This window comes from Adiantum capillus-veneris, chromosome 19 (assembly GCF_014529385.1).
Source record: "Adiantum capillus-veneris isolate H3 chromosome 19, ASM1452938v2, whole genome shotgun sequence".
NCBI lineage: Eukaryota > Viridiplantae > Streptophyta > Polypodiopsida > Polypodiales > Pteridaceae > Adiantum > Adiantum capillus-veneris.
The window spans coordinates 135,792,397-135,864,485 of record NC_140949.1 but is presented as its reverse complement, the minus strand read 5'-3'; the positions used below and the strand labels follow the sequence as shown (position 1 = coordinate 135,864,485).

The following is a 72,089-nucleotide window of genomic DNA, read 5'->3' as shown; positions in this document are numbered from 1 at the left end:
TAGGTAATTATTTAATTCAACTAAACTCTCATTGGACCCCTTTGCCTCCTGGCCAATAGGAATCAGGCAAGCCATTGGGCTGTTGAATTCTCATTGGTCCTCTTGGGAGACTGTCTAATAGTCTTCTAGAGAGCTTAATTCTTATTGGTTCTTTTATTAAGTGTTTTTAAATTAATTAAACTAGATTTACCCTAGCCTAATTCTCATTGGTCCACCTCCAAGGCCATCCAATCGGAATTGGGTACACCTTGTGGGCATCTGGGCTAGGGAGCTGACATGTGTCCCTCATTCCCTTTGTGTAAAGGGAGCTTGTGTGTGTGTGTGTGTGTGTGTGAGTTTATCTCTCATCCCCTACTTGCAAGGCTCGCCCCTTCCTATGTAGGGATTTCCAAAGACTTTTGGGATACACACAAAGCATCCAATTCCCCCAATGTTTGACCTTTGGACACAACCTTTGAATTTTGGAACCTTAGCATTTTGGATGTCTTAATGGACTAAACCTTAGGGTCTTTTAAGCCCATTGTTGCACATTGCTCTTTTTCAGATGGCCCCCCCTTTGGATCCCTATTTTCCCTCCTTTGGATCCCTATTGTGGCCGGCGTCCTAACTTAACCAATATTCTAGCTTTTTCTCCCCTAGCATTTCCCCATATTAAATGATCAGTTTAATATGAGAAAATCATTTAGGAGAATTAGATATTTATTATTATGACATTACCTCTCTCTTGAGATCATAGTCGTCCTTGACTATAAGGTAGAGAAGATAAATCATATTCATTAGTCCTTTCCTTAGTGGGTAGAGGATCCCTATGTTACCCTACGACATCATTCCACAATGGATGACTAGTCCATTTGGTGCTTGAGAGCATGAGACTGTCGCAAGCATGTCTGCACATTAGTCCTATCATCTTCCATAGTAGAGTGACAAGCTCTATTTGGTGTTCGAGAGACGTCATCTCCGCAAACTTGATCTAAGCATGGATACTACTTCATTTTTGTGCACAATAAAGAAAAAGAGAGTCTTATAAGACAAAAACTTTGTTCATTTTAAACATTTGTACATTTGCTTACTCTAGGGAAGCATTGTAAGCATTGAAAAGGTTTAGGTTGTCTTTTAATTGTATGCCTTGCGCGTCTTCAAAAGGATAGTTCTTAAACTTAATAAGATACCGCTGGATAATCTTACCGCCTCTCAATACCTTGTCTTCATGTCGGAGAATGGACTTAAGCTGCAGCACGTCTTCTTGGTCCTTGATCTTTGGTGGGTCTTCAATAATTGGTTCTTGAGGTGGCTCTCCTTTGTAAGGCTTACTTTGCTCAGATTTCTGATTCGAGCTCATTTCGGCCTCCGTTTCCACTACAGGCAGGTTTGAACATGCAATTTCGTCATTTTGTGTAGAATTTCTATCACTGTCAATTTCTGCATAATAGGTGCCTTACAGTCTACTACGGTTTGTGCTATATAGCACGTGTTGTTCCTGCTCCTTTTCTCCTATTTTTGGGCAATTTTCACATCAGGTGCAACATTTACCATGGCTGACAACAACATAGATGTGTTCAAGATGTTTGTTGTTGAGGACACGTTGGATGGGGACAACTACCCTATGTGGGCTTATATGATGCAACATGTTCTTGTGTCAAAGGGCATATGGAACATTGTGCAGGGCATTGATGTACGTCCTGGTTCTGAGGATGTAGGCGATGTTGAGGATGTTGCAGGTCTTGTTGCAAGGATTGCTGCTATTAGAGTTGTTTTGCCTACGGCAGAACAAGCTCGTTGGGATGTAAAGGATGCGCAGGCTCATGCATTGATTGTGTTGTCTGTGAAGTGCACCATTGTTCCTCACATTCGTTCAGCAAAATCTGCAAAACAGGCTTGGGATATTCTAGCAAGTCTTTATGCAAGTCGAAATGAGGCTAAAATTGCTTTGTTGCATAAAGAGCTCGAGTCAAAGATTATGCATGAGGAAGATGACATGGACACTTTCCTTGCTAGTGTCAAGGATATCAATGAGCAACTTATTTCTGTAGTTGAAGTCATTTCAAACAGTTCCCTTGTGCAGATTGTTCTTGATGCCTTACCAGATTCTTACTAGACTTTTGCTAGTACTTGGAGACTTATAACCCAAGGAAATCCAGAAGTTGTCAAGTTTGATGCAATATGCACATTGCTGTTAGAAGAGTCACTTTCCAAAAAAAATAGGACTAGACAGCGTGCAGTTGAACAGGATTTTATTGCTTCTCAAAGAAAGGGTGGTAACAGCAATGCAGCCACTTCTTATGGTTTTGCTGCGAGTGGCAAAACTTATGTTCCCAATGCTTCTGCTGGCAGCACTTCGTCTGAAATTCTGGTGATAAGGGCAAAAGGAAGATGCCTTGCCATTATTGTAAAGCTAATGATCACTTGATCAAGTCGTGTCCTAAGTTGAAGGCCAAAGAGGCTAAGAAGAAAGAGGGTGGTTCCACTGCAAATGTTGGTTCCACTACAAATGCAGCCCTTGTTGAGTCTTCTGTGAAAGGAGACTGTGTTGCTGATGTTGATGCAGAATGGCTTTTAGCGCAAAGTGCACTTACAATCCTATTTTCCATGATGCATGCTTGTCAGTTGCTACAACGTGAATTGTTTACCTCTCTTGCGTCTGTCCCTCATGGGAATTCAGCCACTTGTGCCAACAATGCCTCTTATTCGGTCCAGGGAGTTGGAAAGATTGTGCTTACTCCTGCAAATGGAAGTTCCTTCACACTTGTTGATGCACTTTATGTACCTAGGATCAAGAAGAATCTCTTGTCTGTATCCGCACTTGCTAGACTTGGACTTGTAGCCAAATTTGTGGATGACAGATGTACAGTTCATGATCTCAATTTTGGTGATGAAATTGTTTCATCTGGCCTTTTGTGTCGTGGGCTCTATAAGCTCACTTTGTATAACAAGTGTGGATAAAATTTTGCAAATGCTGTTGCAGATTCAAGGGATATTTCAGATGCAAAAATTTGGCATGCACGTTTTGGTTCTGAATTTTTCCAGTTTGTTACATTTGCAGAAATCTGATATGGTTGCTTCTTTGCCGCCTCTTGAAGCACCTATCAAACATGTTTGTGAAGGCTGTTTTTTGGGTAAAATGCAGCATTCTAAGTTTCCAAAGGATGGTTTAGTTCGGGCCACATGCAGGTTGCAGCTTCTGCATAGTGATGTTTGTGGGCCCATGCAAACTCCGTCCTTGGGCAATTACCTGTACTTCGTGACTTTCATTGATGATTACTCCAGGCATGCATGGGTATTTCCGCTTAAAGCGAAGTCCGAAGTTTTTATGTGCTTCAAACAATTTTTGGCTATGGCTGAAAATATCTTGAAATGTACTATGGGCACCCTCCGTTCCAATCGAGGGGGTGAGTATATGTCTCATGAATTCAATGCATTTCTGGCTAGTTGTGGGATAAAACACCGATGTACAATGCCTTATACACCTCAGCAAAATGGTGTTGTTGACAGGAAAAACAGGTCACTTATGAAAATGGCACGATGTATGGTCAAAAGTCAAGCTTTGCTGCATACTTTTTGGCTTGAGGCCATCATGTGTGCCACTTATGTACTAAACAGGTGTCCTACGAAAACTTTGCATTCTATTACTCCATATGAAGCATGGCATGATAGAAAGCCTTCTATTGAGCACATGTGTGTTTTTGGCTGTTTGGCATATGCTTTGGTGCCACAAACATAGCGCAGAAAATTGGATGATAAGGCTGTCAAATGTATTTTTGTTGGTTAAAGTGCTGAAAGCAAAGGTTACAGGTTGTATCATCCGCAAACAAAATGTATTCTGGTTTCACGGGATGTAGTATTTGTGGAAGATTCTGTTCAACCCTTGCTCTCATGTACTAGAGACAGTAATGTAACCTCACAGGACATTTATGACACTTTGTTGCCTCTTTTCAGTGGTGGAAATACGAATGTAAGTTCCAATGAGGCAAATGTACAGCCTATGGGGGTTTCTGAAAATGTCACAGATTAGCCTATTACTGATGCAGATGTACATGATGTACTTGATGAGGAAAGGGCTGAAAATGAGCAGGCTAGAGGTATGCCAAAATGGATGGTGCACACTTTGCGTGACAGTAAATTGGATGCACCTCTGTCTAGTCGTACTCGTTCAGGCTCTCGCCATGCATCTTATGCATCAGAGCGTTATGCTTTGGTTGTGTCTAGCTTACATGATGTTGAGGAGCCTCTGTCTTTTGATGAAGCACAAAATTCAAAAAATTGGATGGCTACCATGCAATCAGAATATGATGCACTTATAGAAAATGACACATGGACTTTATGTGATTTGCCTCCTGGTAAAAAGGCCATTGGTACGAAGTGGGTTTACAAGTTGAAACGCAAGCCGGATGGTGAGATCGATCGCCATAAGGCTCGACTTGTTGCAAAGGGTTATGCACAGCAAAAAGGCATAGATTATGAAGAGACCTTTTCTCCCACTTGTCGTATGACTACTGTGCCTTTTCTATGTGCATTGGCAGCTCATTTTGGTTGGGATGTACATCAATCAGACATTGTTACTGCTTTCTTGAATGGTGACATATTTGAGGAAGTTTATGTAATGCAGCCTCGCGGTTTTGTCATAAAAGGACAAGAGGAAAAAGTGTGCAGATGTAAGAAGGCTTTGTATGGGTTGAAGCAATCTCCTCATGCTTGGTATGAGAAAGCTGACACTCATTTGGTCAAACAAGGCTTTCGTAACAGTCCAACAGAAAGCACATTGTATGTAAAGCGTGAGGGTGATGTACTTCTCGTTGTGGTTCTTTATGTCGATGATTTAATGATCACTGGACCAAATGAGAGACATATTGCTGAATTTAAGGCTGATTTGAATGCTACTTTCAAGATGAAAGATTTGGGGTTGTTGCATCATTACTTGGCTATACAGTTTAAGCAGTGTGATGGTGGTATTTCCTTGTGTCAGAAAAGTTACATATAGACATTGTTATGTAAGTTTGGACTTGAGGATTGCAATCCTATTGCCACTCCCATGGAAACAGGTTTGAAGGTGAGTCTACATGATGTTGGCGATCCTGCTGATGTCACTCTTTACCAAACTGTTGTTGGCTGCCTCATTTATGTATGCAACACGAGGCTAGATATTCAGTCTCACAGATCAGCAGATTTATGCATAGCCCAGGGTCTAAGCATTGGCAGGCTGTCAAGAGGATTTTCCGCTCCCTTAGTGGCACTTTACATCTTGGCTTGTTTTATCCCAAGGGAGGATCATTACCGCCAGACTTACATGCTTTTTCGGACTCAGATTGGGCTAGTTGTTTTGACACGTGAGTGTCCACAATTGGTTTTTGTTTCATGCTTGGTAGTTCATGTATATCATGGTTGAGCAAGAAGCAATCTATTGTGGCCACTTCGAGTTGTGAGGCTGAGTACAGGGCAGTCTTCACAGCTACGATTGAGTGTGTATGGCTAAGGCGCCTTATGGCTGATTTGGGTGTTGGACAGGACACTGCCAACACTGACAGTTAGAGCGCATTGGCAGCTGCGAGGAACCCAATTTTTCATGCTTGCACAAAGCACAATGAGGTGCATTACCCCTATGTCAGGGAGAGGCTCTCAGCAGGAGAGATCAGCTTGGCTTATGTGCCAACACAGGACAACCTTGCAGATCTTTTCACAAAGGCATTGTCTCGTGAGAAGCTTGAAGCTTTCCACAAAGCTTTGGGCTTACTCCCCTTTGTGGACTGATCATGTCCTTAGGGCATGGCACTTCCCTTTACTCATGTGACAGCTCTCGTTCACCGCATCACTCCTGGGGAGATTTGTTACCATATACATGTGGTAGTGATATGTGTGAACACACTAGGACCGTTGGGGCATTTTTTTCCTCTTTAGGAGGTTTTTTCCCCCGAGCATTGTATCTATGCCCATCACTCTAGGGCTATCCATCTTTCCATTGCATACTAAGTAACACACTCTCTGTTGTGTGCCTTGAGCTTCCTTCATCTTCTCCAAGCTATGTGCGTTTCTCTGCAACCCTAATTCCAACACTTTTGGTGTCCCAAAGGATTCTTGCCCGTCGTGTGCTTTAACTGAGCCTTGGGAAATTCAAGCAAGACCCAATCATTTTCTTTAAAGGCTTGGGCTCTTCTGTTCTTATCAACAGCCTTTTGCCTTTACTGTGAGATAGAGATAGCATCCTTAATCTTTTGGAAATATTCTTGTAGGTCTAAGCTATACACATCTACAGTGAAGATCTTCCCGTGTACCTTAAGTAGCAAGGGACTTTTTGATCTTCCCTCAATTATCTCAAAAGGTGCTTTTCCCGTGGAAGTATGTACAGTGTTATTGTAGGCATACTCCACTAAGGGTAAGTACTTCTCCCATTGGGATCTTTGATCTACTTCCATTACATAGGCTTTTAGTAGATCGAGAATTGTTAGCTTAGCTATTTCACTTTGGCCATCCGTTTGTGGGTGATAGGCCGAAGAGAAATTTAGCCTTGTTCCTAAATTCTCAAAGAGACCCTTCCAAAAGTTACTGGTCATTCTAGGATCTCTATCCGACACTATGGACATTGCTAAGCCATGGTACTTGAAGATTTGTAAAATGAAGAGGGTTGTCATTTGATGGGCTTTGATAGTCTTTTTGACAAGTATAAAATGAGATTGTTTACTGAACCTGTCTACTATTGTCCATATTCCCGTATTTCCATGGATAGACTTAGGCAATCCAAAGAAAAAATCCATAGATATGCTCTCCCATGGTGAATTAGGGATTGGCAAAGGTTGAAGCTATCCAAGTTGCTTCCCTCTATCAAAGTTCGTCTTTTGGCATACCACACATTTAGAAGCATACTCTTGTATGTTTGCTTTCATGGTAGGCCAATAGAAATATGTTTCAATCCCATTTAGGGTAGAATGAATCCCTCTATGCCCTACATAAGGAGGAGCATGAGATTCATACATTACTTTCTCAAGTAGTGAGCTAGTAACGCATAGTCTATTGCCATAGAGAAGATAACCATCTTGTAAAGTAAATGGTTCCTCTTTCTTCCCTAGTGCAAGGGCTAAAATCACATCTCTAAAATCAGAATCACTAGCATACTCATCTATCATATAAGATAGATCATTGTGAGTTGCTATGGAAACCGCATTCACTCTCGGCCGTCTTGAGAGTGCATCGGCTACTTGATTATGCTTTCCAGCAATGTGGGCAATATGAAAATGAAATTGCGAAAGAAAATTTGCCCACCTCATTTGTTTGTCGGAGAGCTTGGTCAGCGTCATGAAGTACTTAAGACTTTGGTGATCCGTTTCGCAGAATGAAAGGAGTCCCCAATAAATAGTGCTTCCATGAGTCTAAGGCATGTAGAACTGCAAGGAGTTCCTTTTCATATATGCCTAGAGCTTGCTCAACAGGGTCGAGCCTTCGACTTTCATAGCCTATGGCGTGCCCTTCTTGAATCAAAACAGCTCCAAGGAAATCACCACAAGTGTCACATTAGACCTCAAATGGCTTTGAGAGATGTGGTAGTGTAAGCACAAGTTGAGGGATAGGCTTTTTGAAAGCATTGTTCTCCTTGGCAGACCATGTGTACCTAACATTTTTCTTTGTTAGGTCATGTAATGGTCCTGCTATTAGTGAGAACTTTTCTATGAAGCGTCTATAGTATGCGCACATACCTATAAAGCTTCTTAACTAATGAAGATTCCTTGGTTTAGGCCATCCTTTTATTACCTCTAACTTTGATGGATCCATTTGGATGCCATCTTGAGAGATAATGTGACCAAAATACTGAATCTCTTGTAAGAAAAATTCAATTTTCTTTCGATTAACATAAAGTTTATTCTCTCTTAGAACTTGAAATATTACCTGGAGGTGTCGCTTATGTTCGTCTAATGAATTAGAGTAGATGATGATATCATCAAAGAACACTCCAGTAAAGGTTTGGTGAGGCCTGAATAGCTTCTCCATCAAGCAGTTGAATGTGGCTGGTGCATTGGTCAAGCCAAAAGGCATGACAATGTATTCATAAAGACCAAATGTAGTGCGAAATGTGGTCTTTACAATGTCTTGATCAACTATCCTTATTTGATGATAGCCACTTTTTAGGTCAATCCTACTGAAGTAGGTGGAGCCTTGTAGCTTATCAAATAGGTCTTCTACCCGTGGAACGGGAAACCTATTTTTGATAGTGATCCTATTTAGTGCTTTATAGTCGACACACATACAATATGTGTCGTCTTTCTTTTGCACTAGTAGCACAGGAGAACAAAATGGAGATGAGCTAGGCCTAACCATGCCCTTCTCAACTAACTCATGCACTTGCCGCATAATCTCCTCTTGTTGAGCTTGAGAAACTCTATAAGGAGGTTTGTTAGGCCGTGAACTTCCTGGAAGAAGTTCAATTGCATGGTCATCATTGCCTCATTTAGGAGGTAGCTCACAAGGGATGTCGTCAATAAAGACATCTTGAAACCCCTTGAGAAAATTGGATAACTCTAATTCCTTTTGATTGTGTATATTTTCTTTTTCTAAAACATTAGGTTCATTTTGAGAATCTTTAACGAAAATCATGTACACAGAAATAGAGCTCTTTATTGACTTGTTGAAAGCTTGTGTATGTACAATGGGTATAGTGTTACCCATTTCCTTAGCATCTATATACATATCTTTTTCCTTGAACTTAAAGGAGATTCTCCTTTCAGGGAATTTAACATTGGCAGCCATGCGATCAAACCATGGTGCCCCTAGGATTACATCCTCATGCTTGAGGGGAGAGATAAAGAAGTCCTCTTTGTCCACATAGCTTTGGACATGGAGCCTCAATTTCCCAATTAAGGGAGTGACTGAAGCTTCTTGCCCCTTGAAAGCACCGTCTGCGGGTAGGACATCTCCCATCTCGTAGGTTTGTATGCCTAGCTTGGTGGCAACTCTATAGATATAAAATTATGAGTAGAACCGGGGTCAAAGAGAATAAAAGCATCATGTTCTCTTACCTTTTCCCAAGCATGGCATAGAGGAGATCCTTTGTGGTGAGTTTTCTCCTCTTGGATTTCGACCAAGGTAGCTCTAGGAGGATCATGGCGGTTGTTCTTTTGGGGACAAGCGCGGTACGCATGCCCTTGTTCGCCGCACTTGAAACACCGGTTATTCTTGCGATAACGCTCAAGCTCTTCGGGAGAGAGTTTATTTATGCCTTCGTAAACTCCCTTCTCCTTAGCTTTGTTAAAGTTTCCCTTAGGAGACTTTTGGACATTGTCCTTCCCCTTAAGCTCATTAGAACCCTTGTTTTACATGGGCTTAGAATTTCTTTTAGCCCCCGTTTGGAAATTGATTCGAGAGGCCACCATAGTATGATGTATTACCGCCGATATGGTGCGTGGCCTTTGGGAGTTGACATACTCCGCCATTTCTTCGGTTAAGCCCACACAAAATTGCTGCTTTTGCTCTCCAAAATCCAACTTTTTGAAGACGGTGGCTTTGAGTTGTAGGTCCCAAAACTTGTCTACATATTTGTGGATGAATTCATAGGGAGAGAGCTTCAAGGTTCGCCATTGAGTGAGTACTTTGTCTTTGGCATCGGTGGCCAAAAACTGTTTCATAATGGAAGCTCTGAAAGCTTTCCATGTTCGTGGAGCTTCACCGTTGGCCCGTAGGCTAGACCACCATTTCCTGGTGGACTTTTGAAAGTGCATAGCTACATGGCGTAGCTTAGAGGACTCCGTGAAGCCCTCATCTCCGAATGCCGCATCGAATTGTTGGATAAAGGCCAAGACTTTGTCCGTAGCACTAAAAGTGGCATCATAGGTAAGGAAAGAGATGCTCTTCCCTCCCTCTTTGAACTTCTTGATCTTGGATGACCTCTTCCACGTGGCATAGGATTTCCTATGGCCTCTTCTTTTTTATGGTTCAAAGGTTGCATCATCACTTTCTTCAGAAGGTGAAGAATTTGAGGAAGATGGAGAAGAGGGTGACCTCTTTCTCACCTTTTTCTTTCCTTGATCTTCTTTGTCTTCACCATCACTTTCATGAGAGGAAGAGGATGAAGAAGATGGAGAAGAGGGTGTCCTCTTTCTCGCCTTTTTCTTCTCTTGCTTTTTGTCATCCCTCTTTGAAGTATGGTGTGGAGAAGTATGCGACAGTCTTCTCCGTTTTGGAGGTGGTGGAGAGCGTTTAGCCTACCATCTTCGTGGAGCAATCTCTGCCGAGGTGGCGGGAGACTCACTTCTTTCTCGTTCCTTTGGTGGAGGCTCTTGAGTTCTCCTTTGAGAAGGAGATGCATCATCAAGGAGCAAATTTATGAGCCCTTCATAGGGATCCTCTTCTTCTTCCCGAATCGGAGAGAGACCTCTTTTGGAAGCTCACAAGGAGGCTTCCTAGGTGTTCTCTTGTCATGGTGGGGAGCTTGGAGAATCCCATGAGCACGAAGCTGCCGTTGCACTTCACTTTGGAGGGATGGATTGCCCATGGCTTGTTGAAGCCTAGAAACAAGATAGTTAACAAGCATTGGGGCATCATTAGTAGCTTGCTCATTAGCAAAATCAAAGTTATCAACATTAATCTCACTCTCTTTACTATTGTCATTCATTCTAACAACTTTTAGGTGTAAACTTTTTAGGTGTACTTTGGCACTTCAAGCCCTAGTTGCTACTCCTCTTTACCCCTTTAGAAAAAGAACTCAAGCTACTTACCCGTGGCTTGAATACCATTAATTGCAAGGAATAGAAGAGAGGGTCGTTCAACACCAAAACAGCATCGGCTCCTGTCAAGCTTCTAATAGCTCAATAGTGGCAAGCCCCATAGGACTCCACTATTAAGACCATAGCTCTCGACGGTGATGCTCCGTTAACTGCACAAAGGTAGGCGCACTGCAAGGCTGAAAAATCCCTATTCTACTTACTCACATGAAATTAATAGTACCAACCATTTATAGCTAGCTTGAGGACCTCCCTTCTTGAGCAAGAAAAGAGAAACCTTGTGCTCTGATACCAATGTAACATTTAATGGCCTAGTAACTTGTGTGTAGCGGAAAATAGCATGAACATACAGAGCATTTCATTAGAATAGATTGCTAATGAGATTAACAAGAGTGTTTGGGTGGAGAGAGCAACAAGAAGCATAACACCTAGTTAGATAGCATGAACAATACTTCAAAAGAGAGAGAAATTAAGCAATTGACAACAGTTCGGGACTGGATTTGCATGGATCCGGTCCCCCCTGCAAAAGGCTTTGTATTATGGTTTCTCCCATCAAGAGAGACATTTTACATTACAATTTCGTGTGTTCCTTCAATACTAGCTAGTGCAATGAAGATGGAAACTTCATGCACTAAGCAAAACACTTATCAAACACAACAGCAATTCCCTCACGGTCTCAGACCCAAGACCTCACACACCTTCGAAGATGGTGAGAGCTAGCGGGGTATGAGAGTAGATTGAGAGGAAGAAGGAGTATTCTTACGAGAAAGATGTACATCTCCTCACATAATCACTCATAATAGCATAGCTTAGCTTAGTAATTAGCATGGTAGAGGAGATGAGCATGCATTGAAGCTTGGCTCTTGGTTGGATTTGCATCACAAAGACAAGAGTTGTTGGTGTAGGCCTTCCTTCCACAAGCTTGGAGTAGGTGATAAGCTTTCCATTAAAGCTTGAGAAGGGGAGAGAGTCTTCTTTACTTCACACATAAGCTTGTGTGAGTGTGTAGGTGATAATGCCTTTCAAAAAAAATCAGCCCCCTCTCTCTCTTGGTCGACCCCTCTTGCTATTTGCTCTAGCTAGCATCCTATTGGACCTCCCCAGGCTTAGCCAATGGTATTTAAGCAGCATAAGTGATAGCCTTCTAACATGTGTCCCCCTTTACCCTTTTGTGAGAGCTTTAGGTAATTATTTAATTCAACTAAACTCTCATTGGACCCCTTTGCCTCCTGGCCAATAGGAATCAGGCAAGCCATTGGGTTGCTGAATGCTCATTAGTCCTCTTGGAAGACTGTCCAATAGTCTTCTAGAGAGCTTGATTCTTATTGGTTCTTTTATTAAGTGTTTTTAAATTAATTAAACTAGATTTACTCTAGCCTAATTCTCATTGGTCCATCTCCAAGGCCATCCAATAGGAATTGGGTACACCTTGTGGGCATCTGGGCTAGGGAGCTGACATGTGCCCCTCATTCCCTTCGTGTAAAGGGAGCTTGTGTGTGTGTGTGTGTGAGTTGCTCTCTCATCCCCTACTTGCAAGGCTCGCCCCCTCCTATGTAGGAATTGCCAAAGACTTTTGGGACACACACAAAGCATCCAATTCCCCCAATGTTTGACCTTTGGACACAACCTTTGAATTTTGGAACCTTAGCATTTTGGAAGTCTTAATGGGCTGAACCTTAGGGTCTTTTAAGCCCATTGTTGCACATTGCTCTTTTGCAGATGTCCCCCCCCCCCCCCCCCCTTTGTATCCCTATTTTCCCTCCTTTGGATCCCTATTGTGGCCGGCGTGCTAGCTTAACCAATATTCTAGCTTTTTCTCCCCTGGCACTTCCCCATATTAAATGATCAGTTTAATATGAGAAAATCATTTAGGAGAATTAGATATTGATTATTATGACAGCTTGACAAGTAACATTGTGAGTAATCGTGATCCCAAGTTTAATAGTCGTTTCTGTGTTTGTTTAAACGATTGGGTACACAACTCAACCTCGGTACAACTGATCATCCAGAAACGGATGGTCAGGACTGAACGAGTTAACCAAGTGCTAGAGGATATGCTACGTGCATACGTTAGCAAGAAACAAATAGACTGGGAAGAATATCTACCTCTTCTTGAGTTTGCTTACAACAGTGCTAAGCATGTCACGACTGGATTTAGTCCTTTCATGCTCGTGTACGGTTTTCAACCTAGGTCACCAGTTACGGTGGGGTTGGCAATCAAAAAACGTCAACAGGTTAAAGATTTTCTCCAAGACCATATGGATATGCTGAAACTTGCTCGTCAGAATGTCCGACAAGCGCAGGATCCGGATAAGAAGTATGCTGATGAGAAACGTCGACAAGTAACCTTTGAGGAAGGAGAGGAAGTATTTTTACGTGTTCCAGAGCATTCAGAAAGTCTGAAAACTAGGCCAACACCTAAATTATCTCCAAGATATTGTGGGCCTTTCAAAATACTCAAGCAAGTTGGTGATCGTGCCTACAAACTATCGTTACCCACACATTCTCGTATACATCCGGTGTTTCATGTAAGCCATTTACGTAAGCGTGGAGATGACAATGTCATTGACCAACAGATTCTGGTCGATTTCGTTGAACCTCCTACCCTACCGCGAATTCTTGACCATCATGATTTACGTACGCGTCATCATGTACGTTGACAAGCTTTAATCAAGTGGAAAGATCGGCCTAAGGAAGGTGCCACTTGGGAAAACATTAGTGCTCTCAAGAAGAAGTTTCCCACTTTTGTTTTCGAGGACGAAAACTCTTTCTTAAGGGGGGAGTGATGTTAGGACAAGGGCAAGGCCAGGGAGTCACGGACTGGGCCAGGGGCCAGGCTAAGCAGTGTGGACAGGGGATCCGTCTAGGGCAAGAGGCTAGGAGCCTGCCTTTATATTGGGAGGTTGGAAGGAGGATCCTAAGGTCTAGTCACCCAAGTCTTTACATCTCCATCAAGCAAAACTTCAGAGCTTAAAGCAAATCAGGCAAGAGCAAGTGTCAGATACAATCCTCTATTGGATAAAGACGCAAATTGCAATATGGTTGCAGACAACATCCAGAGTATTCTAGAGATTACTCAAGGCAAACTAGATAATAGAGAAATCATGGGTAAGGCACTCAAGAAGAAATGATTGCTACCCTTAGCATCCAACAACATGAAGAGCAAGGAAAATTTCAGGTAAAGCCTTCAAAAGACATGTATGCAGATGTCATCCTTGGACATTAGTGGTTAGATCAACACAAGGCCTACAAAGAAGATAAAATCCTAAAATAAATACTCATCCTCACGGGCAAAACGTCTAAGAATATCGTCTTTCCCTAGCCTGTAGAGAGTTCCTGCAATGAAAGAAGAAGGTTCACATTCTTTTAACAATTTTCGAGCTATGTCCTTATAAAGCTCTTTGGGTGAAAAACCATTAACTAGAAAGTTCACAATCTTCTCACTCCATTCAGGCATTGTCTCGACTAGAAATAAGGAAGTATCGGGCAATTCATCATCAACTTCAGTAGGGCCTTCACCATTGGGTATGCGAGACAAATGATCCGCCATGACGTGTCTTTTACCAGGTCTCACCACAACGATAAAATCAAACTCAAGGATAATTAACAACCATCATGTAATTCTTCCCGTGGAACAAGGTTTATTTAGTAGATACAACAAGACTTGATGATCCACATAGAAAACAAACTTGTTGGCAAGAAGATAGTAGCAAAATCTTTTCACTGCATAAATCATAGCTAAACCTTCCCGCTCTGTAGTGGTGTAGTTTTTCCATGTCATATGCTTTTATAGCTACACCATCTTTCTGAAGAACCCCTCAAAATCTTTCATGCACGGCATATTGTTTTCCATGCATTTCTGTGTATGCATAAATAGGATGTCCCACCATTGGACATATGCATTAGACACTCTTTTTTGCTACCACATATGCACCTTGGGTGGACTACAACAGGCAAACCAATGTCATGCTAACCGGCATGTCATACAGTTGAGTCACTACTGGGCGAATAGGAAGCTTGGGGACTACCCAAAGCTCCCCATCACTTGGTGTTGACCTTGATGTTAAAGACATTACATACGACAGTTGAGTCACTATTGAGCAAATAGGAAGCTTAGGGACTGCCCAAAGCTTCCCATCGCTTGGTGTTGACCTTGCTATTAAAGACATTACATACGACAATTGAGTCACTACCGGGTGAATAGGAAGCTTGGGGACTGCCCATAGCTCCCCGTTGCTTGGTGTTGACCATGCTATTGAAGCCATTACAAGCAATAGCAAAGACCATGGGGCATGATAATCGACAACGGAAAGACAAAATTCAGTGGAGTCAATACTGGGCAAATAGGAAACTTGGGGACTGTCCAACGCTTCCTATTGCTTGGTGTTGACCTTGGTGTAACTGACAATGGCCATGGTGATATGCTTACAGGTCATGCAATTGAGTCAATACTAGGAGAATAGGAAACTTGGAGACTGCCCAATGCTCCCATCGCTTGGTGTTGACCTTGGGGTTAAAATCATTACATGCGACAGTGGAGTCAACAACGAGCGATTAGGAGGCTTGGTGACTGCCCAACGCTCCCCATCGCTTGGTGCTAACCTTGGCAAATTGGTGTCGGCCCTGTAAACTTCCACGGATATCACATTTTTTAATTCCATATCTATCAATGAATAATCTTTTCAGTACTTTAATAATATTTCCCATGCTAATCAGTATTCCAATAATGCGTGTATCCCAAAGGCACTATTTTCCTACTGGGTTTTTTCCCTTTGGTCATCCAGGTATTAGACCCTAATTAAATCCTCATCATTTTACTTCTTCTCTTGTACATACTTTTCATAAATAAACAGCAGCCTCATTTTGCTATTACAGTGGACAAATGCAACATCATCTCTCACATCAGACATATTCGGACCAATCAAGATGTTGAAGCAAATTGAACCTCATCAACAAATGAAGATAATCAGCCCATCAACAACCCAATCAAAAACCTTCCACAGCCTCTACGGACACTTTTCAACAGTACCCCGAGGACAAACACTAAAATCGGAAGGGGGGAATGTTAACTGAGTCAACGTCAGTTAACAGAATCTGCTAAAGACCGTACGGATGCACATCGAGGATGAATACAAAGAAGCAGTAAAGATTGGAGTTACACATTTTTTACGTTTTTCCAAAATGGTCATGTATTGTAAATTCCCGATCTATTTCAAGCCATTGTAATATTTAATGTGTTACGGGCTCAATGGAATTCCAAGCTGTAAAGAATAGGTCAATTAGTGTGCTTAGGTAGTAGATTTAGTAAGTGGTGGAGCCCTAAAGGCCTTGGGCGCACGTACATTGCATATTTTTTCCCTAGGTATATAAGGCAGTGTGTAAAAGAAATTAGGGTTCTCAAGCTCATTTGTTGAGAGCACTCTTTGGTGAGAGCTCTTGAGGTGTGTGGCTATGGAGTCCTTGAACTTCTCCTTGCTCATGTGACTTAGTTAACACTAATCAATGCTTAATTCTCTTTCACTATGCCTCGCTCATGCTTCTTATGATTTTTTATGATGCTTAGATTAGCTAGATCTTAACTAATTAGTGGTTAATCCCTCTCTAATCTTGTGTGATTGCCCTCTTTTGCTTGTGTGTGCATGTAGGTTTGATTGGAGTGTGGTGCTCGATAGATCTATGTGTGTGTGCTTGCGATTAGTGTGTTGCATGACAGGATTAGTGTTGTGTGCGTCTTGCAATCATTAGTGTGCGTGATTGGGTTGATTGGAGGTGAAGAGAAGTGGATGTGGCGATTGCCCTTCATTGTGGCTTAGCTTCTCCACAGACCGAGAAGCTCACCTCGTAGAGTCAACCATTCGTGTTGCCATGATTAGCTCACTAACTGTGTGAGTGTTTCCATGCCCTAGCCGGGTAGCTCATCCCTCCGGATTGATAATTTTGTTGGTCATTGGAGCTATCCAACGATGGAACCCCCCAAACACACACATTTTTTTAATACACCATACAATAAAATTTTGCTTTATTTCAAATAGAAACCGTGTGCCACAAAACCATTTCGTGTCTTACTCATTGAAGAATTACATAAACCACTTTATGCTGGACATAGAGATTTTACTGCTACTTTTCAGAACTTATGTCGTTATTTTTATCTTGTTTAATTTGCCAAAAGATTAAAGTAGCAACAAGTAAGAAATTAGGTATGTTCCACCCTCTCCCTATTTTTGAAAGACCTTGGAAACACATTTCTATGGACTTTGTTATTGGTTTCCAACTCACTATCCACAAACTTGACATGATTTGGAATGTTATTGATCGTTTTTCTAAGCAAGCATATTTCATTCTATGTAAGAAAACTCTCACTGCACATCAAGCATCGCTTCTCTTTTAGAAGTATCTGATAGAGATTCCAAATTTTATAGTGCTTTTTGGACTACAATTTTTGAAAATCTTGGCACTATACTTGACTTCACTTTTGCATTCCATCCTAAGTCTAATGGTTAAACAAAAGTCACTAATTGCACTATTATTGATTTATTGAAATCTTATGTGTCTTCTCAACCCAAGAAATGGGATGATTACCTGCATATTTTATAGTTTGCTTATAACAATACCACTCACTTTGCTACAAGTAAGTCTCATTTGAGATTGCGTACAATCATTCTCTTCCTACTCTTTCTTGAAAAGTTTCTAACATTGTGCCTATTGATGATACTTTCACTGCAGATTTCATGAAATTTATGAAAGTGTACACTTTTCTATTAAGCATTCAAAAGAATTGTACAATAAGCATGCTAATAAGCACCGCAAAGCACACAAATTTAAAGAAGGAGATTATGTTATGCTTCAAATTGAAAAGAGAGAAATTAAAAGTGTCAATACAAATGTTTTGTCAACCTTGCTCCTCATTTTTATGATCCATTTACAATTTTTGTTGTGATCAATGATGTTTCATTTTTCTTAAAAATACCTTCACATTGACACATCCACAATACATTTCACATTAGTTTATTACAACCCTTTTGAGGACCCTGACCTACACATCATATATATGAGGAACCATCTACACTTGTAGATTAAGAAGGGAAACTCATCCCTGATCAAATAGTTGATCATGAGATCACCACTACACGCACTAGCATGATTTATAATTGTTATCTTTTGACTTTTAAAGGCCACCCTAAAGAAGATGCTAAATGAATGTTTGAATTTTTTTTCAAAACTTCTCAAATCTTCTTCACACATTTCATCACTCATAGTTTAGTTGATTCTATATTGAGCCAGTGAGGATAGTTGCTATCCTTAGAGGAGGGATGTTACAAGACTGAGCACCCTCTTGTTGTATGTGGTAAACCAATCGAGATAGATGGACTGTAATGGTTAATTATTGTGCTGTCTTTCCATTTTTGCTGATGGTGAGCTGATGAATTTTAGATTGGAATTCTGGGAGTTGAGGAGGGCGTCGGCAATAAATTATTCTGGACCATTTTACATTTACAAAATGTTTTATAATTTTTTAATCAATAAGCCACTATGGCTGCATTGTAAATAATTAGTGAGAACTCACCCTAAGAGGGACATGCAATAAGTGATATGCTCCACTCATCAAATAAAGTGGAACTAAGTGTAAAAGAGAGGCCTCCAATTTTTGGCACCATTAAACAATCTCAAATATTAAATACCGAAATCCACAACAGGTGCTGTGGAGTTTAGGGCTACAATCTTGAGGTCATTGATTTGCAAGATTCCTCTCTCTCTCTCTCTCTCTCTCTCTCTCTCTCTCTCTCTCTCTTATGCTATGTTGTGTACTCTCTAATCTTGTCTACATCACCTTCTCCTTACAACCTTTCATCATCAAGTCTATGCTTTGTGTGTGTGTGTACTTGGGATTTGGGAGAGATGGTGAGAGATTGATAGGTAAATGTGCAAGTGAATTGAAATTGTGAAGCAACCATTCTTCCCTTCAAGTACCAATAGTTATTGAGAGGAAAACCAGGTTACTTATGGAGATGGCATGATGTATGGTCAAAAGCCAAGCTTTGCCACATGCTTTTTAGCTAGAAGCTATCATGTGTGTTGCCTACATACTTGATAGGTATCCCAACAATGCTTTGCACTCTATGACTCCACATAAGACATGGCATGATAAAACGCCATCTATTGGTTACTTGTTTCTTTTTGGTTCCTTGGCTTATGCTCTAGTGCTGCAAAAACAACGAAAAAAATGCATCTTTGTTGATGTTTCTTTTGTGAATATGTAGTCTAGCCCTTGTTGTCTATATAAAGAGATGTTTGTAAGCTCATATGACATTTTTGATACCTTTTTGCCTTGTTTCGGAATACATATATAAGTCCAAATGAAGCAAATATTTGGCCTACAAAGGCTGAAGTGATGTCACAAGTCAACCTATTTTTGATGCAAATGTGAATGATGCACTAACGAGGGCAAGGCTGAAAATGAGGAAGCTAGAGGTATGCCAAAATGTTGGTGCATACTTTGCATGACAACTTATAGGACATACAATGTGGGACAAATAGCTCAACAAAACGTTAAGCGCATAACCATCTACGCAAATAGTGAGCAAACACGCTCAAAATGCATCCCACAAGATAGTTGCCTGCAAAAACTTTGCAAAAAAAACTGTAAAGCTAGTGTTTTTCTGTAATCTATAGCCACACGAGCATATGCAACTCTCACTCCTATGAGAGTTGGTACAAGAACACTAAACTGTGTCCAAGTTGACAAAATTTGTCAAAGTGGGAGTCAGACTCGACCACTAAACCATCACAGAGTAAAATTGCTGATACACATAAAACATGGCAAGAATCATGGAAAAATCCGGTAGAGTTTCCCCTAAATCTGAGTAAAAACTCAAAAAATCTCACCAAAAGCGCAAAAAGCATAAATAGACACTGAGTGTCTCAATATCAAAATCCACTTGCGATATACATGAAGGTGCCAAAACCCTAGGAATGAAGCTAACTCCTGAATGAGTGAATTTAATGCTTGTGAACTATACTTAGCTCGAGCTATAACCACATATGCATACATAACATGGATTGCACAAAATTGTGCTAAAACCACTCTCTGGAATGCCCCACATAGATCATACATGAGCACTACCAGTGCCACATCATCTACATTGCAAGGAATGTGCAACCCTTAAGAAAAACGGATGGAAATTTTGCACACACTACCTCATTGGTCAAAAAGCACGTCGATCGAAGACCAGACACAAACATCATCCAAAAGCCGAGCTTGCTCGTGAAAAAACTACTCTGGAATGGTCTATAAGAGCCATAGGTAGAAAGTAGGGAATGGTCAAAGCCAAATTGTCAAATTGAGGGTAGGAGGGGAGAGCCGATGCTGCTCTCTCTCATCTGTCTCCTGCTAGGTTGAAGCCGAGATGTCAAGGGGGAACTATCAAAGCAAATCTACTTCGGATGAGGACGTGGGAGGAAAGCAGATGGCGTAGCTATGTTGGAGGAGAGTCAAACTACTATCTCTTAGTCTCGCTTGAGGCCGAGAAAATGTTCAATGCTGCGTTTTGTCGTCGAACAAAAGTTGCTATAGCTGAATTGTCAATACCGATATTAAATCTAAGAAGAAGATGCCTTAGATGTTGAGAGCCGAGGCCACTGTCGAGGAATCCATCTTGCCGATGACCGAGCTTATCGTTGCTGTCAAGAGCTTGTGATAAAGGGGGGGTTGCCACCCCCGCGATTGTCACCACGGCTCTGAGACAGATTGAAAGTGCACGTATTGTGCGCAATGCGGTGCAATACATGCAGGGGAAGGGGAGAAGCAAGAAACTAGTGTTGTGTGGGTGGAGCAATCTCCACAAAGTTTGAGGAGCCCCTTATTCTTTATTATGTGAAGAATAAGGTAAGTAGGTACAATGGGCGGGCGATTGGCTACCCACCGACCGCGGGCAGAGGCGTAACGCCTTTACCCCAACACTTCTTGCTTCAACGAAGATATGCATAAGCCACCAAGCATGAATAAAAAACTAGCGGAAATTCTCGTGTCATAGCAAATAGCCCAAACTTGTAAATGTGGCAGCAATGATCCCCCCTTGTTATAAACCAACCCAAGATGTATAATGATAATGAAAGATCCACTTAATTATCTTCCTATGTCTAGACCCTAGGCTATGCAAAAAATTTATCACTCATGAGACTGCATACTAAACATCTAGCCTCATAATGATCTCCCCTTGGGATGAACCAACCCAAGATGTATAATGCTAAAGCAATGAAAAATCCATTTAACTATCTTCTTATGTCTAGACCATAGGCTATGCAAAAAATTTCTCTCTTGTGAGACTGCACACTCAATATCTCGCCTCATAATGCATACATAAATGAGGCAATCAATAGCCTATTGATAGAATTTGATATCAAAGTAATCTCCAACATCATGAAGGCTGAGCTCCAAACATTCTCCAAGCATGTCTTCATATGAGTAGCAATAGGCTTGCCATTCTCAAGTTTAAATCTAAGCAGTAGTGTCTCAATATAAGTTGTTTAGCACAAGCAATGCCCCCATCAACCTGCTTAAATTGTATGCCCAAATAATGATACAAAGTCCCAACTATGACATCTTAAAAGAGGCATTTGAATTAGCCTAAAAATTAGTAGTATGTTTTTTATTTGATCCAACAGTAAAGAGGTGCCAGCCGCAACAACAAGCATAATCTTTCCAATTCGATGAACTTGATAAGAGGCAATGCTGGCATGTGTGATATTATCACGTTATGAAGAGTTTGACGAGAAGTGAACACATAACGATGAGCATAATGTGCCTAATTGCACAACTATCAAAGTATCACACATGATCTAGAGATTTTGCAATACATGCATCATGAATAGGTGGGTCATATTGACATTGCACATCAAAATCTCATTCTGAATATTGCACAATGTTTGCCGAATCTGCACAATTAGAAACATCTGCAATGGTTGCATTTTCCTCTTTCCTCATTAGCTTTAAGCTTAGGGCATTGCTTAATGAGATGATCATTTGCCCTATAATAATGACATTCCCACTTCTTCTTGACTTTATCACTAGTTTTCATACCTATTTTTTCTTGAAGAAGCAACACTTGTATGGGTAGGCCTGATACTTGTAGAAGAAATGGAAGTAGCAACAACAACATTCTTCTTTTGCTACGAAATGCCTACTTAGGAGCATGCTACTTAGCCCTTTTAAAAAAAATTGCACCTCTTGTAGCAATACAGAGACAAGACCATCAAGCTTCACATCATCAAGTTTACTCTCTATCACAAGCCTAAAGGTGGAGGTATAAGTCTGAGAAAAATATGGCAAAGCATCAAGAATTGTCTACACAAGAGTATTATTAGTAATAATCTCATCATTCCCAATTAGCTGCTCATTTTTAACATTGTAAGAAATACATCCATATCACCTCCTTTGTGCAACATTGAATTCTATTTACCAAATATGTACCTGCATTCAAAGAAGCTAGACTATCCTATGCCTGTTTTGCTATTCATGTTGAGCAAAAGTGTGCAGTAACAAAAAGTGCAATCAATAAATGAGCTTGCATATTCGTAGCATCCAAATGGGCTTGCTCAAGTATAGTAGGCAAAAAACTATAGCAAAAGAATTGCTAGAACCTACACCAACATCCAAACAACTTGCATCCACCGAACCTCGTCTTACATCACAACCTTGCACAATGTTCCAAATGCCTTTGTGACAAGAACATGTTGCATCTTGTATTCTTAAAGTGGATAGTTATCTCCATCCACTTTTGTCCTCAACAAACACAATGAGAAAAACATCATTGTTGTCAGCCATGGTCTATGATTGCACCAGATCCGAGAGCTATATATATTAGAAAAGGATTGCATAAAACCAACATGTGCAATATAGCATATTCCACAATAGACTACAAAGTGCCTATTTTGCAGGAACCTGCATAGTAAGAAAACATGCACAAAAGGATAAAATTGCTTGAGCAGTACTGCCAGTAGTGAAGATGAAGGTCAAAATGAGTTCGAGTCAAAATTTTGATAGCCCTAGATCAGAGATCAATAATTACTCTATGAATGCTCACCAAAATCACCTCACTTTGAGAATGTGAGTTGAAGGGTTGTTGGCGACATTACCCTAGACGTTGAAGGCCCACTCTGATATCAATAATTGAAAATATGATTACATGAATGCACACAAAGATGGAGAAGGTGAACGAGAAGCTTTATAGCACACAACATAGGAAGTAGAATTATTGAGTGTGCTAATACAAATACAAGACTTGCCCTAGAGCGATGGGCATATATAAAATCTGAGGGAAAAAAACCTCCTAAAGGGAAAAAAAGCATCCCATCGGTCCTTTGTGTGTACACACACACACACATCACTACCAAAATTTGACAACATCTCTATCTCTCCCTCTCTCTCTCTCTCTCTTTCTCTCTCTCTCTCCCCCCACCCCCCCACCCCCCGTCCATTGATGTGAATTTTGTGGATTTTTGTAAAGCATGAAATGATCCAAACCTTCTACACTAAGTACACGTTCTCTTGCATAGATCAATTTCATAGTTTTGTATTACAAAGATGTTGACCAATTATTGGCTACTTTTCTTCTCCCTTCCCAAAAAGGACGATATAAATATACACGATGATTTTTTGATAAGGTAGGCATCATCATTTTCTTTGTCAAGGTTGTATAATGACTCTCTCGTTGTGTGTGCGTGTGCGTGTGCGTGTGCATGCGTGTGTGCGTGTGCATGCGTGTGTGTGTGTGTGTGTGTGTGTGCTTTGGTACGATCGCACTAGATTCCATCTTTTGCTCCTCTCTACAACATTGAAGCCTTGAAATTGCATGAGATGGCTAGGAGGATTTGTGTTGACGTAAGCATTTTGGATCATGAGATCATATTAGCCATGAGATCCATAAACAAATTAAGGGTGGCCTAATTTACAAATTGATTGGTGAACCACAAATCCCATTTGAAGGAACTCCTGGTGCAAAAATGCGGCTCATTTGTTCCAAGTTTCCAACTTGCATGAATATATACACGTTGGAGGTGGCTCCTTCTCAAACATGTTATATTTTCAAGACGACTACTCTCCTCTTTGTTGCAAGTCACCATTTCAAGTGCAATTGTTCCACTATCTTTATGCTCCAAGAATTTGTTTCAAATGCTCAATGTAAGGGATTGGTCACACGAGCCTAGTTAGCTGTCCTCAATAATTACAGGCAACTATTCAGCTGCAAAATGGAAATAGAAAACTATGCCTTTGGCATAGTCACACACAGATAGAATAGTATCTGCTACGAAAAATGGCACTTGGAGGTCGTATTCAAGCTTGAGGTTGGTGATGCCCACGGACGGAGAGAGAGAGAGAGAGAGAGAGAGAGAGAGAGAGAGAGAGAGAGAACTTGCTCATGGTGGGACAATGAGAGACTGCCCACACTACATACACCTCCCTCATCGATCGCTTTTATAAATTCGCAATCAACAACTCATTGTAGGGTCTAGAAATGTTGTGCATAGTTCTACTATGCCTATAGCCTTTTTGCATGTCACCATGATTGAGGCATAGTAAGTGATAACTATGCTTTGCATGACCACCACCTGTCGTAATTCTTTACACACTCATTCTGTGTGCATGAGGGGTTCCTGTATCATTCACCAACGAAAGCATTTAGCACCAAAAGCTCTGCCCTTTTGGGCAGGCCAAAAAAAGCATTTGGGAGTACATACCAGAAGGTGCACATATATCTGTTGACTACTTTTTGAAATCACCCTCCGCGTGCATATACGCCATAGCCAGGGAAACCTTCTGTCGAACGTCTGCCTAGCAGCGTTTAGGGCTCTGTTTAGAAGGAATGGACAGTGAATTGTGGGCTTCCTTGCTGTCCGCGACAAAAAGACGCATCGCTCTTCAGCCTTACCGCTTGGGTACTCTTTCTTCGATTAATGCTCCATTGATCAACCAGGGTTATGAGAGTTTTCTTGCGACGTGAATGGGGTGTCTTTCCCTGTACCAGGGTGAAGTCCAGAAGTCCGTCTTTTTTGCATATTTCTGAATGTAAATTGTAGAGAAGTTTAATGAGAGAAATCAAATGCCTGCTTCTGGGGCTGTTCTACAGTGTTCTTTATATTGATGGAGGCTCAAGAGTTGAATTTCTCGTATGGGTTTGTCTTTTTGTGTATGATCATGGTTTCAAGCGGCATGATTGTGTGTGAGTGTAATGAGGGATGGTGTCTAGGGTAATGGAGAGAGAAGGATACTGTGGTCTTGTTTTGCGTGCACAACAAGCAGAGAAAGGAGGTAGGACTTCTCATGGCTTTTGTCCTCATGATATGTTTTAACTGCCAATATACTGCTATTAAATGGTTTTCATCTAGTAGGAGTTTCTCTCAAAGGCTTTTGACATGGGGGTTTTCACCAGGGATTTTAGCAGCCAGTAGCAAACTTAGTTGAGTACCACCATTTGCGTGCTTGATATAATACACTAGTGTTGTTCATGAATTTAGATCGGACTCTCAGCCATGATGATCTAGAGGCCCATGGAGACATGCAAGTCGAGTTTAACTGCCCTTTCTGCTCTGGCTCGTTTGACATTGGTTCCCTTTGTTCGCACATTGAAGAGGAGCATTGCTTCGAGCCAAAAGCTGCGGTAATCTTGATGAACAAACATTAAATCATGTTTTTTTTACTTTGGTTAGCAGGCTGAGGGCTTACGGCATCTGCTTTTTCGTCCTTGTCTTTGTGTTGAAGTACAGGTTGTGTAAGAGCTCTAATCTTTTTTAATTTCTCTATGCAGGTTTGCCCTGTTTGTTCCACAAAAGTGAAGAAGGACATGGTTGGCCATATCACATTACAACATGGGCATCTTTTTAAGATATCCTTGGAGTTCTATACAATGTTTTGTCCCTCATTGCACATTCTTTTGTGTTTTTCATACAAAGTTTCAATTCCATCAGCAACTTAGTGAACCCCAATAGCTGAAGTTCAAAAAAACGAAAATACACAAAAGTGTGTTGGTTTCTTTAAGCCATTTCTCGAGCACATGCAGCGTAGGAGGTTTCGCATGGCAGTCACATCGGTTGGTTCGACCTTTTCTTCAATTGTCAAGGAACGGGGAGTAGCCACTCTTCAGGTCCATGCAAGTGGTAATAATTATTCCCATCTTGGCACAGATTCTTTAGCAAATATCCTCTTTGGTCTTCAACCATCAGAAGGTGGAGAAGTTTGTAAGCCAGCGGCAACTAGTTTAATGGACAAAGAGTGCACAACGCATCAGTCAAACAGGTTTCGCTCATTTTGTAACCACATAATTTTTTTTTTTTATGTTTGAACTTATCTTGACTATCTTAATTGATATTTATCATTCATGAGCTTTGTTTTTTTTTATGCTTCAAAATGCTACATATGAACCATAGTGGCCTTGGACGGTCCCGTACGTTTTGTACATGTACGAAGATGTGCGGTATTAAACGAACTAAAAAAATATAAGATGTACGACAATGCTATGTACGTTCAAAATTAAAAAACAAATAATTCTTAAGTCTAAGGCCTAGGCCCTGTGGTTTAAACTTTACACTTAAAGAAACTTGACATTTGTACAAATTACAATTTACAATACTATAATGTAAAGAGTCAAGACTCAAGAGAATGAGCATTACATAATATTATGAGCAATGGTATCTTGTTTTAACATTGTTTTGTTTTTTGGTTGTTGTGTTATGACATGTGCACTTTTGTGTGAGAGTGAAAATAATATTGATACCTTGTTCCACACCCACAACTAGGCTTTAATGATGGTAGAGGTGATGCAATATTTTAACTTGCACCTCCTGTCATATAGCACATCACATGTCAGAATCTCCACGATGCTACGGGAAGTCCAAAGAATGGGACAACCAAAGCTATTGAGAAATCAACTGTCCGATTATGAAGAACCAAAGAATTGCACCAACCACTATATACAATGATAAACTGCAAATTGTATCTGTAGGAACTTCATCAGAAGCGAGAGTGAAACTGCTATCGATCTTCATCTGTCTCGAACACATCTCGAGTGGATATCACCCACTCGCAAAGTGAATCGGGAACAAACATCGAGCAAAAAGGAATACACGTCAATACTGAGACCGTAGCTAATATTGCAAGATCAAGAGACCTTGCTCCCAAGCTCTTGAAGAGATGAACAAGGTGCTGTAGAAAGCCACCAAATAGACTGTCAATCATGTCGAAAATAATGCTCGAGCTAACTGTAATTGGTTACTAGTCCAAGAAGGACCACTATCCATGTAACAAACTTGGACACTCCAAGTCAAGAATCAACCGCGACAGCACCAAATAACCACTTCAAAACAATTCACAGATCACAATAGATTTGCACTGACCCGGCGGAGTTCCGTGCCTAGAGATATTGGCCCCAAAGACTGGCGCCCCTTTCGGTATTTCTTTTTATATTAATCAATCATCAAAGTACAAGAGAGCGGTAGGGTTTCACTCTCAGACTCTGCGTCCAGATGCTCTGAGAAGTGAGGCCCTCACCACTAATTTAAAGGTTACAAGGGATGCCCAAAAGCAGAGCCCCAAAAGCTTTTAAAATCAAAAGCATCAGTTCTCTCTCTCTCTTAGAGAGTCTTTTCTTTTTTTTTTTTATAAAAAAAAGCAAAAGCAAAATTCGCGTCGCTCATCATTTTCCAAAAAAAAAAAAAAAGAAAAGACTCTCTAAGAGAGAGAGAGAACTGATGCTTTTGATTTTAAAAGCTTTTGGGGCTCTGCTTTTGGGCATCCCTTGTAACCTTTAAATTAGTGGTGAGGGCCTCACTTCTCAGAGCATCTGGACGCAGAGTCTGAGAGTGAAACCCTACCGCTCTCTTGTACTTTGATGATTGATTAATATAAAAAGAAATACCGAAAGGGGCGCCAGTCTTTGGGGCCAATATCTCTAGGCACGGAACTCCGCCGGGCCAGTGCAAATCTATTGTGATCTGTGAATTGTTTTGAAGTGGTTATTTGGTGCCGTCGTGGTTGATTCTTGACTTGGAGTGTCCAAGTTTGTTACAATCCACCTATACGAAACATGCCAATCTAAGGATAAGGGAAGTAGGTGTGACCACTATCCAGGGATCTTGAAGACAAAAACATAGGAACTACTGCACGGATGCACCGGGAAGAGCAACCGTCACACCATAAATCTAAAAGATGAAGCAACCACTGAAATGGCTCAAGAAAACATGTGCAAGATACTAATTGCACTATGCGCTAAACATCTACAAGATATTAATTGCACTGTGTACCCCAAGAACTGGGCAAGGAAACGAAGAACGGGAATACACCGTGCATGGTATTCCGTTGAATGAAGCATCGGTAGTCCACTAAGATAATAACTTGGAAGTCCTCTTTGAAAGAGAAGTATCCTCAAAAGTACGCTCTGATATAACAACGGACTCAACCCCACGTTGGAACAAAGCAAACATAGTCACTGAAAGCTCCAGAGCTAAAGCCGAGAACTTTTTCCAAGATAGGAAGCCCCCTTCCCGTTCAATCCTGGGAAAAGAGAATAAGTACCACCGGAAACAAATTTGAGACAACTTGGAGTAAAGCTGCTTCCTTTGTAACTGAATAGCAAAACCTGAATCTCAAGTAACTCGAGACCCAGAGAGAATCACATCATCAGTAAACTTGGATTGCTAAGAATTAGGAAGACCTGAAAGGTCGTCAAGTGAGGATCATGTTTGCCAAAGAAGTCGTTGAGGTTTAGAATACAGACTCAGAAGAGCACATATACTCCCACTGTTGTAACTTAAAATTTTCACCAAAACTGTCCTTTCCACTTGTGGTGAAGAGAAGGTACCCACAACTAAAGTGTGCAATCAATATCCAATACACAACATGATATCAATACTCAATGGAAGAGTAAAGGAACTGGCTCGGGGAACAAGTTTGTGAAGAACGTTGGGGCTGATGATTAATTTGTAACATGCCACAAAGGTGGGCAAAAAAGTGCAAGGGAAGAACCTGCTATACTTGCTAGACGTGGCCAGGTTTGCATCGATTGATGGCTCCCAAGGTTGGAGCTCTCCAAAGGGATATATGGAAGAAGCATCCAATTGTTACTGACTGCGGGAGTAGGAACTAGATGTCCCCACTAGCTACCGGCTCTAAGTGCAAAACCTGTCTTCCAAAGGATCTCGACAAATTTTCTCTTGAACAACAAGAAACCACCCATAAAAGGTTGCAAACATGTCCAACAATTGGTACTGACAGGCTCACAAGAGATTGTAAACTTGTCTCACAATTGGTACTGACAAGCTTGCAAAAGGTCAAAGGAATGACCAAATCGGTAGGGCCATACTACCGAGAAGGAGAGAACATGGAGATAGGAGACGTCCACACTCCAACAAAACCTTCTCTAACTATTGTCATTATCAGCCAAGTATCTGACACCACATGCTCCAGCTCTAAACCTCATCCAAAGAAGTCGGATGATCAAACACGAAGTGATTCTAGAAATAGAAGTATCCCCGAAGTTTGCAACCTAAACTGATGCATACTGGATGAACAAGGGTCAACTGAAGGCGGAACAATAACTTCCATCCTCAGATGGACAAGGAAAACCAAAGAGCATCCTTTACTTCAAGAAGGAAAGAGATCCCATAATCTGCAATCTGGTACAAAAGTGCAACCGAATCATCAACCTGCTACCCAATGGATAGGTAGCTCCGTCCACAATTCGAAGAGAGACTTGCATTTGCAAAAGACACAACAAATTTGCCAATCCATCTCCTTCAAGAAAACACAGCCGTAGAAACCTACTCGAGAAAAGTTGAAGAAGATTTTACTGCTGTTTAAACACTTCTCTGTGAAGAAGAAGCTAGAAATAAATGGTTCCCTCCTATGGAATCAAGTGTCAAAGTCGACAATGCGGAAGCATAGAGGCCGGGGGGGGGGGGGGGGGGAGAGAGAGAGAGAGAGACTCTCTTCAACCACTCAACCTTGGCAATGAATAATTGAATGTGTAATACAATGAAGGCAAGGGGTTGCTTATATAATACATAGGAACCTCACTAAATTGCCCTACCTAGACTTTGACAAATAAGTAAAATAAATACCTAATAGCCAAAATAAATAATGGGTTACATTGGCAGTTCACTTGAGATGACAAAACTCTTTACACCCTCTCTGCAGCTCATAGTGGACATCAATAGTGAGACCAAGTCGATGAAGAAGCTACCATGGACACCCTAGTAGAAGGCCTTGGACTACTGGATACACCTCGGTTTTGCTACCCTCAACTTTGTACTTTAGAAGAATGCCATCTTGAGCATCGGTTGCCTTGTTAGAAAATTTGAACTGTAGACCCTACTACGCCCAAGAATCCCATTCGTGAACTGTGAACACATCATGTCCAAAAAATAATACTCTTAAGATAATAAACTGTGGAACACATCCTGTCCATGATCCAACAACAACAATGGATTGGTGCACTCATCCATAGTGTTTTAGATACGTCTGATTGGTTCCCTGCCAGATGCATGTGTCTTGAACTCTGACCTACCGGTTAAAACACCGATAACTTGAACTCCAACACAAGGGTCCAAATTAATTATACGAAGCACTGCTTGCCCCCCTCTGCCATTCACAAGCCTCTCTCTCGCTGAAGCTGGTGGCTGCATTGGTATACATGTGACTATAAGGCGGGAGACCTTGCCAGTGTAGACTCCATTACACCAGCAACCGCTTTGCTGTCCTTCCCTGTCACAAATTGCTGACATATCAAGCCACTGAAGAATAGACTGAATGTCACAAACTGCTGACGTGTCAAGCCACTGAAGAACGGAGCCAACCTTCAGATCCCGGCCAAGGGGCCAAAACCCTAAGAAGAAACAGCAGAAGAAGAAGAAGAAGAAGAAGTTTTACAGACTTACAAAGTTGATGAGTGGCCTATTTTTAAAGAAGAGTTCCCACCAACATACGGGTTTTCGTCCGATGGGGCCCAAGTGACATAAAGGCATCAAAAAATAAAGCAGAACACACTTAGAAGACTTTGCACAACAAAATATGATGACGTGGCACTTGTGTGGACGTTCCGCAATTTGCGACGGATTTTTAGGAAAATCCTGAAATTTTAGGAAAGTGTTTTTTTGGGGCCAGCTTTTCATATTTGATGCTTTTAGGCTTTGGGCCTTCAAATATGAGCCTTGGGGGCCCTCTCTGGCACTCTTCAATGCACAGATTGCAGAGGAGGTGCTCCTTAACTGTTGTACTTTGCGAATCAGCAATAATAAAGAAATACAAGGGCGCCAACGTTTGGGGCCAATGCTCTCTTGGGGTGGAACTTCGCCACTCGTCTCGTGTCGTGCTCTCTCTCTCTCTCTCTCTCTCTCTCTCTTTTAGTTCGGTTGTTATTGAAGTGCTAAAAGTCTGTTCAGTCTATTCTTTTCTATTGGCACGTGGTGGCCGTCTTGTGTCAGTGGTTTCAGAGCATCAGACGTGTGCTTTTCTGAAAGCATATTGGTCCTACAAAAGAGTAGACAGAGCAAACCAGAGACTATTGGAATTTTATTTGAAGTATCTTTGGGTCTCGACCCCGGACTTATTAGGCACTCCCACCCTTGCTTCATCGCGCATCGGGCGCGCTCCCGTCTTCATCGCTCGTGTCTTACATGGCATAAGCCAAAAAGATCACTTGCAAGAGAAGGATCCAAGATTTGTTTGGAGTCATTGTTTTTCTCAAAAGCAGTGCCATGCAATTGTTGATGTCTATAGCTACCAAGCCGCACGTTCGAAAGACTTGGCAAGCTTTCAAGAAAATTTTTGCCCGAAGTTTTGCGGGGGGAGTGTTCATCGGCGGCCCTATGTTTCTATGTCTTGTAACATGCATATGTGAGCATTTGTGTTGCATTGTGATGAGCCAATTACTGAATTTTCTAATTGGATGAGATTGCCTTGGTAAGTAATTTTAGTGCATCAAGACACCCGTGGAAGATCAGTGCGATCTAGGTGTGATGGCTAATTTTACTATGCTGGAATATCAAGAATTCCGATCTGGATGAAAGGAGAAGCCAACTCCTTAACAAAAAAAAAAGAGCAAACTGGGAATGACCCTCGGAAATGTTTGAGCTAACTTGAGTTCTTTTGCAGATATGTTGTAATCATGGACGATTACTTTCTTTGAAGAACGGGGGATGTCACAAATTGCTGACGTATCAAGCCACTGAAGAACGAAGCCAACCTTCAGATCCTAGCCAAGGGGCCAAAACCCTAAGAAGCAGCAGCAGTGGTATCAGAGCATCAGACGTATGCTTTTCTGAAAGCATACTGGTCCTACAAAAGAGACGACAGAGCAAACCAGAGACTACTGGAATTTTATTTGAAGTATCTTTGGGTCACGACCCATGACTTATTAGGCACTCCCACCCTTACTTCATCGCGCATCGGGCGTGCTCCCATCTGCATCGCTCATGTCTTACATGGCATAAGCCAAAAAGGTCACTTACAAGAGAAGGATCGAAGATTTGTTTCGAGTCACTGTTTTTCTCAAAAGCAGTGCCATGTAAATGTTGATGTCTATAGCTACCAAGCCGCACATTCGAAGGACTTGGCAAGCTTTCAAGAAAATTTTTGCCCAAAGTTTTGCGGGGGAGTGTTCATCGGCGGCTTTGTGTTTCAATGTCTTGTAACTTGCATAAGAAGGGGGGATGTCACAAACTGCTGAAGAACAAAGCCAACCTTTAGATCCCGGACAAGGGGCCAAAACCCTAAGAAGAAGCAGCAATTGAAGAAGAAGAAGTTTTACAGTCTGACAAAGTCTTGCCGAGTGGCCTAATTTTAAAGAATAGTTCCCACCAACTTACGGGTTCTCGTCCGATGGGGCCCAAGTGACATAAAGGCATTAAAAATAAAGCAAAACACACTCAAAAGACTTTGCACAACAAAATATGATGACATGGCACTTGTATGAACGTTCCGCGATTCGTGGGATGGTTTTTAGGAAAATCCGAAAATTTTAGGAAAGTGTTTTTTTGGGGTCAACTTTTCATATTTGATGCTTTTAGGCTCTGGGCCTTTTGGGGGCCCTCTTTCGCACTCTTCAGTGCCCAGATTGCAGAGGAGGTGCTCCCCGACTGTTGTACTTTGCGAATCAGCTGTCACAAAGTGATGACGTGGCTACCCGATTGAAACCCTAATTTTTGCTAGAAACCCTAATTTGCAAAAACCCTAATTTCAAAAACCCTAACTGTTGAAACCCTAAATTTTGCCAGAAACCCTAACCCTAATGTTGGGCATGACACGTGGCAGCAATACGGACGCACGCAAATTGCGGCGGGAATTGCGGAGGCTGAAAGCTTGCGGCAGATTTGCTTTTTCTTGGCAATTTTTGGATGCTGCTTTTTTCCTACGCAAAGGATGAGGGAGAGAGAATCTTTTGCTTTATTCTCTATTGGCTCAAGAGAGAGCTTGTGAGAGTAAGAGCCTTTGCTTTGTTTTAAGGCTTTTGATTTTAAGCTTTTGGGGCTCTGCTTTTGGCATCCCTTGTAAACAAATAAATAAGTGGTTTGGGCTCCCGCTCTGCGGAGCATTTGGACGCAGAGTCTGAGAGTGAGACCCAAGCACTCTTGTATTTTGAACTCAGATTAATACAAAAAGAAATACCGAAAGGGGCGCCAATCTTTGGGGCCAATACCTCTAGGCATGGAACTCCGCCAGGCCAGTGTAAATCAATTGTGAACTGTTTTGAAGTGGTTATTTGGTGCTGTCGCGGTAGATTCTTGACTTGGGAGTGTCCAAGTCTGTTACAGTGGTATCAGAGCACGACCGATTTCTCTTCTACAAGAAATCCGATCCCAATTGTTTTTCCACGACACCTATGGCTTCACGCAAGGATCAGTCGACTCCCTCTCGACTCCCTCTGCATCCGGAGATGCGGTAAGGGATCACAATGAAGAATCCGGCAAGGAGTATGGCCCGCCTCGGCCTACTCAGGTGGAGCGACGAGAGATGGAGCGTCGTCAATTGATCAACGATGCAACAAAGATGATGCTCAATTTTGCGAAGGACCCAAAATTTGCAAAATATATGAGCGAGACTTCTTTTCAGAAAGTGCACGAGCAGTGGCAGAAAACCACAGAACCACCCCCGAAACCCGCTCTCAAGAAGCCTTCTGCTTACAAGAAATATTCAGAGAAGGAATTAGAAGAGGTGGTTGATGCACAGATTCACAGCTTTTTGACGCGCAGATTGAAGCTAAAAAGCACGACAAAAAGCAGAAGAAAGACACTGACTTCCCGGGTTATTTGGGTCATCAGTCGACATTTGAAAAGGCAAAGAAACAGAAGAAGCGTTTTCGATTTGAAGGAGTACCCAATTCTACTTCTTCTTCTTCTTTTGACAGTTCTTCTAGCTCTTCTAACTCGAGCGAAGAAGACTGAAAAGGCAAAAAGCGAAGCAAGAAACAACGCTTCGGAAAGGGCAAGAAAAAGGCAAAGAAGTCTAAATCTCGCCCAGTGAGTGACAGTTCTACAGAGGACTCGTCTATAGACAGTTCAGACTCTGACGATGGCAACTTTTATGCAAAGAAGAAGAATTTTTATAAAGCCAACCAATATCACTTTGGCTACTCCATCAAAGAAAATGAGGGCTTCCTGATCTTTAACTTTGCCCTAAGTGCGGCAAAGTTTTGTACTTTCGTTCATCTGATTCGGTTCGGGCCCCACGCAATGTGGTACGAGTTCTGTTTTCATCTGCCTTTTCTGCCACATTCCTCTGCTGCTCTAGAACTCTCTCGCCTGTCTTCAGTCTGTTCTTGCTGTGCCTTTTTGGGGCACTTTGCGGAGATGTTGATGAGTGCGCAGCAGTGTGTGCAAGTGATAGAGCACGAGGAGAAGTGCAGGGCTTGAGGCTTGGAGAGAAGGCGTTGTTCTGCAGAGGTGAAGTGCTAGGGAACGAAGTAGGAGAGAGAGAGAGAGAGAGAGAGAGAGAGAGAGAGAGAGAGAGAGAGAGAGAGAGAGAGAGAGAGAGAGAGAGAGAGAGAGAGAGCGCACGATTTCTTGAAGGGGAATGTTGAGAGTGTGTAAGTTTGGGCTCTCATTCCCTTTATTAAAAGTATAGGACCAATTTTAAGTTAGTGGCCAAGTTCAATGTGAACTTGGCCATTTCTAGTAACCTTTAAAATATACATTAAAGGGGTCATTTGGGCCTTTAACCCAACAACCTCCCACTTAAAGGCATAAATGGCGCCTTCAAGCTACGTGACTCCCACCATCTGTATACATAGCTGATGTTGTGCTTTGGGTAAGCACTTAGTGAGAGCATCTGCAGGATTTTGTGATGTATGGACCTTAATCAATGTGATAAGGCCATCCTCAAGCACTTCTCGAATGAAGTGATACCGCACATCAATATCCTGTGCATGCATGAAACATGGCATTCTTTGCCAGACATATGGCACTCTGGCTATCACAACCAAGCATAGGTGCCGTGTTAGGCAAACCAAAATCACTGTATAGACGTGCTAACCAAATGGCTTCTTTGGAAGCCTCAGTGGCTAAAATATATTCAGCCTCTGTAGTAGACAATGGAACGATCTTTTGCAATCTAGAACACCATGAAACAACACCTCTTGCAAGAGTAAACACATAGCCACTTGTGGATTTCCGTGTATCCACATCACCAGCCATGTCAAAGTCACAAAATCCCTTCAACTCCAATGGTCCTTTACCATAGCAGCAGAGGCATTTGTTTTTAGTCCTTTTCAAGTACCTCATAATGGACTTCACTGCATCCCAATGCAACCTGCCTGGATTGGCCATAAACCGGCTCACAACTCCCACTGCATGGGCTATGTTAGGCCTAGTAGCAGCCATAGCATACATAAGTGAACCACAAGCTGAAGCGTAAGGCACACTTTGCATGTCATTGGCTTCTTCTTTTGACTTGGGGCAATCATCCTTGGAGATTTTGACATATGGCTGTAATGGCACGCCAAGAGGCTTTGCTTCAGCCATGTTAAATCTGTCCAGTACCTTTTCAATGTACTTTTCTTGCGACAAATACAATATGCGCTGGTCCCTTTGCCTTCTAACCCTTACTCCAAGTATATGTTCAGCTGCCCCAAGGTCTTTCATCAAAAATGCCGATTTCAGCTGCCCTTTAAGAGCATCAACAGTGCTTCTTTTCTTTGCAACTATCAACATATCATCCACATAGAGCACAAGAATGATAGGGCTGTCATCCTCATCACGTTTGGTATACAAACAATGGTCTGCATGGCTTCTTTTGTAACCATGTTTGAGCATGAAGCGGTCAAACTTCTTGTACCATTGTCCATACAAGCTTCTATTGAGCATACATACCAAATGTTCCTTGCCAGGAATAACAAAACCCTCGGGTTGCTTCATGTAAAGCTCTTCCTCCACATCACCGTGCAAGAAAGCGGTATGTACATCCATTTGGTCCATTTCCAAATCAAGGGCAGCCACTAAGGCAAACAATGCACGCAAAGTGGTCATCTTCACTACAAGAGAGAACACTTCCTGAAAGTCTATGCCCTTGTTTTGAACATATCCCTTTGCAACCAGCCTTGCCTTATACTTGGGTTTTGCATCAACTGTCTTGATTTTATACACCCATTTGTTAGGAATAGCCTTCCTTCCTTTGGGCAATTCCACCAAATCCCAAGTATGATTAGCATGCAAAGCTTTAATCTCTTCCTGCATAGCAAGCTCCCACTTGTCGCTGTGCTCACATGTCTTTGCCTCTTTATACGTAAGAGGCTCTCCCTCATTTGTCAACATAATGTCTACTCACAGTCCGTCTTGGACGAGTAGATTGCCTCACCCAATGATCCACATTATCCGGTAATGGGTCTACATTAGGTGGAATGATAAAATCATCAACAATGGTCTGTTGTACATCATTTTCAGCACCATTTTCAGCATTGTTTCATGGCTGCAAATGCCCTTCAGTAGCCTCAATTTGCTGCCCAACATCTTCTGGCTCAAACACCACTGGATCATCTACATTTTCAGCCATATGTGGTGCATCCTGAGGGTCAATAATAGGTCTAACAGGTGGCTGGTCATGCTGAAATTTGACCCTTCTATGGTCATGCTTTGAGGCACAATTGTTTTGAAGCAGTCTTGCCTCATTAAAAGCAACATCTCGGCTACGTACAACCCTTTTGAGTTGAGGTAACCAAATCTTGTAACCCATTTTGTCTTCTTCACCATATCTTATGAAAAGGCCTTTAATGGACTTGGCATCTAGTTTGCTCCTCAACTCAGGTCAAATATGCACAAAAGCTTCGCAACCAAAAATGCGTAAGTGATAATATGAAGCAGGCTTGCTAGACCAAACCTCTTCAGGGGTGTCACCTTTCAAAGACATGTGAGGGGATCGATTGCATATATGCACTGCAATTTTCAAAGCTTCTTCCCAAAATCCATGAGAGAGATTAGCTGTGGACAGCATGCATCTCACCCTCTCACAAAGTGTCCTATTGAATCTTTCAGCCACACCATTAGAAGAGGGGTTGTATGGCACAGTAAGCTCCCTCTTAATGCCCAAATTTTCACAAAATTTGTAAAATTCAGCACTTGTGAACTCCCCCCATTGTCCATACGCAAGCATTTTAGCTTTCTGCCTGTTTGGGTGGTCATAAATGCATGAAATTTCTTAAACGCAGCAAAGGCTTCATCCTTAGATTTAAGCAAATAAACCCAAATTTTTCTAGAATGATCATCAACAAAGGAGACAAAATAGCATGCACCTCCCATAGACTTAGTAGGCATGCTACATACATCAGAATGTACAAGATCAAGCACACAAGATTTACGAGAGACACCGGAGTAATAAGAACGCTTTACTTGCTTGCCATATTGACATTCATTACAAAAGTAAAGCTTTGTGCCTTCAGCATCAAGCTTGTTCAAAGTACAAAGCTTAGAAAGGCCCTTTTGGTTTATATGGCCAAGCCTCTTGTGTCATAACTCTATGTGAGAGTTAATTTCAGCTAATGCAATAAACTTGCCCAACACAGCCTTTCCATGCATGCAGTAAAGTGTCCCTTTCTTTGTGCCCTTTACAATTAGCCTTGAGCCTTTAGTCATTTTCCATGATCCTCTCTCAAACAAGATGCTGTAACCATGCATATCCATCTGACCAACAGAAAGCAGACTCTTCTCGACTCCTGGCACATATCTAACATCATGCAAGACAAGCTCATTTGTGCCATCTATGGAGAGATGTACAGTGCCAATACCCTCAATGGAACATGCATGATTGTTTCCAAGCTATACATGGCCATGCTTGCTTGCATCAAAAGTAGAGAAACACTCCTTGATAGGAGTCACATGAAATGAAGCACCGGAATCAACTATCCAAGTCTGGGATAATGCATCATTGACAGTCAACAAAGCATCAATAAGATCACTCTTTGTGATCTGCATGTCCTGTGAATGCTGTGTTGTGCATCTGTCTTGAATTCCTTCTTCTCTTTCTTTTTGTCTCCGCCATTCTTTTTCCGTCCTAACTCGGCTTTGTAGTACCTGCAATCGGGTTTCTTGTGACCTTTCCTGCCACATTGATAGCAAGTCACATCACCCTTGCCTTTTGTTGGCATTTCCCCTTTCTTTACTCTTACTCTTACTCGTATGTGCATAGACATTCTTCTTCTCTGTCTTGCCTCTAACCATGTTGACAGAGCTGCCTCTCTCTCCACCTGCTTTCCTTCTGATTTCTTTATTCAAGATAGAACCCCTAACACCATCAAAGGTCAAATTGGGGTTATTCGACAATGAAACCACCAATATTTCCCATGAATCAGGTAAGGTCATAAGCAAGAAGATAGCTTTTAGCTTATCATCAAAAGGAGGCAAATCTGAATCCTGTAACTACGACAAAGTACCTGTAAACAACGACAAGTGCTCTGCAGCGCTCTTGGACTCATCTAGTTGTATGCCAACAAGTTTTCGTATCAAATGCACTTGGTTGACAAGCGTTGTATTCTCATGTCACGTGACACATCCCAATCCTATGTGTCCGTGGACAAGCTATACCACAGCAGGGTTCAGTCAGTCAAGTTAGTCTAGATTAGCAATGATCTAGCACTTTTGTGAGTCTATTCGTAGACCGTGCATGCCCAGTCACTTAGCATAGATGCATATCCTCCGGTTGCACACAGCATGATCATCGGAATTCCCATCAGAATCCAATAGCATCAGTTAGGGGAATTTTCCAGTGCATTTAGCCTATTTTTCTATTTTTGGTTATTTTCACTTATTATTTTTAAGTGACTTTCCAGCAAAAGTAGGAAGGGCAATTTTGCTAAGTTAATATATAAGCAAACCCAAGTTAGCACTAAATGGCAGAAGAGGCAGCAGGAGCTTCTCGCTCAATAGGCAACTTCTCAGCAGTACCCTCCTCAGCAGTAGACCCTGGCCATCCACTCCTTCCCTTTGGCGTTTCCTCCCAGCAAGCCATTGCCTACAAGTCCTCTTGCATGGCGTTTTCCAACCTCAGCAGATACATCCCAGCCAGCGTTTTTCAGCCTTGACAAAAACGCCAGCATCACTTGCAGATTCAGCGTTTTTCCAGCCTTGTCAAAACGCCAGCTCAGCAGTAGAAAAAACGCAGAATTCAGGAGTTGGATTCTCGCAGTTTTCAGCCTATGACAAGTAGCAGATCAGCCCCCAGATTGGTTGCAGATGATCCCCCATTTTCAGCCATAAAAACGCAGCCAAAACAGTCATTTTCAGCCACCGAAACAGTCCCGAAAAGTCGTTGTCGTCATCACCGTCGTCGTCATCGGCATAGTCCAAGTTGCATCAGTCCATTGCATACGCATTGTACACCTTTGTGCAATCAAAGTAGACCACTCTCGCCGACGAGAGTGGGGCCTTCGGAGGAGGGTTTTACAACCTCTCGGGTGTCGTATCTCTTCTCTCTCCTTCTCTCAGTCTCATTCACTTGCACGCACAATATCCACTCTCTTTGTTCGTGATCATAGCACTCTCCATAAGACGGAAGACTCTCTTCTTCCCTAAGAACTAAAAGGAACCTTGAGCAATAAAGATCACTAATCTTGAGAAAATACAACATTCATTCCGCTGCACCTAACATTGGTATCAGAGCTTTGGAAGTGTTCTGCATTACTCAAGGAAAGAACCACAAGAACCACAAGAATGTTTTTTGCTTGTTGCGATCGCACGAACCCAAGTTTACTTGGGCGTGGCGATTCCTAATCGTGTTTTGTTGAAGAGTGACAGGAATCCCAAGAAAGAAGGGCTTGTCCAGTCTCCCCTTGTGTCTCTTTTCACTCATTGAGAGCGGACCGTGCACGTAGCGGCCGGCCAATCGACGTGAGGTGGGAAAGAGCAACCTTGGTGTGAGCGCAAGGCCGCCAAGGGGTGTGCTCGTAGAAAAGGGTAGAACTCGGGTAAAGAGAAGATCCTTCTCCAACGCGATTTGCAAGCGAAAGAAAACCTCAAGAACCTCAAGAACCCATGACCCTCAAGACTCAAGAACCTCAAGAACCCAAGTTCCTCGTGAACTTAAGAACCCAAGACCCCCAAGAACCCACAAGAACCCACGATTGCAGAATGGTCGTCACTCGAAGCGGAATGGATACTTCGCTTGGAGGTGATGAGCATGAGAGAGGCGAAGAAGAATTTTCCCCACCAGGAGGTTTTTCCGACCCTTCCCCGTCTAAGACAAAGTTTGCACTAACTCCTATGGAGGAATTCAAGCAGATGTTTAAGGAAAGAATGGCAGAAATGAAATGTAGACACGCAGAAGAAAAAGCAGAAAGAGAAGTAGAAAGAAAGGCAAGAGAAGTAGAAAGAGAATCAACAAGAAAGGCAAGACAAGAACAATGCGATCGACACATGCAAGAGTTCTTGCGACTCTTGTCTCCAGTGGCGGCACCGATGCAAGAGATTCGGGGAAAGGAGACTCTCTCAGTCTCTTCTTCTCCAAAGCATGACCCACAGGATTTGCATGATTGTGTGAAGCATAATGATGATTTGATTGACAATGACTTGCATGATGATTTGAAGCACAATGATAAGCATGATGATTTGGATGCCAATGATTTGCATAATGATTTGGATGACAATGACAAGCATGATGATTTGCATGATCAAGATGTGATTTCTCACAAGCATGATGATTTGCATGATCAATATGTGATTTCCCACAAGCATGATGAGTTGCATGAACAAAATGTGATTGTTCACAAGGATGATGTGTTAATTGATGCTTTTTCTAGCGAAGCTAACCTTGTTGTAGATTCGATCAATCACCAAGAATCGATCTTGGCTTTCGAATCGAGGTCCACAGATCCCCCGCAAGACGATTCGATAGATCCCGAAGAAGCGATCTTGGCTCTTGAGCCTTGGTCCAAAGAACCATCACAGGAAGTATTATGTGTTTGCATGATTGATACACACGCATTGTTCGAGTGTTTCATTCGTGAGGGTTTCCTGTATTTTAGTCAGCATCGTTATGTGATCCCTTTTCCTAGGCATGACATATTGTATGTTGAGCACGTTTCTCTCATGGATGAGCACGAATGTATGCGGATTGTTCATGAAAAGCTGAAAAGTTTGTATGTCAGGAAGTCACATTCTATGTCTCTTCCTTGGCATGACACAGTTTTCGAAAGAGCACATGATAGTATGAGCACCAAGCATGGGCATTTCCATTGTGATTTGCCACAGTTGATTGATTTCGATCAAACAGAAAAAGATTCGAACGCATTGTTTGCATGTGTTTGATGAACGGGTTGTCACTCTATCTCTATGTTCATCTACATTGCATGCACAGTCTTTAGAGAAGACAAGATTTTTTCCCTTCACTTTACATGGAATGGGTATGTTCATGGTTTTGTGTTGGAGATGGTTTCAGGAATTTTCAGCCATGGAGATTCTTAAAGACGAAAGAAGCAGGACTCTAGACGAAGTTGAAGCATCGAAGGAGCCACAGAAGACTTTGTCTCGCTTTCGGCGCGGCCCAAAGAAGCAAGCGTTGCAGACCTTTATGAAGTTCAAGTACCGCTCGACCCACACAACAGAGTGGCCGGCGAAGAGTCCCTTCCAGGATTCCGGATGCTATTGGCGATCTCCCTCGACGCCATACAGTTCGGTACCAGTACCTCACTTTGAAAAGGATGGGATGTCACGTGACACATCCCAATCATCTTATGTGTCCGTGGACAAGCTATACCACAGCAGGGTTCAGTCAGTCTAGTTAGTCTAGATTAGCAATGATCTAGCACTTTTGTGAGTCTATTCGTAGACCGTGCATGCCCAGTCACTTAGCATAGATGCATATCCTCCGATTGCACACAACATGATCATCGGAATTCCCATCAGAATCCATTAGCATCAGTTAGGGGAATTTTCCAGTGCATTTAGCCTATTTTCCTATTTTTGGTTATTTTCACTTATTATTTTTAAGTGACTTTCCAACAAAAGTAGGTAGGGCAATTTTGCTAAGTTAATATATAAGCAAACCCAAGTTAGCACTAAATGGCAGAAGAGGCAGCAGGAGCTTCCAGCTCAACAGGCAACTTCTCAGCAGTACCCTCCTCAGCAGTACCCTCCTCAGCAGTAGACCCTGGCCATCCACTCCTTCCCTTTGGCGTTTCCTCCCAGCAAGCCATCGCCTACAAGTCCTCTTGCCTGGCGTTTTCCAACCTCAGCAGATACATCCCAGCCAACGTTTTTCAGCCTTGACAAAAACGCCAGCATCACTTGCAGATTTAGCGTTTTTTCAGCCTTGTAAAAAACGCCAGCTTAGCAATAGCAAAAACGCAGAATTCAGAGGTTGGATTCTCGCAGTTTTCAGCCTATGACAAGTAGCAGATCAGCCTCCAGATTGGTTGCAGATGATCCCCCATTTTCAGCCATAAAAACGCAGCCAAAACAGTCATTTTCAGCCACCGAAACAGTCCCGAAAAGTCGTCGTCGTCATCACCGTCGTCGTCATCGGCATAGTCCAAGTTGCAACAGTCCATTGCATACGCATTGTACACCTTTGTGCAATCAAAGTAGATCACTCTCACCGACGAGAGTGGGGCCTTCGGAGGAGGGTTTTACAACCTCTCGGGTGTCGTATCTCTTCTCTCTCCTTCTCTCAGTCTCATTCACTTGCACGCACAATATCCACTCTCTTTGTTTGTGATCATAGCACTCTCCATAAGACGAAAGACTCTTCTTCCCTAAGAACTAAAATGAACCTTGAGCAATAAAGATCACTAATCTTGAGAAAATACAACATTCATTCCGCTGCACCTAACATTGGTATCAGAGCTTTGGAAGTGTTCTGCATTACTCAAGGAAAGAACCACAAGAACCACAAGAATGTTTTTTGCTTGTTGCGATCGCACGAACCCAAGTTTACTTGGGCGTGGCGATTCCTAATCGTGTTTTGTTGAAGAGTGACAGGAATCCCAAAAAAGAAGGGCTTGTCCAGTCTCCCCTTGTGTCTCTTTTCACTCATTGAGAGCGGACCGTGCACTTAGCGGCCGGCCAATCGACGTGAGGTGGGAAAAAGCAACCTTGGTGTGAGCGCAAGGCCGCCAAGGGGTGCGCTCGCAGCCAAAAGGGTCATTTTCAGCCACCGAAACAGTCCCGAAAATCAACAGTTAGAAGACCACAGATTTCAGCCACAAAGTTGTCGTCGTCATCACCGTCGTCGTCATCGGCATAGTCCATGTTGCATCTGTCCATTGCATACGCATTGTAAACCTTTGTGCAATCAAAGTAGACCACTCTCGCCGGCGAGAGTGGGGCCTTCGGAGGAGGGTTTTATAACCTCTCGGGTGTCGTATCTCTTCTCTCTCCTTCTCTCAGTCTCATTCACTTGCACGCACAATATCCACTCTCTTTGTTCGTGATCATAGCACTCTCCATAAGACGGGAGACTCTCTTCTTCCCTAAGAACTACCTTGAGCAATAAAGATCACTAATCTTGAGAAAATACAACATTCATTCCGCTGCACCTAACATCTCATACATCGCCTTTAACTTCTCCAACACATCAAAAGCATTTGTGAGACCTTTCAAATCAATGACTGTCTTATCGGTCATGGCCATTTTGATGTATGTAACTGCCTTCCCGTTCAGGCTAACCATGCTTCGTCCGACATATTCTGTGGCTTTACCTGTTCAAGTGCCCCTTTACAATCCTTAAGAGATAGGGTTCCCTGGATCCTGTCTTTCCAAAGGTTGAAACCTGTTCCATCGAACCTCCTATTCTTGAAGAGATTCTTCACATCCGAAGAAGATGAGGCCATAGTTGCACGAATAAGAGGGCTTATACGCTGAATTTTTTGGCAAAATGCACCAAAACCGGAGTATAGCCTCACAGAAGTGTGCACTACAGCTCCAAATGGTCACAGGAGCAATTTGGGGCAAAATGGGTCAATTTAGGCACAAAAAACAATTTCTGAAATTTATGCGCAGGAAATTTCAGCGAGTGAATTTGTGCTCAAAAACAACAATTTTAGTTGTTTTTAGCTTCACAAAACATACATAAAGCTAATGCACAGCCTTTAGAAGCATGTATGAGCAAAAGCCCCAATTTGTAGCATCAAGTTGTAGAAAATTGAGCCACAAATGGTCATACATAGCCAAAACTTGTCCAATGTGCATAAATTGCATCAATTTGCACTTTTCTCAATGTAGATACATCAAAAATACACTTGCAAAAACCTGCGTAAATCTGAAATTTGCTGAAAACACCTGTTTTGGGACCTGTTTTCGGCAATTTCTTTGTTTTCGGGTAGCGGGGACTTAGTAAAGATGTTCCCACACCTTAATGCATGATTTGCAAAACCTGTATTTTGCTGTCATAACCTGTAATTTGCTGATTTTGACCTAATTTCAGTCTGTTTTAGGTCAATTTGACTAGCCGGGAGCCCTCTAGTGTTTGGGGACGAGTCCTTCGGCGATAAAATTGCAAAATCTCGCGTAAAAGTTGACCTCCTTGGCTGAAAATCAGCGTTTGCGGGTTTGGAAGCAAATTCTAATTTGGCACTGATACCAGTTGATGAGTGCGCAACAGTGTGTGCAAGTGATAGAGATAGAGCACGAGGAGAAGTGCAGGGCTTGAGGCTTGGAGAGAAGGCACTGTTCTGCAGAGGTGAAGCGCTATGGACGAAGTAGGGGGGAGAGAGAGAGAGAGAGAGAGAGAGAGAGAGAGAGAGAGAGAGAGAGAGAGAGCGCACGATTTCTTAAAGGAGAATGTTGAAAGTGCGTAAGTTTGGGCTCTCATTCCCTTTATTAAAAGTATACGACCAATTTTAAGTTAGTGGCCAAGTTCAATGTACATTGAACTTGGCCAAAGGTTAGTAACCTTTAAAATATACACTAAAGGGGTCATTTGGGCCTTTTAACCCAACAGATGTGTCGAAATTCCCTGCAACCAAAACACTTTCCCTCTTTGAGATAGATAGTCCTTTCTCTAAGAATCTGTCGGGGACGTGTATCTTTCTTTTCTTTGTCCTCGGAACTCTTTCTCTTTTAACTCTCATTGTGAGAGGTCTGTTGGGTTCTTCGAGTCAAGATCTTATCAGTGGGGTAAGTCAAATTTCCGGAATGTATCGCAAAACCCCGTTTCGCATGACCCATCAATTCTTGAAAAGAATTCGACTTTTGTTCCAAGCAGTAGTCTCGTATCTCTGTAGGAAGTCCGCAGCAAAACCGCTCAATCTGTTCCTTAAACAAGACCACCTTAAATGAAGAGGTCGGTAGAAAAGAGTTCCAAAATCTCTTGTAATAAGTGTCCAGAGAATCTCCCTTGGTCATCCGAAGATGATTCCAAGCAGTTCAGATATCTCGTTCGTACTCCCGAGTCAGCCAAGAAGAAATAAAGAGCCTTTCGAATTTCAACCAGTTAACTGGAGCTTCCTTCCTTAGAAGAAGAGTGGACCAGTATCTTCGAGCATTTCCCTTGAAGAGAGATGTAGCCCTCCTAATCTTGGAGTGCTCTGAGTAATGCCCTCCAAAGAAAACTATGTCAAACTATTGAATGAATGCCAAAGTCCTCGGAGCATCTTGGAACCCAGAAAAGGATTCAAATGTAATCTATTGTTCACCTTCTTTGAATTCTTTTGTTTTCTTGCTGTTGTCTTCGAGGAAGTCATACTGGTTGGCTTTATAAAAGTGCTTCTTCTTTGCATAAAACATGTGATCGTCGGAGTCCGAACTATTAGAGAATGAGTCCTCAGTAGAACTGTCAGAAACTGGGCGAAATTTAGGCTTCTTTGCCTTTTTCTTGCCCTATCCGAAGCTTTGCTTTTTCCCTTTTGTCTTCTTCGCTCGAATCAGAAGAGCTAGAAGAACTGTCAGAAGAAGAAAGAAGAACTGTCAGAAGAAGAACTCGGTAGTCCTTCAAATCGTACACGCTTCTTCTGCTTTTTCACCGATACAAAAGTAGATTGACGATCCAAATAACCCGGGAAGTCAGTTCCTTTCTTTTGCTTTTTGTCGTTCTTTTTGGCTTTATTGTTTACGTCCAAAAGCCGGTTGATCTGTGTTTGAACTACCTCTTCTAATTCCTGCTTTGTAAATATCCTCGGAGGAGGTTTCTTGAGTGCCAGTTTGATGGGTGGCTCAATGGCCTTCTGCCAATGGGTGTGCACTTCTTTGATGTTAGGTGCAGCGGAATGAATGTTGTATTTTCTCAAGATTAGTCATCTTTATTGCTCAAGGTTCCTTTTAGTTCTTAGGGAAAGAGAGAGCTTTCCGTCTTATGGAGAGTGCTATGATCACGAACAAAGTGAGTGGATATTGTGCGTGCAAGTGAATGAGACTGAGAGAAGGAGAGAGAAGAGATACGACACCCGAGAGTTTGTAAGACCCTCCTCCGAAGGCCCCACTCTCGTCAGCGAGAGTGGTCTACTTTGATTGCACAAAGGTGTACAATGCGAATGCAATGGACTGATGCAATGGGACTATGCCGATGACAACGATGGTGGTGACGACGACGACTTGATGGCTGAAATCTGGGATCTTCTAATCGCTGAATTCGGGGACTGTTTTGGTGGCTGAAAATGATTGTTTTGGTTGCGTTCTTATGGTTGAAAATGGGGGCACATCTGCAACCGACTGGGGGCTGATCTGCTACTGAGTCATAGGCTGAAAACTGCGAGGATCTGTTGCTGGTGTGGCTGAGAGTCAAAACGCTGATGTGGCTGAAAACAAAACGCTGGAATCTGCAAGTTGGGCTGGCGTGTTTGTGAAGAAAAAGCTGGGCTGGTCATGTAGCGTTTTTGCAAGCCAAAACGCTAGGCTCTTTACTGCAAGCACGGGGAGGAAACTGCAATGCTGGGGGATCCAGGTGATGAAGGCGATATCTGCAATGAGGAAGCGCCAATGGCTGAAGGGAGGTCGATCTACTGCTTGGAAACGCTAGGGGATGCTGAGGGGGGGTACTGCTGAGAAGTTGCATGTTGAGCGGGAAGCTCCTGTTGCCTCTTCTGCCAAAAAGTGCTAACTTGGGTTTGCTTTTATATTAACTTAGCAAAATTGCCCTACCTACTTTTGTTGGAAAGTCACTTAAAAATAATAAGTGAGAATACCAATAAATAGGAAAATAGACTAAATGCACTGGAAAATTCCCCTAACTGATGCTAATGGATTCTGATGGGAATTCCGATGATCATGCTGTGTGTAACCGGAGGATATGCATCTATGCTAAGTGATTGGGCATGCACGGTCTACGAATAGACTCACAAAAAGTGCCAGATCACTGCTAATCTAGACTTGACTGGATTGACTGAACCCTGCTGTAGTGTAGCTTGTCCACGGACACATAGGGTTGGGATGTGTCACGTGACATCCCCTCCTTTTCAAAGTGAGGTACTGGTACCGAACTGTATGGCGTCGAGGGAGATCGCCAACAGCATCCGAAATCCTGGAAGGGACTCGTCGCTGGCCCACTCTGATGTGTGGGTCGTGCGGTACTTGAACTTCATAAAGGTCTGCAATGCTTGCTTCTTTGGGCCGCGCCGAAAGCGACACAAAGTCTTTTGTGGCTCCTTCCTTGCTTCAACTTCGTCTAGAGTCTTGCTTCTCTGTTCTTCAAGAATCTCCATGGCTGACAATTCCTGAAACCATCTCTAACACAAAACCATGAACATACCCATTCCATGTAAAGTGAAGGGAAAAAATCTTGTCTTCTCGAAAGACTGTGCATGCAATGTAGATGAACAAATAGACGGAGTGACAACCCGTTCATCAAACACATGCAAACAATGAGATCGAATCTTTTCTGTTTGATCGAAAACAATCAACTGTGGCAAATCACAATGGAAATGCCCATGCTTGGTGCTCATACAATCATGTGCTCTTTCGGAAATTGTGTCATGCCACGGAAGAGACATGGAATGTGACTTCCTGACATACAAACTTTTCAGCTTTTCATGAACAATCCGCATACATTCGTGCTCATCCATGAGAGAAAGGTGCTCAACATACAGTATGTCATGCCTAGGAAAAGGGATCACATAACGATGTTGACTAAAATACAGGAAACCTTCACGAATGAAACACTCGAACAATGCGTGCGTATCAATCATGCGAACACATAATACTTCTTGTGAGGGTTCTTTGGACCAAGGCTCGAGAGCCAAGATCGGTTTGTCGGGATCTATCGAATCTTCTTGTGGGGGATCTGTGGACCTCGACTCGAAAGCCAAGATCGATTCTTGGTGATTGATCGAATCTACAACGAGGTTAGCTTCGCTAGAAAAAGCATCAACTAACACATCATCCTTGTGAACAATCACATCATCTTTATGCAATTCATCATGCTTGTGAGAAATCACATCTTGATCATGCAAATCATCATGCTTGTCATTGTTATCCAAATCATCATGCTTATCATTGTCATTCAAATCATCATGGAAATCATTATCATTCAATTCATCATGTTTCTCATCATCATGCAAATCATTGTGCTTATCATTGTCGTCAAAACATCATCATGCTCCATACAATCATGCAAATCCTGTGTATCAAGTGATGGAGAAGAAGAGACTGAGAGAGTCTCCTTTTCCCGATCTTGTTGCATCTGTGCCTACATTCGAGAAAAGAGTCGCAATATCTCTTGCCTTATTGCTTTGTTCTCGCGATCTAGGGCTGCCATTCTTTCTGTGTAGGTACGCTCTATGGCTGCCGTGTCTTCTTCGTAGGCTTTTCTTTCTGCTTCTTGTTCGGCATCTCTTGCTTTGTCTTCTAACTTCTTGTCCATCATCCTCTTGTCGAAAGCCTCCATAGGAGTTAGTGCAATCGATGTCGTAGATGGGGAAGGGTTAGAAAAACCTCTTAGTGGGGAAAATTCTTCTTCGCCTCTCTCATGCTCATCACCTCCAAGCGAAGTATCCATTCCGCTTCGAGTGATGACCAATCTGCAATCGTGGGTTCTTGGGGTCTTGGGTTCTTAAGTTCACGAGGAACTTGGATTCTTGAGGGTCTTGGGTTCTGAAGTTCACGAGGAACTTGGGTTCTTGAGGTTCTTGAGTTCCTTGATTCGTGAGAATCTTGGGTTCTTGAGGATCTTGAGATTCTTGAGGCGTTCTTTCGCTTGCAAATCGCGTTGGAGAAGGATCTTCTCTTCACCCGAGTTCTACTCTTTTCTGCGGGCTCACCCCTTGGCGGCCTTGCGCTCACACCAAGGTTGCTTTTTCCCACCTCACGTCGATTGGCCGGCCGCGCTAAGTGCACGGTCCACTCTCAATGAGTGAAAAGAGACACAAGGGGAGGCTGGACAAGCCCTTCTTTCTTGGGATTCCTGTCACTCTTCAACAAAACACGATTAGGAATCGCCACGCCCAAGCAAACTTGGGTTCGTGCGATCGCAACAAGCAAAAAACATTCTTGTGGTTCTTGTGGTTCTTTCCTTGAGTAATGCAGAACACTTCCAAAGCTCTGATACCAATGTTAGGTGCAGCGGAATGAATGTTGTATTTTCTCAAGATTAGTGATCTTTATTGCTCAAGGTTCATTTTAGTTCTTAGGGAAGAAGAGTCTTTCGTCTTATGGAGAGTGCTATGATCACCAACAAAGAGAGTGGATATTGTGCGTGCAAGTGAATGAGACTGAGAGAAGGAGAGAGAAGAGATACGACACCCGAGAGGTTGTAAAACCCTCCTCCGAAGGCCCCACTCTCGTCGGCGAGAGTGGTCTACTTTGATTGCACAAAGGTGTACAATGCGAATGCAATGGACTGATGCAATGGGACTATGACGATGACGACAACGGTGGTGACGACGACGACTTGATGGCTGAAATCTGGGATCTTCTAATCGCTGAATTCGGGGACTGTTTTGGTGGCTGAAAATGACTGTTTTGGCTGCGTTCTTATGGCTGAAAATGGGGGAACATCTGCAACCGACTGGGGGCTGATCTGCTACTGAGTCATAGGCTGAAAACTGCGAGGATCTGCTGCTGGTTTGGCTGAGAGTCAAAACGCTGATGTGGCTGAAAACAAAAAGCTGGAATCTGCAAGTTGGGTTGGCGTTTTTGTGAAGAAAACGCTGGGCTGGTCATGTAGCGTTTTTGCAAGCCAAAACGCTAGGCTCTTTACTGCAAGCACGGGGAGGAAACTGCAATGCTGGGGGATCCAAGTGATGAAGGCGATATCTGCAATGAGGAAGCGCCAATGGCTGAAGGGAGGTCGATCTACTGCTTGGAAACGCTAGGGGATGCTGAGGGGGGGGTACTACTGAGAAGTTGCCTGTTGAGAGGGAAGCTCCTGCTGCCTCTTCTGCCAGAAAGTGCTAACTTGGGTTTGCTTATATATTAACTTAGCAAAATTGCCCTACCTACTTTTGTTGGAAAGTCACTTAAAAATAATAAGTGAAAGTACCAATAAATAGGAAAATAGGCTAAATGCACTGGAAAATTCCCCTAACTGATGCTTATGGATTCTGATGGGAATTCCGATGATCATGCTATGTGCAACCGGAGGATATGCATCTATGCTAAGTGACTAGGCATGCACGGTCTACGAATAGACTCACAAAAGTGCCAGATCACTGCTAATCTAGACTTGACTGGACTGACTGAACCCTGCTGTAGTGTAGCTTTTCCACGGACACATAGGATTGGGATGTGTCACGTGACATTTGAAGAATTGCTGAGTCAAATTTTTCAAATTTTGGATCCTTCGCAATGTTAATCATCATCTTTGTTGCGTCATGAACCAATTGTCGACGTTCCATCTCTTCAATCTCAGCTTGAGTAGGCCGAGGTGGGCCATACTCTTCTGACTCCTCATGAGAATCTTCCCCACGATCTCCTCGCGTATTGCCAGATGTAGAAGAGATGCAGAAGAAGTTGACTGATCTTTGTTGGAATCCATAAGTGTTGCGAGAAAACGATTGGATTTCCCGGTAGAAGAGAAATCGGCCACGCACTGATTCCAATGTAACAAACTTAGTTTTTGCGTGCGTTCCAACACGGCACTGGCTAAGTTGGTCCAAAGTTGCTTAAGGAAGCGAATCCAGTCAAGGTTGAGAGACTTGAATTCACCGGCCGGCAATCTAAACTTTTACATCCATATCTTTTCTTGAGCTTCTGATCCCAGCTAAAGGCATCAACAAAATCCTTTTGGACACCCCAAGTCAAGATTCTATCGTGACACAACAGAGATTCACAATTAAGTCGACACGGCCCAACGGAGTTCCGTGCGTAGAGATATTGGCCCCAAAGACTGGTGTATTTCCTTTTCTATTAATCTGTGTTCAAAGTTCAAGAGAGTGGATAGGTGCTCACTCTCAGACTCTGCGTCCAGATGCTCGAAGAAGGAGGCCTAGCCCACTTGTTTATTGGTACAAGGGATGCTCAAAAGCATAGCGCCCAAAAGCATTAAACTCAAAAGCGTCTCAAAATAAAGCAATTATCTTAAAAGCTGTCAGTGATTTTGAGCTAGCATAAATCCAGGAAGTCCGTATGCAATTCCACGTCAGCAGCTCCGCCAATTGCGCCGCGAAATTCGGAATTTCCATACGGCAATCCACGTCAGCATTTTAGCATGAATTGCGACGTGATTTCCAGGACTGTCCACGCGTAACTGCAATGTGTCCGGGGTTTGCTGCCATGTGACCCATTTGTGACATATATGGTAACAGCCCTTTCTGTCCTCATCACTCGAGTCAGAAAAGGATGAGCTATCCGAGCTGTCAGAAGAAGATGAGGACGAACTCAACAATGCTTTGAAGCGTACACGCTTCTTTTGTTTTCTTGCTTCCTCGAAGGAGAATTTTTGGCCCAAGTAACTAGGGAAGTGAGCTCCCTTTTTACGTTTCCTCAATTGGTTTCTCCTTTGACCCAAATAGTTGGTTGACTCGCTTTTCAATAATGTCATGGAGTAAATCTGCAATAAACATCCGTGGGACAGGAGGTTTCTTGATTGTCGGGTTTATTGGCGACTCAATGGCTTTCTGCCAATAAGTATGCATTTCATCCATCGCGTGCCGGGTAAAAAAATTGGCATACTGTGGATCCTTGGCAAGCTGAAGCATCTGCTTTGCGCACTCGTCAACCTGTTGTTGACGTTGCACCTCCATGAGTTCATATTGTGAAGGCTGAGGTGGCCCGTCCCTTTCGTGCTAATCCGCTTGAATTTTCCATATCGCCTCCCGCTTCGGAGATGGCAGATAGAGTCGTTTGATTCTTGTCGGAATCCATATGTGCCCCGAGAAGGATTGGATTTCTCGGTAGCAGAGAAATTGGCCATGCTCTGATACCACTGTAACAGACTTGGGCACCCCAAGTCTAGAATCTGTTGCGACACGAGAGAGAGATTCATTGATAATACTTCACAACTTTAAATCACAGTTCAATTTTGAAACCACACGGCCCGGCGAAGTTCCGTGCCCAGAGGTATTGGCCCCAAAACCTGGCGCCCCTTTCGGTATTTCTTTATTTTATTAAATCTTGAGCAAAGTATAACTCCCGTCGGGGACCTCTGTTCTTAGACTCTGCGTCCAGATGCTCTGAGAAGCGAGGCCTCTAAGGGTCCTTTTATTCTAACAAGGGATGCCAAAAGCAAAGCCCCAATAGTAGTTAAACTCGAAAGCGATTGGTTCTTAAAGCAATAATCCCAAAAGCATCTTAAGTCAAAAGGCTTCTGGCCTAAAAGCTGTCCAAAAGTCAGCCAGCGCAAAAAGTGGAATTCCGTATTGTCCTGCCATGTCAGCATGCTGTCAACGGAAATCACGGCGCAATTTCACGGATCTGCCATGTCAGCAGTCTGTTAGTGCGAAAATTGGGCCCTGTCCGTATAGTCAGTCGTACCGTTTCTGCCATGTTATCATCTGGCCTGCGGGTGGTCATGCCACGTCACCATTTTGTGACAGTGAGCCTCTAGCAGGACGTGCATGTCGAGGCTGGTCATAGTTGCATACCCTCTCTTGCACAGGATAACATTTCAGCATATAGGCATTTTACCGCGTGTGAACCGCCTGTTAAGCCATTTTATTAATAAGTGACTTTTCATTTACCCTTGTTGGAATGTGGGTAGGGCAAATGGCTAAAGGACCTATCGAAGAAATCAGCAGCAGAGGAACCTGCAGACTAGGGGATCGCAGGCTAGCACCTAGCGTTTTCTGCCTTCTTCTCCATCATTTCAGCCTTGATGTTCAGCGTTTTCAGCCAAGACAGCCAGCGTTTTTACCTTTTCCGGCTTCTCGCCGCAGCACCCCCAGCAGATCAGCCCTTCTCTCGTCTCACTCAATCGTTCCATCACGGCCAAGTCGACGGAACAGTTTTCAGCATTCAGCCATAGTCACCATCACCGTCACCGTCATCGACACAGTATCCCAGCACCTAGTACCCCTTGTGCCTTGGCTCGGCATATAAATCCACAAGACCCTATCAGCACCCCGTCGTCGACAGCAGTACCTCGTTGTCGACATCATCACAGTACCTCATCGTCAACATCGTCGTCGTCAACATCGTCGTCGTCGTCATAGACCTAGTAGTACCCGTCGTGGTCATCATCATCGTCATAGAACCTCTTAGTAGTACCCAACATCAATAGCATCAGTTCAGTACCCAACATCAGTAGCATCAGTACCCATTAGCATCAACATCTCAGCATTGCGACATTGTATCTAGCATTGTGCATGATAAAGAAAATACTTGCTTCGACAACAGAGCAAGGGGTCCCTGGAGGGTTTGGGACCTGACATTCGGTGTCGTTTCTTTTCTCTCTTCTTGTGTCTCTCTCAGTTCAGTCTTTCAAGTGAAGTAAAGTGTCCCTTGTGTTTATGCGAAGTACTAGATCCATAAACACTTCCGCTGCACCTGGCAGATGGTGATCGGCCACCTTTTTTTTTTCTGCGCATCAGTTCTGCGGTTTTGCAGGCAGCACTCAGCCTTTGAATCCTCTCACATGGGCGGAAAATGGCTCCCAATCTCCTTGGTGGCCACACGCATAGCATGTGTACTTTTCTTTAAATCATGCTGGTATACACATTATTTGCATTACTCTCTTTGCATTGGGTGCCAAGTGCTCTTTGTAAATGATGAAGAAATTAACATACTTAAAATGTCCAATAAGTTGCAGGAGAAATTGGATAGTCTCAGTGGAGTGTGTTCTGGGAAGTCACCATTGATTTTCGGTGGGTCAGATAAGCGTTTGTTCACCCACTCATAGTCAAGGCCATACTCACGGTCTTTCATACTTCTTGTCTATTTGGCCTAAATGAAGCAGTTTATCTTGTTAATAAGCAAAAACAATGCCTTTCATATTGATCATTTTCATGATATTTTTTTGAGCATTCAAATTAATTTTGGCTCTATCTGAGTGCATAAAATTGATGTTTGCTTGCAATATACCTCAGTTGTCCATAGAGTTCATGTAATCTGGAGAATGAGAAATTTATGGTTATTTTGCAGTTCAAATTTTACAACATCGGAAAAGTCCCAAAGACAACTGGAGGCAGCTACCTTGCGTGCCAGTTTCGTAGAGCAGCTAGTTTTCTCCACTATATTCACGGATGCGTAACTTCTATTAAAGCAGCCTTCTAGGTTTGGACATGGAAATGCCAAATCTTGAGCATCAATTGCCTGAAGAGATGGAACATGCACGGTGCCAAAATAAGTCTGCAACACCTATATAGATATTCAGCCATGTGGTCCATGATTGTCTCAAGGTTGTGACTGATGACGAAAGGTTGCAAATTGCAATGTGCAAAACGATGGTGGGTGTCAAGATGCGTGGCAGATTGTGTGGAGAGCTCTTGTATATTAGTGTTGTATATAATATATTGTAAGAAGAAATAATTTATACTTCTAAAAGATATTCTATCTCTCAGCATGTCTTGTTTCTTCTATACCAATGAAGTGCATAGCCATTTGTCAACATGTGAACAATCCGGATCTAGGTTGGACATAGTTTGATATATTTGTTATCATACTTGAGTTACAAGGGGCTGAAACCTCTAGTGGCCCTTAACAAAGTAAATCAGAAAGGCACAAAGATATTGAAGTTTTTTATACTCAGGTGGCAATCCAGCTGGTAAGACTTGACGGATATCATTTACGGATATTCATGTGCTCATGCACATGTTTGGCTTTGATTTCCAGGGTGTAATTCCAAAGCTAAGACCCATTTTATCTTTTATACTTAGTGTGTACCGGGGGGCTCTCCCCTTGTAGAAGCTGATTGATGTGTTTAGCCCCTCCATAAAGGTAAACCGTCTCAGCATTTCTGTGTATGGCCCAAGGCAGTCTGCCTAATGACACATAAATGGTAATATATTGCATTATATATATGGATAATGAAATGGGTGGTCCCTTTGTATTTAGTTTTATGCCAGAGAGCTTTCAGACATGTTAGTAGCACACACCCCACCTCAATCTGTCATTGTATTTGGCCAATAATCTGAGTGTTGGAGCTGATGCTTGCATTATCTTGTATTGAGTATGATGGGGGCTTCCGTTTAATTCGTGTTGTTATGCGTAACTCTTGATGCCAAAACGTCCATCAAAGTTCTAGCTATCTGATTGAAAGAAAATTCCAATCTTGAAGATTTTAAAGAGCTTTCGGGACATATGCATCTAAAATCATATAATAGCATGAGATGGACATGGAGAGTTTGTTGTGGTATAAGAAGCCCTTGATTAGTAGGGATGAAATTATTTATGCCAAGATGCATCTCTTGGGACTTAAAATTCCCTAAATTCTAAAATGGCAAAAATTGCCACTAGGAACTTTTGAGTAATTAGGCCAAATTTTACCGGACACTTAACACTTCAATTGAAACTTCTATACCTTGCTTTGAGAAGTATGAGCTGCTTCAGAAATCGTATTGTTTTGCAAGATAAATTGCTTCACCTAGGACTGGGGGCATGGCCCTAGCTATAAAGCATGCTCACACGATTTTGCATGCGTATATAAACGCTTAAGAGATGACCCACCCAGCATCAATAGCGGTTCAATAGACCATGCTCCGTTGAAACTACCCAATTCTTCCTGCAGCCTATTGGATCATAAAATCTAAGCACAACCACGCTCCAAAGGATTTTTTTTTTTTTTTTTTTGTGGGAGTTGTTAAAGCTCGTAAATTCGTATTTACTTTACATTTGTGAACTTTGCTTTTGTGTGCTTCATATTGCTCACCTCCTCAAAAGTATATGTCTTCTTACCATGTGTGTCATGAGAGCAACCTTCATGACTCAAAAATTTATCAAAGAAGGTGTTCCCTCAACTTGGAGTTCCGTGTCGTTGAGGACATTCCAAAAGATGTTCCCCCCCCCCCCCCCCAAAACAAAAAATCCATCGAAAATCCAAATAGGTTGAGCAATATACATCCACTGGTCAACCTATTTTCCATAAACCCAAGCCAAAATTTTAACTTTTTCAGTCTTTTAAACTTTTTTGATTGACATGCTTGTAAGTAATTACAATCCATTGATTTTGTCTATTGTTGTTGTCCAATGTTAAGTATTGTGTTGTCTCATAATCATTCCTACGGGAGGGTTAGGTCCTCTAAAGATGAGATCCTATGGCATTGCCCAACCTTTGTGAAAGCTTATTGTTGAGCAAGCTATGCTGCCTATCGTGGCTACTATGACATACTTTGTTCTCCACTTCAATCTATTGTGGCTATTGTGACATACATTGCATATGCATGGTGGGACCTCTCATCATTTCTCAAGATTTTTTTCATACGTGAACCTCAACTATATCTTCCATGTGCATGGTAGATCCTTGGCTACATCTTTCACGGGCATGGAGACCGGATCAAAGGCCCGCATGAATCTAGGGGCCCAACGTCCATATAGGGCTCCTAACGTTGTCATGTGTTGGGAAGGGCTACCCAAAGGTTGAGGAAGGTGGTCTATTGGAAGGAATACTAAAGTCACGATGGAAGGACCATCAAAGTGGTTGGAAGGTTCACCTTGTTGTTGCAAAGGATATCAACATTTATTTTCTGAAAGGTGTTCTTGCTCAATAGAAAATGCTATTATGGAGGCTTGTCTTGTGATACGAACTCCTAATCTATGACCCATATTCATTCTCATTACAAGGATAGTGGGGTGAGTCCCAACTATTGCCTTCTCATGCTCTCCAAACGTAGGCGGTAAATGTACACTCCATGCAAGCTCTCCCCTCCATAATTGCCACTACATTTTCCTTGTGTGCTTTCATCTATAGGTGCCACCTTTACCTTTCTTTCTCATCCCTTTGTTCCTTCATGAGAACTTATCCTGTCTCCTTCAGTTTGTCAAATTTCCAACATTCAAGGGGATCTCTAGAAAGATGCCAAGGACCATGTCAAAAAGCTTCATCTCATCTCTGTTGTAGTTGTCAAGGCCTCAACCACTAAGAAACCTACCTTCTGTTGTTCTAACCTCGGTAAAGTGGATAGCCTTGTCGAGAAGTGGGCGGGGGATCCACTTTGATGATAGGGGTGCTCCCAAGACAACGCATGGAGCGGACTCTACATGAACTTGAAAGCCTCGCACCCAAACCACATTGCCTTCCACTATCCAAGGCCTTTGTCGTTCCCAAGAGGGCTTGCCAAAAACTATTTTCCTAACCACATCCAAAAAGGGAACACTTAAAATCTCCTAGATTTTAGGTCAAAGTTTAAGGATTTGTAAACTTTTACTCTAGAGCTTGTAAAATTCTACTAGTTTTCTTCAAGGCAAACTTAGGATCAAGTGACTTTTTGCAACTTTAGCTATTAAAAAATACACTCAACCCTAGTTTGAACTAACACTGGTTCACAAGTGGGTAGAGAAGGCCCTCTTAAATGCTACATAGCAAAAGATGAGAAGGCTTTGAGACCAAAGTTCACCACCGTTGAGGATTTCATCATTGTAGCCATTAGGATTGAATATGCATGACTCTTCTTTACAAATGCTCCAAGTGATCCCCATGCAATTGTCTTGTTAGAAGATTTATATGTCCATTGGTCTCACACATAGAACTAGAGGCATTAAGGTTACAATAGGTTGACCTAGCAGTAGAGGTGAGGGGCTTTAAACGTGTTGGGGCAAGCTTTTAGCTTACATGCTAATGTGACCAATCCAATAGTAGTAGTCACTCATTACTTTTTCCATTTTAGTAACATGAAGGGAACACTTTCCCAAGCATACACGCATGCACATCTATGTGCATGGATACACCCTCTTAAATATAACACATGCTACTCATGCTATGCACACATGCTACACATTGTGACCCTACTTGCCCTCTACCATATGTGGTGCATATCACTCCTCACCTATATTTCCACCTTTCATATTGAGCCTATAAAGCCACTATGCATTGCTTGGATCATCTCTTTCTCTCTCTCTCTCTCTCTCTCTCTCTCATGACTCTCTAATCAATCAAATAACTTTTCAATTCCATTGTATTGAGTACACTCTATCTAATTTAGCTATTCTATATTTCCATGGTACCTACGAAATGATGAATGCCACAATGGTCTTGCATGTGGTATCAGAGCTAACAAATAATCAACATTTTCTAATTACATTGGTTAGGTCGCTATGCTAAACTTAGTGCTCTCTCTCTCTCTCTCTCTCTCTCTCTCTCTCTCTCTCTGTGCACTAAGTTGATTCACAATTATTTAGGCTAATTGCTACTCAATTCTAATTGTCTCTAGAAAGAACTAGTCCCTGGGCACGTCTATACGGCCACTACCCTTGCCAACCTTGATGCCCTAGAAACGATGCTTTCCATCTTGGATTAGGGGGGAAATAACAAGGAGCAAGTCATGATGAAATGATAACAAAGAGAGCGTAGCTATTGTTCATCAAAGTCAATTCAAAGGGATCCTTATAAAGGGGGTATATTTGACTCTTGCGCATGCGTAAGATAACTTTTTTACATTGGATGGCTCATGAAATAGATAACCAGTGGTCCATAAAATTCTCCTTAATTACTTAAGTTCCGAATGGAGTTTTCGTCACTTTCCTCAGTTGGTGTTCCATGTTAGTGAATGCTCATTCCAAAAATTGCTCCATTTTTCTTTTAACAAAATATCCCAAAAATTTGAATTGTGTAAATGATATATATCCACGCCTTTACGTATTTTGAGTACTCAATTTCAAAACAATGTTTTCCTTTTTCAAATCTCAATTAGAAAACTTCAACAACCACCTACGAGCCCCCCGCTATGGGGAAATGCTTGAGAAAACTCCACACACTACACCAACATAGTGCATTAGTAGGCATATCCAATAGGCCTCTTGTGGCTTGTGTGACGAAGGAGTCAATAAAAGAATTTATATCCTCTCTTAAGGAGTGCGTATCTCTCTCTCTCTTTCTCTCTCTCTCTCTCTCTCTCTCTCTCTCACACACACACACACACACACACACACACACACACACACACACACACACACACACACACACACACACACACACACACACACACACACACACACACGGCTAGTTCTGGCATGTTGCTTTTTCCTTGGTATAATTTGCTAGGACTGTTGGCCGGGGATGCCCTTGGTGTATAACCGGACTGAATTCACTAGGTAATTTTTATATATAGTAGGTGGTACCTTAATGGTATCTAACCCTTTGTTCTTAATTGGGTTAAGTGGGGTGTACTCATTGCCTTGCTATATCCTTGGTATAATTGGGCTAGGTTTGAAAACCTTTTGTGAATAATGGCTTGAATTCACTAAAGGATATTAGAGGGTGGTACCTTAATGGTACATAACCCTTGTAGTTAAAAGGGGTTATGATCATTTGGCGCTTTTCTTGGCTCTGTAAACCCTTTCATTTTTTGCTTAACTTCACGATGGCTCCCTCCTGAGACGGGTCTATGCTACATCACCCTCTAAGTGCTATCTCATTCTCTCTCTCTCTCTCTCTCTCTCTCTCTCTCCCCCCCCCCCCCCTCTCTCTGTACTAGGCGGCGCTGCTATATACCTATACCTCTTGATGATGGGCCTGCCATAATGCGCTGGAGGAATGAGGCCACTAGCTCCAAACGCTATAAAAGGTGATCTCCCAGCCTCCCATACTCACTTAGCATTGGTACTGCATGCTTCTATAGTGTATGTGTGTATTTGAGAGTTGTTGTTTGTACATCGGAATTGTGAGGGTGTTACCCGCAAGAGGTGTTGTGTTAAAGTTGTCGGCTCTATGGAAAAAGACAACGATAAGCAAGCTATTGTAAAGCTGGCTGCTCCAACTCAATCTCAGGTGACCTATGGCATTAATATGGACTACTGTCCAAACTGTTTGGATGTGATATGATTCACTTGTTGTTATGGTCTTCATGCATATGCCGAAATATACATAAATGGAAACTTCTATTGTAACATTTACGGCATTGGTCTTTTTCACCTTACGGGTTTAGGAAAGGCTTTCAATTTATGATTAACTTATCATTGGCATACATAGTGCATCCTTTTGTCTGTGGCTTTTGTTTTGAAATTCCTTTTGAGGTTAGGGATACCTGGCAATGCATATCTACGGGCTTTTTCATAGGCATGTTTTAAGAATAACTTTAAAAGGTGATATTCTCTTTCAAACACTAGATAAATGGTACCTTGAATTGCTATTTTAGCTAAAAATGAAATGAAAGAAGATTTTGGTGAATGGCCTTATATGATAGGGTTGACCTTTTTGTGGGGGGTAAACATACGGCCTAGTATACTCTATTATGGTTGGCGCCGCTAATATGATACTGATGTTGTGCCTTTGAGGTTGTTATCGAGCTTACCATTACCGCTCGATTTTGGTCTATACTATTTTAGTGTTGTGGATATAGAGCTTTAACATTTTCTCACTTAGCCATGAATGGGTAGTTGTGTACAGGGTTATGGTTGATTGTGGCCACAATGGTTATTCTAATGATGTGTGCTTCTGGGGCTAATACCGAGCTTACCATTCTTGCTCAGATACGGTCTATATCGATTTAGTGTTATGTATATTGATCCTTTGTAAAATTGCTCAACATGGCTGAATATGGTTAGTAACGGTTGTGAACAGGGTTATGATTGATTGTGGATGATTATGGTTATGTTAATTGTTATGAAAGATTGTGGATTATGGTAGATACAATTGTAAATGGGCTACTCATGAGGCTATAAATGGTTGCTTATTGCATCAAAGTTATGGGCCATGGCGACTCACTTTCCTAGCTTTTTGAACAAATGTGGAGCTATGGAATATCCCATCTATATGTTGTATGTTATAGGGGAGTATCACTCATACTTACTACCTTACATGTGTTTTGGACTCCGTCTAGGGAGGTGTAGGACTTACTAACATCCTTTTATGTTACAGGTGACTCCAAAAGTATAGATTGACTACACGTATGAGCACTGTCACACTGACCTTGAAAAAATAGCGGCAATTAATGCCAAACTATATATAAAGTCAAGAAACATGTATATGTGGCCCACTTTGAGGCTAAATTGCCTCATAAAACTCGTCTCTGGCCTTATGGGTGAAAGCATGTATTGGGGGTACCACTATTTCACTTTTTGGTGGTTGGCTTAGCAAAAAGTAGGACACGGTAAATTATTTACGAATCCTATCAAAATTTTGCGGACATTGCAATTTTGGATTCCCCTTGTCAAAAGCTTTCCAATGATATACAACATAGTTGGTATGTTCATACAGGACACATGAAATTGGGATCCTTAAGTTGCTATCAAAGTAGTGTCCAAGACACCACTTATTGAACTACCAATACATGCTTTGGCTCTTATCTCATGAGAGCTTGCAAAGCTAAAGGGGCTCCAAATATTTTTTTCCCTTGTAAATGAAACCATCTCTGAATATATGAGTAGCTTCACATTTCTTATTATTTATCTTTGAAAACATTTTAGTTAAGTGACATCTATAACATGTGGGATAGCCATGCATCACCTACAAACGGTGCCAATGCTAACTGAAACTTGTGTTGTTTCTATGGGTGCAGGTGAGGGTTACCTTCTTAACTCTGGTTTTCAAAATTCCTTGGCTTGAAGATGGCGAACTTATATAACTTCAGGCTCTTGATTCTCTTGTACTTGTGTATAAAGTTTGTTTTGTACTATCAATGGAATTATACCACCTTTTCATTGACATAGTTTCTAGTGTCTTTTGTAATTTGAAAGGATTCTTTGGTATTTATGCTATATTGTTACTGCAACACCCCCCCCCCCCCCCCCCCCCCCCCCAATAATAGCAAAAATTAGGGATTTGATTAACTAGGCCAACGGAGGTCAAATGCAGCATATTGGGCTTTATTGAAAGCTTATGGCCTTCGTTTTCACTACTGATAGTACTTCACAAGAACTTTTTCTCTTTTGTTAAATATTTTTTGATAGTTATAGCCTAAAGTGGGTTGTGTTACATAGCACCTGTTGGTTTTGGACATTTTTCTCTCTCTACAAAAAACATTTGCATTGTGCAGCCACACTAGCAATGGCTAGCTATCTCCTAAGAACAAGTTGAATGGACTTTGGGCATACACTCCGCAACATCTTATTACAAGGGTATTTGGAACATTGTGCAAGATTATGTTGTAAGACCAAAGTCATGGATACACATTCTTTGAATAATGGGGCAGGTTCTAGCGGTTCTATTGCTAAAGCTGTTTTATCTATCAATGGGCATGCATCTCGGGATGCTAAAGATATGCAAGCTCATGTATTGATTGCACTTTTGTGAAGTGTTCCACTACTCCACACATTCATTCAAGCAAAAACAACAAAACAAGCATGTGATATATTAGCTTCTTTGTATGCAAAACTTAATCTGGAGAAAAATTCTTAGAAGTGTAAGGAGTCAGAGTCCATGGTTATGCATCAAGAGGACCATATGTACATATTTCTAACCAAGATAAAAGATCTTAATGAGTAGTTAATTGCCATTGATAAGGTCATTCCTGCCAGTACTCTTGTGCAAACAATTCTACATGCTTTGCAAGATCCTTATTAGACTTTTGCCTCCATGTGACAAAGAAAAAATCTAAGATCTTGTCTCTATATTGCTGCAAGAGGCCCGGGTAGGTGCAAAGTGAGGGGTTGGTTGCATGGAGGTGTGTGCCATGGCGGGTGTACGTACCCAAGTTGACTTGGAATTGTCGGCATTTCTTGGCGGTGAGCGATGCTATCTTTTCTATCATGTGCATTTGGTGGCAATGCTTGTATTGCTATTGGTTATTGCCAATGTGGGTGCTGACGATGAGCTCACTTACTGATGCCATTGTCATTGCTCTATAGCCATGGATGCTGGTGCTAGTTGTCCCTTTCATTTTATTTCACAATAACCCGTTCTTCTTTGTTTTCCAAACCTAAATACTTTGTTGTTCATTAACCCTAATTGTTTATATCTTTTCCTAAGCCCTCCAAGCGCACACAAACTCTCAAGGTATAAATCTTTACCATGATTATTCATGTACATAGTAATCACGTGTAGGTGACCAGTCATGAGGTTAATGATGTTGGTTATTTTTTGATTCACTCGATTAGTGATATCTGGCCTTCACCCACCAAAAGAGTTAATTCTTTTGTCAATTATTTTGTTGAAATGGGTATGCTTGGTTATGAATTAATCAAGATAAGTTGCATTCAAATGAAGATATTAATTCAAAATAAAATAAAAAATAAAAATCACCAACATAATGATAAGATTGATTACTCAATTGTGATAGCTTGTTTATGAAGTTATCCATAGCTATGGCTGCTTCAAATTCAAGAGCATAGTCACTATTCTAATACCACTGGAACAACTAGAAATTTGGAGTGTGAAAATATATACAGTAGCATGAAAAGAGAAATAGCACCATAAATCTTCATACCTGTAAATTCATATACACTCATAATCCATCACAAGATCAATAAGAGAGAGACAAAAAGTGAGAGAGAGCACAAAGGGATGTGCACATGCACCTCTTGGAGTGGAGTGTGCTACACATGCACAAAGGGATGTGCACATGCACCTCTTGGAGTGGAGTGTGCTGCACATGCACAGAGAGAAGAGAGGTGAGAGAAGAGAAGAAGAACATAGGGCATTGGGTGCAATAGCTAAAACCAAGTTATGAGCTTGTCTACCTAGCCATGAACCTATTAATGATAAGTGAAAATCTACAACTTTGTCTAGGAATAATAATTCAAGGTGATTAAGAATGTACCAGACTGCATGATCAAACCATATGATTCTTGATTCGCAAGCTGCTTTGTTGTCAAGGAACTTACACGACATTTGATATAAGACATGTAAATATTCCAAATATAATCTGAATAGTAGTCTGCATTTGGCTTGAAGAAAGACATAATACCCTTTGTGCGTCCATAATTCTAGTATTGTAGAGCATTTGCTAGGATCCAAAAAGTTCATGGTAAAGGGAGCATTGATTAACTCTCCTTTATCCAAGAATTGGGTACCTTTAAGAATATAAACCCTACATTCATCCATGCAGGCAGCAGGCAAGTTGGCGAAGAATATCCATGATTCAAGTGAGATAGGTGCCAAAAAGCCTTTGTTGGGAAGGGTCCAATGTTGATTGTCCATACTTGCTCCTTCTACCTCTACTTGTTTTGGAGAAAGAAATGGGAAACATTTTGACACTTTAGGAACCATTTCTAAAAGAGTGGACTCACTAAGCGAGCACAAGTCATGTTGAAAATTCTTAAAAGCTTCAAGTACCACCGGATTGTGACTGAAGATACTGCTTGTCACATTGACAGAAGGAGCAGCCGGTGTAGTGATGAAGGCCGGGTTGAGTCCGCATAACTTTTTAAGAAAATTGGTTAACTATGCACCAAAGGAGAAAAAGGTAGCAAGTGACTGTGTGTGAATTTTTTGAAGCAAAGGATGTTGTTTTAATTCCTCTTCTAAGAATTTAAGTCCTTCTTTCTTGTTTTTTACCAGAGCTGCCAAGAGCTTGATCCAATTGTTAAAAAGAAGTTGCAGTAAAGAACATGAGGATAATTCTCTAAATTTGTTGACCCAATAATAAGTTTAGATGTGGTTGCATCCTCAATGAAGCGTAAAACATAGACGCTAGCTTTAGAAGAAGTTAACTCAACAGGGAATTCCATCTTGAGGGAAAAGGATCCAGTCTAAAACATAGAGAAATCATCATAAACTAGAGAAAAAGAGCAAAAGAAAGAATCCAACCAAAATTTTTTTTTTGGCAGCTCAAGCAAGAAAAGGTATGTATCTATTTGCAGGGTACATCAAAGGATGCCTAAGGGTATGTTTGTACAATTTGGCAAGGGCCATCTCAAATTTTTATTGATATCTTTATATTTTTTAGGGAATTAAGGATCCGCATTCTGGCAGTGTATTTGTAGAGTTGAGATATCTGACAAAAAGTGAACGAAAAAATCAAAGTAGGTAATACATACAACCTTTAAACCAATCAATCCGAGGATATAATAACTGTGTGTATGTATCCCAATTAGACAATTAGGTCAAAATCTAATAATATAATTTTTATGTATCTTTGTCATTCTGCTGGTCACAAATTGACAAAGCAATTTACGCCCTTGTGCTTGTGTGTGTGTGTGTTGGAGTTTTAATCTTTATACTTTATTCACAATTTGAACAATACATTCAAAAAAGAAAAATGACAAAGATGAATAAAAGTGATTACATACATATTTAAAAAAATAAATATATGTACATTTGAAATGGAATTTTGATGTTTTATTGCATCTAAGAAGTAAAAATGAAAAAGGAGCAGTAGAAGTTTCCCTGCCAAAAATTGGTTGAACAATACTTGAATTCAAAGATAAAAGAAGTCGGAATCCTTACCTACAGTCAATCATGCAAACAAAAAAATCATCAAAAATTTTGTTTCAACATGGAATGCAGGTATAGGGGAACCAACAGTTGTCATCCATGTCCCTCTTATCCTTGCATTCAAAACTATTCTATGAAGACAAAGGATATTGTCTAGAACTATATATGTCTATGGCAACCTGGAGTAATTACTCTTGACTTGTAGGTAAGTAAAAGAGAGGATTTTCAGAATACTTTATTAAACTTAGTAAAAGAGTTGGAGTAGATTTTAAAAGCCTAGTACTAAGCTAAATTAAGAGCAGGAATAGGCTCAAGCTCTCAAGGTTATGGAGATAACCTTCCAAGAAATATTTTGATTTAAGCTTAGTGCTAAGCTAAATTAGGACCATGCATTGACATTAATTTGTTTGCTAATGGAAAAGGAAATTTTAAACATACAGACAAGCATTATAATACTTGATGCTATGTTCAAGAGGATTAGTAACTATTTTGTACTATCATGTCTCTCTAGAAAACAAGAATAATTTTAACATTTTAGCAACATATGGTTAAGTAAACCCAAAGATTAGACTAAGGTTATTTCCATAAAATATAGCAATAACTATATTTCTATACTACTACTTATCATTGGTAGTTTCAAGCAAGTAAAAATATCTCTTAATTGCCACATTTATGCATGTTTGTGACTGAAATGAGAAGGGCCGCTTTTTTTTTTTGGTCAAGAGTACCAAGTATAATGTGAAATCCAATTAGAAGGAAAAAATCACATGAGCTATTTATATTTGGATACTTAGGGAGGAAAAATACCACATAATAATGAAGAAACCTTCCACCCGAGAGGAGGAAGCGTCGATGACTTCATTCTCGGTTCGTTTCTTGGCCATGAGAGTTGCTGTAATGTAAGACGACACTAAGAACAAGAGTTCTTGCCTATGTGTGGACCTTTTGAGGTTTCGACCTTCGAAAGTAGCTCAATCGAGGTAGTGTGGCGTTAGTGCTTACAAATAAAACTTGCTTGTGCGATTTGTAGGCTGACATGACCAAGATGTTTGTGTAATCAATAGAAGCGAGTGGACTGCTTGTGCACTGATTGCGACCTTTGTATTATTAAGCAAAAATTAAGATAAATATGTAAACATCTCAACGACGGAGCAAGTACTCGCTAGCTGCTCTTTAAGTAGCTAGTGTGTGTGTGTGTGTGTGTAAGAGAGAGAGAGAGAGAGAGAGAGAGAGAGAGAGAGAGAGAGAGAGAGAGAGAGAGAGAGAGAGAGAGAGAGAGAGAGAGTTATTTTGAATTCAGAGAATGCCAAAAGCAGTTTTAGCATAGCTCCAAGCTTTACGATTTCTCTAGCATGAGGCCAGGCTAAGCTCCAATCTGTTTCAAAACGTTTTTTGGTAAAGTAAAACCACCTGTGCAAGTCTGCAGCACTATCAAAACGGCATGGCAACGATGCATTGTAGGGAAATTTTGTCACTAGCGCAGGTTGCAGAAGATCAAAACCCGCTTTGCAGAGAATAGAATTTAATAAAAATTATATGCAAATAATTGAATACTAGAGCTAGGTGTTGATCCCATAGTCAAGAGAGGCAATATATCACGTTTGGGTGTAAAAAAACCCGTCTTACATTTTTTAAGGCCATTAAGTGTGTGTTTGTGTGTGTAAAGCCCCAAGTATTTGATGTTACCTAGTGAAAATCCGAGTTTGGGAATCAAAATTTTGGGTTGTCAGAGACCATGAGGCATAGACTAAGTTTCTCTCTAGTAATTTCATTGCTAGGGTTATAGAGACTTATCCACAGGTGGATACTTATACCTCTGAGGCCGTTGTTGTGAGCATTCTATTCCGTCTCTAGCTAAAACTTATTGGTAAGGAGAGTCTGGAAGGACCTCTTTATTTACATTATGACAAGTAGGTGCATGCCATGTGTGCAAGAATGGTGTGTGTGTGTGTGTGAAAGAGAGAGAGAGAGAGAGAGAGAGAGAGAGAGAGAGAGAGGTGTAAGAGTTGTAAAAGGACGGACTTCTTGCCAAAAAGAGCCTGTAGCGATTTAATATTTACGTGATCACTCAAAAATTTAATGTGATAAAAAAGCATTGATTAACGTTAACAACCATATATATTGGAGTTGTTCAAAATTGGATTCTTCCCCATGCATCCAATAGTCTAAACTTTAGGGATTTAATAATCATGTAATCATGTGAATTTTTTTGTGATTACCATGTGTTATTATTATAATCACACTTTACATGATCACATTTAAGCCAATGAATGGTGACCTGATAACCCACCAAAAGTCCGTTGGGCTATAACTTTTTTGGGGTGGGTCCACTAGGATATGGAAAAAACCCACCAACGAGCCTACCAGGATATGGAAAAGCCCGGTGGGACTACCAGTTTGGGTGATTTTTGCAGGTTGATAGGAAGGTCACGTGAACATTTAACATGATCATGTGTTTTAAGAAATTATTCTTCAACATTATTAACATCTTCACGTGTTTGTGATCACATTAATGAAATCCCTATTCTAAATGCATGACTTTGTTAATGTTAACAAAAGATTCACCTTACCAACTATATGTTCACTCTAATGTCATTTTGGGTAATTACATGAATGTTAAATCCCTCAAAGGATGTGGACAATTTCATGGTTTTTGGCCTTCGATAACTCCTACATACAATTTGTGGTCACATGCTAAGCTCTTTTTGTAGATATGTTCATGATATGGTTTTACCTGCTAGAGTTAAATTTCATTTGGGGGAGGAAAATTTGTATTCAAATAAACTAGCCATTTTGCCAGTTTGAATTCAAAAGGTTTCCTTCAATTTGTTTTTTAATACTAAAGGTTTGGATCCCTTAAAATACCAAATAAAGAGGCCCTCATGGACCCCATTCTCTTCCTATCTGTGTTAATTTTTCTTTTCACAAGTTTTGGGCGTTCCCCTAAGCTTATAGACATGTTATACATCACTATGAAAATTTATAAGTTGAATTTTTTATTCTAATTTGCCAAAGTATGTCTATTGTGTATAGTACTCTAACTTAAAATTTTGACTTGACACTTGGTAAAGTTTAGAATTAACGTCTAGCCAAGAGTCAACTATTTTAGGATCAACGTCTAGCCAAGAGTCACCTCCCAAGAAGCTGAAAAAAATGATAGAGGCTAGAGAACTACATCATGATGAAGAAACTATCAAACAAGCAACAACATGCTGGCTTGATAAGGATGACTACTATAGGAACACACAACCACGGTGTTTGAAAGAGAATGCAAGAATAACCAAGGCACATTACTAGAGCTTCCCATTATTCCTAAAGAGATAGAAACCTTGCCCACGCCAAAAAATGTCCAAATATATTCAATAAGGTTGGGTTCAATGGCTACTTTCAGTTACCACCTTGCATGTTGACCTTAAAAGAGCTCATGAATTGGTCACCAACATCCTAGTTTATGGCACTATCACACTAATTGATTCAAACTCAGAGTAGATAGTAAATAAGGTCATAGTGGAAATGGTGGCTGGAGCTCTAAATTTTCCAAGACTCAAGGAATCTTTAAAAGCCAGAGAATTAACTACCATGGGAATATTCACAAAGTTTGAATCATTAGTGACTTTTCCAGATATAAAGAGGCTCAAAGTAGAAGTAATTCTAGAAGTTTATCATCAACACCTCAACATCTCCAAGTCTAGGCCTATCAATATACAAACCTAAACCATGCTATTGCCAGTCCAATGGGACATCCAATGAAAGTAGGGACAAAGAGGCAATTCGACTTAGCCAAATATGTGCATGAAGGTTAGTCAAGCTACCAATATAGAAATATAAAAGATAAACTACGTTGGTGGGAAAGAATCCCTTAGACAACTAGCATACTATGCCTTTGGAATGGCAAGTAACTTACTACCTACACCTAAGTAGAACCTGTGGATCAAGCCCAAGGAGGAGGTATAGAGAAAAAAGCACTAAGGTCGGACAATAGGCTTGGAAATAATTTAGATATAGTCTAGGCATCCATTGAAGAATATGAGCACTCTAAGTAGAAGAAAGATGAGTACTCTAGTCAAGATGATGATCAAACACTCAATTCTATGAAGTCAAAGATTATTGGAAAAACCAAATTTACCTCAAGAGATGAAACAACCAAAAGAAACGTTGAAGAGTTAGAAGTAGCGGCTCAAAAAAAGGAGAAAACAAGAAAGGTTCAAAGCTAAAAGATTTAGAATGGAACAAATCCACAAGGACGAAGAAGATTGTTAAGGACCATCGACGAAGAAAGAGCTGCCAAAGTGGCAAAAAGTTCAAAGTTGAAGTTAACACTACGGATAGGGCACAAAAAGCTATTTAAGAGTTGAAGGAAACATATTCAAGAGAGGAGAGGAGAAAAGGATGAAGGTGGAAGAGGAAGATCAAAGCTTCCGTGTGCATGCTCCACCCCATCAACCCTCTTCAACTCTAGCTAAAGAGATCCCTATCAACCTGCCTACTCAAGTAGAAGAAGAAATGAAAGAAGAGAGAAAGGGAGAAACTACAAAGAAAGAAAAGAAGAAGAAGCCTATTGCAACATTTGAAGATCCCGTTCATGTGGCCACGAGACTTAAGAGAGAAAATCTGGCCTATGTGTTACCATAGACATGTGGTAGTGATGTGTGTGAACACACTTAGGACCGCCGGTGCATTTTTTCCCTCACTAGGAGGTTGTTTCCCCCGTGCATTGTACATACTCCCATTACTGTAGGGCTAACTTATCTTTCCATTGCACATTAAGTAATACTACACTCTATTTTGTGCCTTGAGCTTCCTTCATCTTCTCCAGGTTGTGTGTGTTTCCCTGCAACCCTATTTCTAACAATCAATATGAGAGCAGGTTGCATCCTCTCGGCCTTCGTTGCCAGCATCACCAACACATTCTTGCTCACTTTCTTTGATTTCTATGAGCTTTGGTGAGCTTTACTAGGTTGAAAGTTACTTTGGAGAACACAAAGAGCTTAATTTGCTCATAATTTCCATTCAGGCTCATTTCTCCCTTGTTTCCACTACAAGTAGTGCTGCACATGAATTTTTTTAATTTTGTGCAAATTTTTTGTCAATGTTTTTTTGCTGCATAAAAGGTCCCTTAAAATATTCTACGGGTTGTGCTATATAGCACGCGTTAGTCTCGCTTTGTTTCTCCTCTTTTTGAGTAGTTTTCACATCAGGTGTAGGCATTCGCCATGGCTCACAACAACACAAATGTGTTCAAAATGTTTGTTGCTGAGGATAGATTGGATGGGGACAACTACCCTATGTGGGCTTACATGATGCAACATGTCCTTGTGTAGAAGGGATTTTGGAATATTATGCAGGGCATTGATGTACATCCTAGTTATGTGAATACATGCGATGTTGAGGATGTTGCAAGTTTTGGTGGTAGGTTTGTTGTTGCTGAAGCTACTTTGCCTACGACTAAGTAGGATCGTTGGGATGTAAGAGATGCGTAGACCCATGCATTCATGGAATTATCTTTGAAGCGCACTATTACTAGTACCTCACATTCATGTAGCTAAATCTGCAAAACAAGCTTGGGATATTATGGTGAGTCTTTATGCAAGTCGCAATGAGGCTAGAATTGCATTGTTGTGTAAAGAGATGGAGTCAAAGATTATGCATGAGGAAGATGAAATGGACAGTTTCCTTGCTGGTATCAAGGATATTAATGAGCAACTTATTTTTGTAGGTGAAGTCATTTCTATTAGTTCCCTTGTGCAGACTGTTCTTGATGCTTTGCCAAATTCTCACCAGATTTTTTGTAGTACTTGAAGACGTATGACCCAAGAAAAATCCTGAAGTTGTCAAGTTTGATGCATTATGCACATTGTCGTTGCAAGAGTCACTTTCCAAAAAAAAAGGGCTAACTAATGTGCAATTGAACAGGCCTTTATTGTTGCTCAAAGGAAAAGTGATAACAGTAATACAACCACTTCTCATGGTCCTTCTACGAGTGCAAAGGCACATAATCCTAATGCTTCTACTGGCAACACTTTGTTTGAAAATTCTAGTGAAAAAGGCAAAAAGAAGATGTGTTGCCATTATTGTAAGCTAATGATCATTTGATCAAGCAGTGTCCAAAATTGAAGACAAAAGAGGCTGATTCCACTACAAGTGCAGCAATTGTAGACTCT

At 41.5% G+C, this 72,089-nt stretch overlaps 1 protein-coding gene across 1 annotated transcript; it reads left to right on the top strand.

The window, feature by feature from the left end:
* Positions 1–24,376: 24,376 nt before the first annotated feature.
* Positions 24,377–55,023, top strand: LOC147434928 (protein DEHYDRATION-INDUCED 19-like). Its single transcript, XM_086491308.1, has 5 exons — positions 24,377–24,629; positions 25,209–25,351; positions 25,499–25,578; positions 25,747–25,986; positions 54,606–55,023. The coding sequence occupies exons 1-5, from the start codon at positions 24,557–24,559 to the stop codon at positions 54,712–54,714; spliced, it is 645 nt and encodes a 214-aa protein (XP_086347434.1). The 5' UTR covers positions 24,377–24,556; the 3' UTR covers positions 54,715–55,023.
* The last annotated feature ends 17,066 nt before the right edge of the window (positions 55,024–72,089 follow it).

Excerpts from the sequence above, each read along its gene's own strand:
- LOC147434928 (XM_086491308.1), top strand. The coding sequence starts at position 24,557 with ATGGACAGTGAATTGTGGGCTTCCTTGCTGTCCGCGACAAAAAGACGC. Across the intron at positions 25,352-25,498 it reads GCTTCGAGCCAAAAGCTGCG|GTTTGCCCTGTTTGTTCCAC; the intron begins GTAATCTTGATG and ends TTCTCTATGCAG. Across the intron at positions 25,987-54,605 it reads ACAACGCATCAGTCAAACAG|TTCAAATTTTACAACATCGG; the intron begins GTTTCGCTCATT and ends GTTATTTTGCAG.